The following is a 72,089-nucleotide window of genomic DNA, read 5'->3' as shown; positions in this document are numbered from 1 at the left end:
ACAATGATATATTGTAGAAACCAATGAATAATTAATCACTTATCTAAAGGTTAAATTTTGATAAGACCAGAGTTTGGAAGTTGTTGTGGAAAGCACACTTTGTTGGGTATTCGATGATTATTCGACCAGTAGTAGTTAATGACTTGTCCAAATAAGAGACTGCTGGAAATAAGTGTCCAATGTCATAACTCATAACTAATTGGTATAATATCTAGAATAATAATAAAGCCCTTTTTGGGTTTTCCTCAAGAGCTAAAATAGCTAGAAACTAATTAGATACATATTAATAAATTAATTAGAAACTAGTTAAAATTGATTAGAATTAATTTGGATTTAATTTAAAAGGTACATAGGCAGAATGATAATTGTTCAATGTTTGAGCAAAAGGAATGTTCTAGATTGTTCATAGAAATGGAAGGTTTTATGGAGGTTCTAGAAACCTTCTGGAAACTATCCATGTAACAGATAAGAAAGATTTGAATCAAGATTAAATTCGATTATTTAATTGATTCAAGTCATGGTTATCTGAAAAATACCATAACTATATAAAGACCCCTCTAGGCCTTAGAAAATTCATCCATACTCTCCATAATGTCGAGAAAACAAAATTTCCAACCTATCTCTCCCATCTTTCTCTCTTTCTCTCTCTTTCTCTCTCTCTCTCTCTCTCTCTCTCTCTCTCTCTCTCTCCGTGGATGCCTAGTAAGCCAATCACTAAAATGCATGAGTACAAACCATACACATGATCAAGCATCATGAACTAGATGGCTCATTAGGAATGATCATGGTGCATCATGATGGGGCATCCTCCATCATTATGGTGTACTCTCCATCGAAATAGCGCATCATGCAATTTTGGTCATCCTCATTGAGCATCTTCAATATCCGATCATCCTTGAACAACATTGAACATCTGTGTATACCTTGTGTTACAATTGACTCATCAAGGGATAACATGATTCATCAGGAATGTAAGTGGCATCTACTACTACCAAGATAACACATCAAAGCTTAAGGATAACACATCTTTAAGAGGTGGCACATCATTTTCAAGTGTGAAGCATCCTCCCCATGAATGGCACATTATGCTTCTAAAGTGGCACACACTCTTCTAAGTGGCATATCTTGCTTCCAAGGTGACACATCCTCATCATGGATGACACACCTTCCCAAGTGGTGCATCCATGCTCCAAGTTGGCGCATTCACTCTCTATATGGCACATCTTCATCATGGAGCATCATCAGATGCTCCATTCCCTTCTTAGGTGCTCCGTTCCTTTCTTAGATGCTCCATTCCTTTCTTACATACTCAATTCCTTTCTTAGATGATCCCTTGAACTCCAAATGCTCAATTGAACTCAAATGACCTAAAACATCAAGTTATATATATATATATATATATATATATATATATATACTTAGTGTAAAAATTATTAGGTCAATGTTAATGTCAATAATATAACCATTTTAAATATTTTTAATATTTTAGTTATATTTTTCAACCTTCACACAAACATTAAAATAAAATTAGTCTTGATTTATTTTTAATATTTCTTATAAAAATAACTATTTAGTAATTTGGCATATCTTTTTTATATTTTACTGTTAAATTTAACTTTAAATCTATCACATTTTTGGTGATTTTAGACTTGGGGGAGTGACGCGGTCCCCAACCACGATTTTGCCACCATGGCAGGGGAACACCGCCCCTAGGAACGATCTTGGCCATAGTGTGGCTGATTTTGGCCATGTTTTTTGATTGGTTGGGGCATCTTTGACTGTTGCAACAGTTAATTTTCAAAATTCAGTGTTTTTAATAACACTGTATATACATATCATTTTTTTTTTACAAAATCTCATTCACATTTATTTATATTTTACCATCTTTTTTCTCAAATCCTCTCAACATGTCCTTTTCCAAAAAGCTTACCAACAAAAAAAACATCTACTAGAAATACTACAACCCCAAGACCTTCGTATGATCAACCTATTTATTCGTCTTCGTATTATCATTATGGCGATATGTTTCCGTATTATCCACAAAAAATCTCACAACCACAACAACCAACACAACCACTTCCACAAACACACCCACAATCCCAACCTAGATTTTAATCTGTTTGAGTTTTCATCTTAACCTGAGTTTGTTCAACAAACATAATCACATCAATGAACACTAATTTCTGATTCTGAACTGAAATTCGTTCAAGAAACTCAAACCACTCGAGCACCAAGTAAAAGAAAAGAGAAGACGACGACTAAAGGATAGGAATCCCTGGAAGTGTTAGCGTTGGTACAATCATGGATCAATAGTTCAGAAGACGCGGTGACTAGAACAAACCAAAAACATGACCATTTTTTGCTTCGGGTTTTACATAGGTTCCACAAAGGAATAACCGTTGAGAATATCGTTCAAAACATCAAGTATACTCGAAATGGGGGAAGATAAACAAGGAAGTCATGTTATTTAATGATTTGTATACCAATATGAAATGTCAATGGAGAAGCGGAGACAACGATGATGTGATTTTGTAGAAAGCTTATTAAAAAGAAAACTTGAAGGCTTTCAAGTTTCTTAAAATTTGGAATCTTGTGAAAGATAACAAGAAATGACAAAACAACAAAACATCCGACGAGCATATCGACAGTAGTTCAAAACGCTCAAGAACATCTGAATCCGACCATACTACATTGATGCTCGTGTTCAATTCAACCTCAATGGAGATGAACATGTTTCAATTTCACCACCTTCTCGACCAATGAGAAATGATAAAGCAAAAAACTAATGCAAAAGCAAAGCGTCAGATTCGAATGAGTTGAAGGAAATAGGGGCCGATATGAAATGTATAAAGATAGAATGAACAAAATTTTGTAACTTGCTTCTGAAACAAAGCTTTGGAAACAAATGGATAGTAACTACAAAATATTAACGATAAACATATGGTAGATGACTGAGTAGGAGTTTAAATTGCTTTGGCAATTAAAGCTGATCTCAAAAAATGTTATGTTAATAAATAAGTTTAAAATTTCTAGTTTTTGGGTTTTTTTAAGGTTGTAGAATTAGTTTTTTTAAGCCATGTTATATATATTTTAATTAATTAAATGTTACATGTTTTTATGAAAATTAAATTTTTTATTTAAATTAAATTGTTAAAAGAAAAATATGACATCATTCTTTAAATGTGATAAGGAACTTTGACAATGTGATATATAAGAAACATTAATCACATAATTAAGTGATCGCATATCCCCAAAATAAAGTTAATGTAAAAGCCTTGATTAACTATATAACTAACAGCGGAAAGCAGTAAATTACAAAAATAACCTTGTCTGGTCAACCTTGAAAGACCCCCCTCTCCCTTCTCTTTTGTTTAGTCAGTCCACACAACAGATAGAGATAGATATATACAGAAAGCTTTAGAGATAGAGAGAGAAAGTGATTGAAGAGAGAGAAAGAGAGACATATAGATACAGAAAGCTTTATACAGAGAGAGAGAAAATGATGGAAGAGAGAGAAAGAGGGAAGGGGAGTGGGGGCAAAGCTGCAGCGTTTGGTCTCTGCAATACTCAGCAAACCCTCCTTTTTTAAAGTGTCTCCGGTCTTCCTCTTGTCCCCCTTCTCCCACCTTTTCCGGCTGTTTTATTTTTAACATTTTATTTTTCTCTCTTATCCCTTTTTTCTTTTCCGGCGTATTTCGCCGGAAAACACCGCCCTCCGCCACATTCTTTTCTTTTTCCCTTACTTTGTTTAAAAGCACCTTTGATCCTAAACTTTCCTTTGATCTACTTTTCATAAACTCCGATGAATCCCTGGTCGTAGAAATCACCGGTAACTTTTATAAAATCTACGTTGGTCGGTGATCCGAGTTTCATCCAGCAATGAAGACGCCGGCGAACGCTTCTGGATCCACTTTAACGACGGAGAATCCAGGAGAAGGTCAGCGTTACACTCTCTCTCATCATAAATCGGCAAACAATAAAAATACGCCGTTCATGATTCTCGTTTTATTCTTCGTGTTTGTCCCCAGCTAGTTCTGTTGTTGTTCTTACCGAGATTTGTCTGACTTTCAAAACAATCTGAAAATTTTCTGAATCTCCGCCTCCACGATATTATTCTATAACTTTTATCCTTCTTTATATTTTTGTTTTTGAAAATTTGACATTTACTCTCGTGTTTTACACACAGCTGGAGAGAAGAAGACCATAATCAATCCGGAGCTATGGCAAACATGCGCCGGACCTCTGGTGAACTTACCGGCGGCCGGGACTCACGTCGTGTATTTCCCTCAAGGCCACAGCGAGCAGGTTTTGTTCTCACTATCTTGCGCTGACTAACGTGCGCCATTGATCAATTTTTTTCTATGTTTTCCATTCTTTACTTTCTGGTTATCCCTTTTCTGAGTGCGAATAGCTTCTACTACTTGTACTGTACAAGTTAGCAATGCGATATGTAACCCAATTCGATTTTCTTTTTCCTCCGGCGGTGGATATGTATTCATATTACGATACATGAGATCCAGCAATTTTGGTTGTAGTTGTACTGTACAACCATGTAATGCAAGGGAGGAATTTCGGCAAAAATTTGGAATTATTACCTTAGTTTATTCAAATGGTGGAAATTGGCATCGAGGTTGATGAATTCGCCACATGGGTATCCCTTTACTCAGAAAGAAACTAAAAACAAATATGATATCTGCTAAAGTGCGCCTGCCATGGCGGTGGTTGGTGGGAGAGAATATCTCTGCAAATTCTCTGTATATTGCGTTTGGTTTCTTTGTGAAAGCTTTTATTATGATTCAAAATTTGCAGAATTGTTATTCCGAGTGCTGTTTTTTTCCTAAAGTTTTTATTATCATTGCAATGCTTTCTTGTAGGACCCCACTTGCCTTTTTTCTTGAAAATCTTACATAAAATTGTTTGATTTGAATATATATATAATTCGTTCATCATCATTGTTACAATTTACAAATGACAAAGGCGATTTAGATATTTCACAAATAGTCAAAAAGTTTTCTTAAATCCTATGTCGATGTAATAGACCGAAGTGGAGACGATCAATAATTTAGAATGATCGCAAGGGCATTTAAGTCACTTTAGCTTCAATTATTATAAAAAAAATTATTATATAGAAAGCTATTAATGGGCGTTATATTGTTATATTAAATGTATTTTTTAATACATGATATAGCATAATTTTAATAAATGGGTTTTACCGCGTTTACATCATATTGTCATTATTCTAGTGTTCATTTTTATTGCGACTTGTAATAAATGTTTGACCTGATTTTTTGTAATTATTATTTAAATAATTGTGGAAACATGAACCCAATGTGATTGCTCTTTTGATAGTAAAACTAGAATAGTTGTTAGTACCCATCAAAAAGTGGTTGGTTCATTTCAATACATTTAGTAAATGTAACAAATAAATGTATGCTTTTAATGTTTATATAACATAACAAAATTTTGGTGGGGTCACTAGTGGTGGCTTTTAACTTTTATAGGGGTTAAATGAAAAAAATATCAACATACATGATACATTGATTTAATTGTGTATCATTATTATCATAGCATCATACATTCATCTTTTTTCTATAATTGTATAGATTTTTCAAAGTATAGGAAGAAATGAAAATAGGATGCTAAAATAAAAAAATCAATATAAGTGCATTTGTTATTTCTTGAATTTAACTTTTTTTGTTATAATATATGCTTGTAGGTTGCGGCATCTATGAAGAAGGATGTTGATTCTCAAATTCCAAATTATCCAAATCTTCAATCGAAGCTTCTATGCGTGCTTCATAGTGTCACATTACATGTATGTGGTTTATTATTATTAATTTGTTCGTTTTAAAATTTAAATAGTTTTGGTCTTCCTGACATGTAAGTGGATAAATCTTTTGATTTTTTCGCTTTTACAATTTGTTATTATATTTATTTTGTTTTTAGGCCGATCCGGAGACAGACGAAGTATATGCTCAGATGACACTCCAACCCGTGCCTTCGGTATATACACGAATTCATTAGGGTTATTTTTAATGATGTGCCTGGACAAACATTCTAGGGATATTTTTAATGATGAGGATCAGAAGGGCATTTATGTTATTTGAAACGAGAGATTGATAGCACGGCACATTGTCTCACCTTTTTGGTGAGACAAAAATTGCAGATTTTGTCCCATTGACATCTGTCCATGTCCCACTCCAATAGTACCAAACAAAGTACAAACAGTTTGTTCTGTCTTGTCATGTCTTGTCTTGTCTTGTCTGTACTGATTGGTTTATGATTTTATACAGTTTGACAAGGAAGCATTATTGAGATCGGATTTGTCGACAAAAATAAATAAGCCACAAACACAGTTTTTTTGCAAAACTTTGACGGCTAGTGATACGAGTACTCATGGAGGATTTTCTGTGCCTCGTCGAGCAGCCGAGAAGATCTTTCCTCCTCTTGTGAGTATTTTTTTTGTTACTATGTGAATTAATTAATTAATGAAAACTTTATCTTATGCAATTTTGTTTTTTGTTTTTGTTTTTTTTTGGTAGGATTTTTCTATGCAACCGCCTGCACAAGAACTTGTAGCCCGGGATTTGCATGATACCTTATGGACATTTCGCCATATTTATCGCGGTAAGTACCTTCGTGGGTGGTGCTAAATGCAAGAAATAGCAACGTACTTTTAATTTTTATGTGTTGTAGTTTCTTAATTTCAAGTAAGAAATAGCAATGTACTTTCATTTATTTGTGTATTATATTGTAGCATGTTACTTTCATTTGTTTCGGTTATATCATTGAATTTTCTAGCTTTTTCTTATTAAGACATTTGACTTTTTTTTTTTAATAATCTTTCCAATTAAGTTATTTTCTTATTAGGACATTGTACTTATAATAATCTGTCCATTGACATCGCTTCCAGTCCAATGCATGCTAAACACAGTACAACTTGTTGTCACGTTATCCTGTGTAACAAACGGGGCCTAAAATCCAAATATTTTTATAATTACTTAAATATTAATACAAATTGTATAATTAAATTCAGGTCAACCAAAACGTCATTTGCTCACAACTGGTTGGAGCCTATTTGTTAGCGGAAAGAGGCTTTTTGCAGGAGACTCAGTCTTGTTTATTAGGTATTCATGTTACATACAATTTTATTTTGTTAATAATTCTCGAAACGAATTTAAGAAAAGCTAAATATCATCTTACTTTGATTTTTCAGTTTTCATTATCAGTAAAAATTGCTTTCTATTTTGGTGACATTGCTACAATAAGTGAGTAGATTTTCAAAATACAATGTTGTAATAGAAAGAAATGAAAGTATGATATGCTATTATAACCAAATAACTAAACGTATGTTGTTATTTCTTGTATTTAACTCATTTAAGAAATATATTATAAACATATGTTGGAAAACAGGGATGAAAAGCAGCAACTGCTATTAGGAATTAGAAGAGCCAATAGACAGCCGACAAATCTATCATCATCCGTTTTGTCAAGTGACAGCATGCATATTGGAATCCTGGCGGCTGCCGCCCATGCAGCCGCCAACAACAGCCCCTTCACCGTGTTTTATAATCCAAGGTAATCAAATTTTATAACATCTTCTTACTTTAATTCTTTCCATCACAACACTTTCATTTTATTTTTCTTATTAGGAAACTACTTACAAAAATTCTACCCAATAAAAGAAATGAAAATTACTTTCTATATGAATGAAAGTACATTGCTATTTCTTGCATTTAAAAATTAAGATTCATCGGATTCTTGAAAACAGGGCTAGTCCATCTGAATTTGTTATTCCATTAGCCAAGTACTACAAAGCCGTGTGTAGTAACCAAATATCACTTGGCATGCGCTTCCGGATGATGTTTGAGACAGAAGAGTCCGGAACAAGAAGGTAAGGGCAAAACGGGAAAAACACTATTAATATATATATACTTTATCAACAAGTTTTATAACTACAAAGGTTATAAATTTCAGGTATATGGGTACAATTACGGGTATCAGTGATCTCGATCCCATTAGATGGAAGAATTCACAATGGCGCAACCTACAAGTATTTTTCATATAAATACAAGAAAATATATCAACATACTTTCATTCATTTATTTATGATAGCACCCTACTTGTAGCAATGTCATCCAAATACACAACAATCTGTATCCCTACAGATTGTTTACATATTTCAATGTACAATGTCTTAATAACAAAATAAAATGAAAACGCAACATTGGATGCTATAAAATACATAAATAAATGAAAGTAGTATGCTTTCTATGAATATGATAACACAAAACAAATAAATAAAGGTATGTTGCTATTATTTGTAAAACGGTTTTTTCATTATGATAAGGTTGGGTGGGATGAGTCAACCGGTGGGGAAAGGCGAACGCGTGTTTCTGTTTGGGAAATCGAACCTGTGACTGCGCCCTTTTTCATCTGCCCGACACCTCCTTTCTATAGACCAAAGAGACCTAGACAACCAGGAATGCCAGGTATTTTTTTTTTTACTTAATACAGAAACAACGACTTAATAAAATAAATTTAGGTTTTTCTTTAATCTGAAAAAGTGTAATATTACTGTAACAGTAGTAACAGTATTATAAACTTTTGACTAGAAAAAGCCACATGTTTTTTTTTCTATAGTTTGTGGACCCCATTGTACAATCATAAAAGTACATTAAAAGATACAATATTAGATTCTTCAGTTGTCCTGTCATTTTCAGTTTGACCTATTGTTGAATAAACTTACAGAAAAATATGATAAAAGAGGCTATGATTGTAACTAGAAGTAACTTTCAAGTCAACAAATCATTATAAATAACAAAATACCATAATTAATTTTTCAAGAATCTTTTGACTTTTATCCTTTTATCAGATGATGAGTCAGCTGACTTGGACAATATATTCAAGAGAAGCATGCCATGGCTTGGTGAAGATATGTCCACGAAAGATCCTGGTTTAAGTTTAGTTCAGTGGATGAACATGCAGCAAAACTCTTCTCCCAGTTACTTGAACCCGTTATCTGGATCCGTTTTCAATGGGTCGGATCTTTCAAGGCAGTTGGGCCCGCCACCACCACCACCACCCCAAATTCTTACCCACGGTGCCTCCATGGTTCAGCCACCACAACAGTTGACGGATCCAAATCAAAGCCAACAAATGTTTCGACAAAATTTGATCAATCAAAATCAAAATCAAAACCAAATTCAGAATCATCATCTCTACAGAAACCTTCAAAGTCAAACTCAACAGATCCAATTTCCCGATACTCAACAATTACAAATCCCGGATAATCAAATCTCGATTCAACTTCTACAAAAGCTTCATCAACAGCAACAATCACTTTTGGCACAGCAATCTGTTTCACTACCACAACAGCAAGACGAACAGAAGCCATTGATAGATGTTCATGTTCCTCAAAGCTTTTCAAGGTCGATGTCAACAAGTCAAACTATGGACGCTCATACTCCACCATTGTCAAAAAACAATAGTCAACCGAATCTTAGATTTTCAGGACACAAGTTTTCCGGAACCAATCAGATTTCGACAGGTGGCGGAGGTCAATCCGGGATCACAGATGATATCCCATCATGTTCGACTTCACCTTCAACGAATAATTTCCAAACCATGGTTACTGGTGTCGAAACTTTATCGACAAATGTTAACTTTGGTAAAGTCTCACCTCCGGTCAACGCGGTCAACATTCCAAAAGGTCAAAATCCGTCCTTTTTGGCTCCGATTACGTATTTGAACAATATCGGTGGAGCTCAGATGGATTTTCTGGATAGTTCATCATCGGCGACTTCGATTTGTGTTCCTCAAAGTGATCTTCATCCACAGGCACTTAGAACAACGATTCAAGATGATTCTAGAACGGATATTCCGTTTGGGGGTAACATGGTGGGGATGCCATCGATGATTGTTGACCCTTTGACCACGAAAGGAATGGTGGGGTCCAGTAAGGATTTTGAAAGTAATGTTAGTCCAGGTGGCATGATTTTATACGAGAACAACAACAACAACCAGAGTAAAGATGCTCAACCCGAGCTTTCTTCTTCCATGGTTTCTCAGTCGTTTGGAGTTCCGGATATGGCGTTTAACCCGATTGATTCCACCTTGAATGATAGCGGCTTGTTGAATACCGGTGTGTGGGCCCCACCTCCACAACCGTTTCAGCGAATGCGGACTTATACCAAGGTTTTTTTAATTTACAGGATCCTATTTTTATATTCCTTTTTGGTATTAGTATTAGGCTAAGTTTATGCATATGATCCCATTAACAAATTTCATATTATACAAAAGGTTAATTATAAAAAAAAGAGAAAAAAAAGGAAAATGTGCCGATTGGTTTGTATCTTTCCTTCTTTTAACAAAACTTATTTGGTTATTAATTAGACTTTTTCTTGATTAAAAAAATATAATGCACCAAAATACATAAGTTTTTTCTATAAAAGTCCTACATTTTTTTTTTGGTTCAGGTCATTTTTGGTCACTGAATTTTGTTTTGTACTCATTTGAAACTAACTCTTTTTAAATTTTAAAAGGTCATTAAACTTTTGGATTTGTATTCATTTAGTCACCAAACTTTTAAAATTGTGTTTATTTAGTCACTAAACTTTTGAAAAAATTTAAAAGTTTAGTGACTAAACGAGCACAATTTTAAAAGTTAGATGACTAAACGTGACCAAACCAAAATTTAAGTGACTAAATGAGAACAAAGCCAAAAGTTTGATGACCTTTTAAAACTTAAAAAGAGTTAAGTAACCAAATGAGCACAAAACCAAAAGTTAAGTGACTAAAAATGACCTACACCCTTTTTTTAATAGAAAAGTCTTATTATTTTGAGAAAATCATATAATCTGTCATTTTCTGTTAAAATAAAATTTTTTTTTTTCGTTAATTTGGGCAAAATGTTAAATAACCGGGACTTTTCTGTTAAAAAAAAACATTTAGAACTTTATCAAAAATCTTCCCAAAATAATGAAGACTTTTCTGCATAAAACCCTTACAAATAAAATACGTTATTTAACAAAAAATCGATTCGGGTTGCTAATAAACCAGATAAATATAATCTTACAACAACATCTATCTCACTTGGAAAAACCTCGCCAATTATATTTCTACCAATGTCACTCCTATAAATAATAAATAAATAAGGAATATTTTGAAAGTAGATTGGTATTTCTTGCATTGCAAGTAATCTTAGAGATATTGTGTGTGTGTGTAGGTGTACAAACGTGGAGCTGTTGGGAGATCAATCGATATATCTGGTTATTCAGGGTACGATGAGCTGAAACAAGATTTGGCTCGAAGATTCGGAATCGAAGGTCAATTGGAGGATCGACAAAGAGTTGGTTGGAAACTTGTGTATGTGGATCACGAAAGTGATGTTCTTTTAGTTGGAGATGACCCTTGGGAGTAAGTCCCCATTACTACTATTATTTTTGTTTTTCTGGTATTAAAATCTTTTAATTATTATTATTCTGACTGTTAATGTTACTAACATTTGTTATTTGTTGGGTAACAATTTCTAATTTGTGAAATATATGTGGTATAGGGAGTTTGTGAGTTGCGTAAGGTGCATCAAAATCTTGTCACCTCAAGAAGTGCAACAAATGAGTTTGGATGGAGATTTTGGTGGGAATAATAGTGTCCTTCCAAATCAAGCTTGTAGCAGCTCAGATGGTGGAAATGTCTAAAACACAATCCTTTTTTTTTTTTTTTTTTTTTTTTTTAATTATTAAGTTTTAGATAGAAAGTATGGAACTCAGAAGAAGCATTAAAAGTGTCTGAGTTTGAGAAAGTGGAAGGGAAGAATTTAGAGAGAAAATGGTAGGTTTTCTTTTTTAATTTCAATTTTTCAGAAGGTAAATGTGACAGGTTTTAAATGTTAATTTTGTGTCAAGATGATGATGATAGTGTTATAAAATGGTAGAGAGCATTGAGAGTGTATATAGATGTGTACACTTTGTGTTAATCGGAAATGCTCGGTGTTTTTTTTTTTTTAAAGTGTTGTTCGTGAGTGTTTTTTTGATGTTCTATGTTTTCAGAAGTACTGATAAAAGCCACCTTGAAAGCCGAAGTTATGAATGAAATTAAATTAGGAAATTTATTTCCAAATACAATTTAAATTAGATGAAATGAAATTAAAATTTAGTGGGGATGGATCTTAAAAGGGACAGTGCTATTAAGGATATGTTGCTTTTGAGAGGTTTAGGTTGCGTTTATTTGCGGAAAAATGGATGGTTTTTCGAAAAAAAAATTCAAAAAAAAAATGACAATTTTGAAGATAGTTTCATTTATTTTTCTAAATTTTTCACAGAAAATAAAACCTTTTTGTTTTCTAAAATTATAAAGAAGTTATTAATTTTTGAAAAACTGATAATAATTATTTTCTATATTTATAAGTACGATATAAAGTTTTTATTTTTATAAGAGCATTTTCAATTGAAATTATTGCCATGCCATTATTTTAATAATTCTTATCTCTAATTAAGTAATCTCTTCAGTTATTACTTATTTTTAATAAAATTAATTTATTATCAGTTATATAAAAAGTTGTATAAAATCTCTTTCATTTAACTAGTCATTTATCAAAAATAATTAATATGATATATAAATATGTTATAGTTATAAAAGAATTCAAATATTATATAATTGTTATAAATTTATATTTTATAAATAAAAATAAATAATTAGTATATATGACAAATGTTCGGGAATCAATAAACTGTTGGGAAGTAACTGGTCCCATATTAGTATATATGAATAAAAAGATATTTAAATATTAAAATATAATTAAGAAGGTTAAAAGAAATATAATTAAAAAATAAGGGGTTAAAGATAAATATGAAAATATATTGACAACTAAATACGTATTGAGAAGTAAAAAAATAAAATAAAATAAAATAAATAACATATATTATGTTTCAATGAAATTAAATGGTCAATAAAAAAATTAATAATGATAAGATATAAAAAAGGCTTCTATTAAGATATATATTTGTATAAATTTATTAGTTTTTTCATGTCACTTATAAATTAAATTTGAAACATGAAACTAAACATAAATTTACCGAACAAAATTTGCACAAAATTGTTAAGGTTAAAGTTTACGTGGCATTTTAAGTTTGTCATGGTGAACATTGATCCACCGCCCGGACAAGGACCAAAAACATGACGCGTTTATATGTGTGAATCTCTCTCCTTATTTTTGTTGGTGTCATTCTGTTTATTATCTACTAGTTTATAATCTGTAAGAACGACGGTTATAAAATTAATTAAACTTTCATATTAAAAAATCAAAATTATTAATCAATATTTTAAATAAATTATTGCTTAAGAGATATTTTTTTAGTTATATAAAATTATAATCGTTGATTTAAATAAATACGTAAAGTTATATCCCTTATAAGTTGTATTAATTTAATTTAATTTTTTAATTTAATGTTATTAATTTTATATATCTAAAGTGAAAAAAATTAAAAATATAAAATTTTAAATGTAGAATCAATTATTAATTTAATGTAATTAGAGTGAGAGTTGAAATTGATAATTAATAGGTTGATAAGTGGTATGATATGTGATATAATATTAATGAGGAGTTTAATAGTATGACAATCAACAATAGAAGAATAATATTATTTATTTATTAGGATAAAGATTTTCTCCATTGCCATGATAAAAACAACACCACTCTCTTAACAAACCAACAAGTAATAGGGTATCAAAATACTCCTAAATTATACAAAAAATTTAGTATGGTTAAAACAATGATCAAATCTACATGGATACACAAGAATCAATGAGATATAATGAGTTAGACACAAAAATAACAACAATAAAAATTTAAGGGGGTTGTTAATTAACTAAAAAAACAGGACAAACAAGTGCATAAAAGAAAAAGACAAGATTTTTAAGACAAATCAGATTTTGAGACAATTCTAGCTCGATGTTCTATTCAGTATATGCAATTGATTCGTTGATGTTTAGGTATTTTTTAACCTAAGTTGGTACCAAACAATATTGAAAAGTTCTAATATCACTTTACTTGTCAAATTATATAATTTAAAACAAGCTTTTTAATTAGACCCAACTTTACTAACTGTAATTTAGGCAAGCTTTTAGATTTTGATTGAAAAGCCGTATTAAGTTTCTTACAAGTTTCCCAAGAACACTCAATACTTATCATAAGCATAAAATTAAGTGAATTTATCTTTACAGTGAATTATATCATAAGTTAAGAACCAATCATTGTTTATTACTTATAGTAATTCGTAAGACGATTATGAATTTATACAAATCAACTAACTTTACAACAAATTATACCGATTCATGTAGCCATTCATGAAATTACATAAGTTGAAGTACTTCATTAAGAACAAAAAAAAATCACTAGGTTTTAAACGAGTCTAAAACATCAATTCGACGAGATCTACTACACAGTCAAATCATAACTCAAGGGTAACTCAGCTGGCTTAGGTGCTTTTTGTTTTTTTGAAGTCAAAATGTTTGCAGCCTGCAGACTACATCTGCAAGCCTCTGCGGCAGAAGAGGTGGACCAAATGTCTGCAGTCTGCAATAAGAAGACTGTTTCTTTTTAACGTTTGCGGACTGTTAAAATAAATTGAATTTTTAAACTTAATTTAATGTCATAAACATTTTTAACAAAAAAAAAAAGAAACTGCACGGTGGCCCATATTTTTTTTTGGTTTACGTTAAAATGAGGTCTGAAGACCTTTGAAGACAGTAGTCCATGTCTGCGCCAGGAAGACCTCGCGTAGACGTTTTCTGATCTGCGCACTTCCAAAAAACAAACAATTTGCGAGGGTATATGTCTGCGCGTTGTCTACGCGGCGCAGACAAAAGTGATTGTGCAGATCTTCACACAAAAAACAAACAGCCCCTTACTTGACAAGGATACCAAAATACATGATATTTGTGTTTAAGAAAATTTTATTTTTATTTGTTTGATGCTTGAACAAATTTTGTTTTGTTTGGTGTGTAAGACACTTTTATGCTATTATTAGGTATCATAACTAAGCATTTACTTAATAGTTTCTCACTGTTTAGACTTTATCTTCATATATAATTTCAAATAAGTGTGGTGGTTATCACTATAATAATAACAATTAAATTTTAAGATAATGCTAAAATTCTATTTGTTTGAATTTCTCGGTGCGTTTAGTTATTTGTGCCAAGAAAATGGGAAATTTAACGATTTTCTTAGTTATGCAGAAATTGTCGATGCAAAATAGAAATCTCATATGAATTAGATGATATAAAAGAAATTCAAGACTTTGAATGAGTATCTACTGATGTCAACAGAGAAATCATGAACTCAGTGCAATAAGAAGCATTCTTGCCACTACAAGGGAGTATTATTCTTAACCTTACCTTACTCTTTACATTTATATACAAAGAGGTCATTGCATAGTTTAAGGTGGTGTTTATTTTTTTGAAATCAAAATGTCTGCAGTCTGCGGACCACATCTGCAAGCTTCTGCGGCAGAAAAGGTGGACCAAATATCTGCAGTCTGCAATAAGAAGACTGTTTGTTTTTAACGTCTGCGGACTGTTAAAATAAATTGAATTTTTAAACTTAATTTCATGTTATAAACATTAAAAATGTATTTTTAACAAAAAAAAAAAAGAAAGAAAAAAGAAACTGCACAGTGGCCCTTTTTTTTTTTTTTTTTTTTTTTTGGTTTAGATTAAACTGAGGTCTGAAGACCTTTGAAGAAACTGCACTATTCATTTGTCCACGACGTGACTTGAACTAGGACCGGTCCATTCTTTTTTACTACCCGGGGCAAGATAAAAATTTTATGCCCTTTTTTATTTACCGTAAAATAGAGAAAACATATATATATATATATATATATATATATATATATATATATATATATATATATATATATATATATATATATATATATATATATATATATATATATGAGAACTTGACAAAAATATCTTGAGATTGAATGTATTTAGCAAAAGGATATACCTGAAAGATTGCAGAAGTACGTAGTGTTCATGCTAAGTAGTAAATATTTATGAAGATTGTGAGTATTTAAAGTTAAGAGTGTTATTTAGGTTTAGAAACAAATATATGCATTGAAATTGAATATATCATGAAAATTTTAATTAAGGGTTATCTTGAAAATTTAGTTGATGTAATAATGATTTGCTTGAGGACTAGCAAAAGCTAAATATGAGGTATTTTGATATATGATGAATTATACATATTTTAAGATGCATATTTAATATTTTTTTACACATTTTTATAGATATTTGATACGTAAAAGATATAAATTTGTATTTTACATATTTTAAGGACTAAAAGATAAAATAAAAGATATTTAGAGCATATTCTAGAAGAAATTCGTAGCTTGGAGATTAAGCAGGATTCAAATTAAAGATATTTACAAAATGGTAGAGATCTCAAAGATTTCTGAAGATTTAGTAATTTGTGTCGCGAATATCTTGTTGCACCAAAAATTAAGGTGCCATCATATTTCTATAAATTGAAGCATGAATTTGTATTTAAAGTTATTATTGTTTTCAATAAATAGAAAGTTATTATGGAGTCAGGATGCAGATGAGTGTTCCAGAAACACCTAAGAAAAATGGAGTTGCTGAGAGGATGAACCGAACATTGAGTAAAAGGGCGAAGAACATGAGATTGCATTCAAGTTTACCCAAGATGTTTTGGGAAGATTCAATCAACACAAATGCATACCTAATCAACAGAGGCCCCTCAGTCTCGATAGGGTTCTAGATTCTAGAGGATTAATGGCAAGGGCGTGAGGTTTCATTCAAACATATTAAATTCTTCAGTTGTGTCTCGTATGTAAAAGTTAAAGACTCTTAGAGGGAATCTAGAGACGAAGTCTAGGAAGTTCACCTTTATAGGTTATGTATTGGACGACATGGTGTACTACTTTAGGATAACGAGCAGAAAAGAGTTATTAGAAGTAAGGATGTGGTGTTCAATGAGAATGCTTTATACAAGGATGAACTTGCCCAGAGATCCAACAGTAACAAACAACCATAAAAGGAATAACATCTTGAGTTAGAAGAAACTTAAAATGACGATATTATAATACCAATCAGTATTCCAAAGATAGGTGCAAGTTCAAGAAACAATGAGAGATTTGATAAAATAAGAGATAATAGGAACATGCATGAAAGTAATTCAGAGGATGAAGTTACAAAGATTGAAACTCCTTCTTTCCGTAGATCCACTAAAGTATGAACAACTCTAGTCATGTATCATCCTTCAATAAATCTCTTATTGATAACTGAGAATAGTGAACCTAGGTCTTATCTAGTAGCCTTAAAAGAATCCATATAGTGGAGGAAGGATATGGAAGAAGAATTGAGCTCACTTGACAAGAATCACACTTGGTCCTTGGTCAAGCTCCCAGTATGGAAGAAAGCACTACGAAAAACTGGGTGTTTTGGGTTAAAGGTGAGACTAACGACACCAAAAAAAGTCTATATGGTTTAAAGAAGGATCCAAGGTAGTGGTACTTGAAGTTTGATAACTTCATGCAGAGGAATGGGTATAACATATGTCAGATGGATCATTGCTATTATTTGAAGAAATTAAAATCCTCTTATATCATACTATTATTATATGTTGATGACATGTTGATTGTTGAATCTGACATGTAGGAGATTAACAAGATAAAGAAGCAGTTGACTAGTGAGATGGTTGCTATGCTACTTAAAAGGAAAAATTGTGGACTCCAGGAAGATAACATTGGGAAGGAGTGAAATGGTTGCTATGCTACTTAAAAGGAAAAATTGTGTTTTCCTTATGTTTAAGAAGAAAAGGGGTAGTTTTAGAAGGGTTCATCAATGCAAATTTAGGTAGACGTACAGACTCAAGAAAGAGCACAATAGGGTATGTGTTCATGATCAGAGGTACATCTATCAGCCGGATGTCAAGGTTATAAAAGAGTGTTTATCTTTCAACCATAGAAGCAAAATATATGGGCCTTGTAGAGGCAACTAAAGAGTTGATATGAATGAGGAGTTTCTTGTATAGAACTTAAACTACAGAATGAGGATTGTGTACTGCATTATGACATATAAAGTGCAGTTCACCTAGCAAAGAATCCAGTCTTTCACAGTAGAATGAAACAAATTCAAATGAGGTACCATTTTATTCGAAATTTAATGAATGAAGGAACTCTAAACTTGAAGAAAATCCTTGGAACAAAGAATCCAGCTGACATGTTCACCAAAGTGGTTACCATTGAGAAGTTGAAGATTTGCATGGCATTAACTGGCCTTCTAGAAGTTTGAAGAGAATGGTTTGGCAAGTGAGAGAGAGAGAGAGAGAGAGGGGGAGAGTACTTTGAGGAATAGAAAAATTTTATATGGCAGTTGAAGTTGTTCAAGCCTTCAAGTGGGATATTATTAGGGTATGAAGTCTTGATTAACATGAAGCACATGGAATTGCAATGGAGCGTTAGGTTTTAACATGGAGCACTTAGAGTTTGAGTGGAGCATCTGATATACATCAAGATGCGCCACTGAATCACAAGGTGTGCCACCTTTGTGACAAGGTGCACTACCTTCATTACATGATGCATCACCTTTGTCACAAGGTGCGTCATTCATGCACAAGGTGCGCGACCTATTTTCAAGGTGCTTGGTGCACCACCCTTGTGTGCCTTGATGTCTTTTAGGGGTGTTTGATGTCTTTCAGGGATGTTTGATGCATCATCTAGGAGCAAGGATGCACCATCATGGAGCATGATGTGCCACCAAGGTTCATGGTGTCACACCCCCAAACCAGAACGGCGGAAACATTCGGGGGCGGAGGACATCATATTCAGTATCATAACAGTTCATAGAAAGGAAAGTACACATCACCATACATATATAAAGGTTTAAAAATGTTTACATAATTGTATTCATTACATGTTCAAAAGATAAATACATAAACATCTTTCCAAAAGAAGTAATTAACGCCAGCGCGTTAATCCCAAAAGTTGATTTCCAAACCTGCTTAGCGGTTCCCTGAGAATACAAGTTATTTCAAAGAGAAAGTGTCAATAATTAAGTTGGTGAGTTCGTAAGTGGTTTAGAAAAATTGAATGCCATTCCAAAATGGGTGTATGTTTTCCAAGAAAATCCCTTATTTTCTTATAAAAGTATGAAATGCATGAGAGTATTTGTGTTGAAAAATGTTGATAGTTGAACCAAGAAAATCCCTTATTTTCCTAATAGTTGTTTGGTTTGTATACAGGAAATTCCCATATTTTCCTAAAGTAATAGTTTGTTTAATGTCCAAGACTAAAAATTGGAAGCAAGCCACATGCTTTTAAACATAGATCTATATAATAAACCTATCAGAGGATTTCCGTTTGTTAGATAAAGAATAGTTTTAATAACTACTCGTTCATCAATCAGAAGTACTATAATAATTGTGTATCCGATGAGTTTTATAACCATACTAAACATATTATGCCTGTAGCGACGTTCTTCAGGCGTCGTAGCGTTATGCCAACTGTCACCCCAAAGGACGGACTGTAGCTAACAGTCAGGGCGCGGATCATGACTTCCCGTATAGATCTATACACATTTGACAAGTTCTCCTAACGGGAGATTCTGGTTATAGACAGGACTTGTAGTATTACTTTCTAACAAGAAAGTAGTATTTGAAGATATACACGTCTCATGGATTCTCAACTAAGTCTGTATTAAAGTGATAGTTTTGTATGCAAAATTTATCATTTTTCACAATGTTTGACAAAGCATAAATCATAAGTTTTTAGAATGTATAAAACAACTTAGCAACGAAAGGTACTTTGAAATCACTATATACTTTGTATAAGTCTACTGCACGCAAAGTATGACAAGAGTTTTCCATAGTAGTAATGAATTCCAAGTGATTTATTTGATAAAAACAAGTGAAGTGAAACTTTATAAAATACACGATAATAACCGTATGTTTACTTGTATTCCCCCCCCCCCCCTAAAAGAGTATAAAAGCATTTAAAATGTATTTAAAATTTGTTTGAAGGGGGTATGAACTCACTTGATAGTTTGAAGAAGGTGTGACGAAAACCGAGCAGAACTTTGGCTTGAAAAAACGGATTTTCTCGGGATTCTCGGGAATCTCGGGAGTATAAACGACCTTCGGAACCTGAGCTAAGCGACCAGGGCTTCGGGTTTGCACGGGCACAGAAAACGAGGCAAAACGCAAGGAGAACGAGAGGAAATGAGCAAGTTTTCCCGGAACCCTCGCATCCCTTTTATAGGGGCTGAGAGGCCTCGGTACACGGGGCGTACGGGCGTACGCGGGGCGTACCCGTGCGTCATGCATGACCGAGTCCTCGACTGCCCCGGAGTTCGGATGGGACGGGGCGTAGCTCGCATAGGGGGCGGCGTGGACGAACCGGGGCCAAGGCCTTGAGTACGCTGGGCGTCGTCGTGTACGCAGGGCGTACTCACGGGACTCAGACTTCAGATAGCTTCATTTTAATTACTTCTTTTTATAGTTTATTTTAGCATATTTCATTCATAATTTAGATAATTTCCATGCATATTTTCCTTTTTGTTATTTTATGACTATTTCGGGTACTCTCGAATCTTGTGAGCATAATTGCAGGTTTTCGGGTCTAGCGGAGCGGGAGTGTTCGGAACATATAGGAGGCAATGAGATTTGGTAGACAAAAATGATGTTGGGCTTGATGGGTAGTGGCGATGATGCATGGAGTGATCTTGATGATTATTTGAAGACTTGGAGAGAAATAAACTTTAAATTTGCAAGATGCGGGGGAATATTCAAGCGTACGTAAATTATTAATCGGGCGAATTCACGAGCTTTGGAGGATTTGGAGAGGTCAAATTGGGCTTAAAATGAAGAAAAACTTGAAGTAAATGGGCTAGGAGGTGATTGGATTCGATCTGGGCCAAGTGGGCTAAGCTATGGAGGCCCAAAACCTCAAAGATGCTACATCCAGGGACCACCCGCGCAAGAGCACGCGGGTCGCGCAACCTCCTGCAGGGGCAATTTCGGAAATTCTTCTTTTGAGATATTTGAGGAAGGTTGGTGCCCATCTTTTGCATACTCTTGGACATCCGATTTTTGAAGATTCTCTCTGGAGTTTTGAAGACTTTTGAAGGCCAAGAACCCTTGAAGAACATCATATTTTTACCTCTTGATTCTTGCTTAATGTTTGGTACAATTTTCTCTAACTTTGTTTCTTTGGGTTTAGCCATGCTTGACTAAGCTAATCTTGGTTGACTTTTGGTTAATCCTTTGAACTTTTGTTGAATGTTGAAGAATCCATGAACATGTTCTTGAATCTTTATGGGAATGTTTTGTGTTTTAACATCTTATCATTACTTGTATGTTTTAGTTCATGAGTTTAAATGTGTTTGTGGTGATTAGTTGGCTAATTTCTTGATTAAGTAAAGGATCCTCAAATTAGCAAGCAACAAATGATTTTTGTGTTGTTTTTGCTTCATACAATCATAAAAACATTTCCTCCAACATGGTGGTGAAAGCATTTGACCCCTGATAGCTTCATTTTATTTACTTATTTTTATAGTTTATTTTAGCATATTTCATTCATAATTTAGATAATTTCCATCCATATTTTCCTTTTTGTTATTTTATGACTATTTCGGGTACTCTCGAATTTTGTGAGCATAATTGCAGGTTTTCGGGTCTAGCGGAGCGGGAGTGTTCGGGACGTATAGGAGGCGATGAGATTTGGTAGACAAAAATGACGTTGGGCTTGATGGGTAGTGGAGATGATGCATAGAGTGATCTTGATGATTATTTGAAGACTTGGAGAGAAATAAACTTTAAATTTGCAAGATGCGGAGGAATATTCAAGTGTACGTAAATTATTAATCGGGCGAGTTCACGAGCTTTGGAGGACTTAGAGAGGTCAAATTGGGCTTAAAATGAAGAAAAACTTGAAGAAAATGGGCTAGGAGGTGATTGGATTCGACCTGGGCCAAGTGGGCTAAGCTATGGAGGCCCAAAACCTCAAAGATGCTACATCCAGGGACCACCCGCGCAACCCACCCGCGCAGCAGCACGCGGGTCGCGCAAGGCCCTGCAAGGGCAATTTCGGAAATCCTTCTTTTGAGCTATTTGAGGAAGGTTGGTGCCCATCTTTTGCATACTCTTGGACATCCGATTTTTGAAGATTCTCTCTGGAGTTTTGGAGACTTTTGAAGGCCAAGAACCCTTGAAGAACATCATATTTTTACCTCTTGATTCTTGCTTAATGTTTGGTACAAATTTCTCTAACTTTGTTTCTTTGTGTTTAGCCATGCTTGGCTAAACTAATCTTGGTTGACTTTTGTTTAATCATTTGAACTTTTGTTGAATGTTGAAGAATCCATGAACATGTTCTTGAATCTTTATGGAAATGTTTTGTGTTTTAACATCTTATCATTACTTGTATGTTTTAGTTCATGAGTTTAAATGTGTTTGTGGTGATTAGTTGGCTAATTTCTTGATTAAGTAAAGGATCCTCAAATTAGCAAGCAACAAATGATTTTTGTGTTGTTTTTACTTCACACAATCATAAAAACATTTCCTCCAACATGGTGGTGAAAGCATTTGACCCCTCTTGGATTTGGTGACTTTTTGGTTCTTAATGCTAGTTGACTTTCACTAATTACATGCTATTTGGAATTAGTGACTTTGACTAAGGAAATTGTTATGAGCTTCTCTAGCCATTTCAACAATTAAGAAAAGTCTAGGTAATCTCAAGCTCCTTGGATTAATATAGCCAAATTGAGGATTTAAAACAAGTATTGCATCATTGAATTCTAATGATATGTTCATCAAAAGTCAAAGTGAGAAAACTTTAAGTCAACCATCTTTCCCTTATTGATTTTACATCAAATTATTATTTTTGTTGCAATTGTCTATTTAAATCATAGTTAATTCTAGTTAGCATCAAGTATTCAAAACACCAAAACCCCCCATTTTATTTTTATTGTTATTTTACAAGTATTTTTACAAAGAGATTTTTCATAGAGTTAGAAATTGAACCAATCTTCGTGGATTCGATCCCTTTACCACTATACACTATTTTAGTGTGTAACATTTAGGGTTATTATTTGTGTTGGCCTCGACAACCACCAAATTTTTGGCGCCGTTGTCGGGGATTGGTTTATTTTTAATCAATTTGTTTCTCTATGCCTAGATCTCATTGTGCAGGTACTCAAATTTAAATTCTTGAAATTAAAAAAAAAAAAAGAAGAAGTATGGTTCGGAGATGAACACTCCTTGCACCGAAGAGCGACTTTCTGAGCTAGCTCAGTTAGTTATGATGATTGAAAGTGACCAAAGTGTGCCGCCCACACCTCTTCTTTGCGATTTTTGTGCCCAAAATGGACATCATTCCGACATGTGTTCATATTTACAAGGAGAATGGGGAGACGTGCAAGAGAAGGGAAGCTACTATTTGTCAAACCAATCGAGTTATGATCAACCTCAACATGATCAATGGTGGGACAACAACCAAGTTTGGGGAAATAACCAATACCAAAACCCATACCAAACTTGGGGAAATAACCAATACCCACCAACTCCACTGTTCCAAGAACCCTATCCTTACCCTCCTCAACAAACTGAAACGCCAAGCATGTCCTTAGAGGACATTGTTAAAAGCATTGCCACTTCTACCCACATTTTTCAGGAAACAACCCAAGCTAGCCTCAAAAGCTTAGAGCAACAAATAACACAAATTGCTCAATCAATTAGTTTAATGGAAGCTCAAGACAAATTACCATCCGAAAAGAGCCCATCGCATAGTTCATGTTCCATTCCTTTGAATGATGAGAAATTTTTTGATGGCCCAAGAGTGTTATATGAAGAAGAGGAAGAAGAAGTAGAAGTGGAAGAGGTTGTCAAAGAAGAAGAAGAAATTGAAAAAGCTGACAATGAAACTATAGAGGAAGTGATAGGGGTTAATGAAAGAGAGGTTGAGCCGCCCACTACCATTAAGAAACTAACTCCATTGGTAGACCAACCACAAGAGATGGAAGCGATAAATTTGTCGGACTCTTCAAAGGATACGTATCACAAGAAAGAAGATGCCCAACCGGTCACCTACTCAAAAACCATGTCAAAGAAGGAAGAGTTGGTCACCTTAATGAACAAGTACAAGAAAGAATATGGTTGGATGATTGCTATTATCAAAGGTTTGAGTCCGGTATGGTTCTCCCGTAAAAAGAAAGTCAAATACAAGAAAAGAGTCTCAATGGAGGTGTGGAAATTAAAAAATGTCGACATGGGGAAAATTTACAAGGTTAATGGACATCGATTGAAGCCATTCAATGAAGTTTTTGATTCAAATGTCCAAGATGTCGTCCATTTGGACGCCCCAAAGTGTTAAAGTGAAGTTTGGAGGCGTCTCGCCAAAGACGTTAAAGAATGGCATTTTTGGAAAGCATTGTGTTTTTGTGTTTTTAATTTGAATAAATGACTTTTAAAGATGCTTTTGGGATTCAAAAGAATTGTTTTTGAAGAAATCAAGAGTTTCTAGGTTTTTGGGGCCTTCCAAAGCGAGAACGGGTGAAAAACGAAGAAAAATGAAGCAAAAATGAAGATCATGATCAGGGGGTTGCGCGACCCGCGTGCTGTTGCGCGGGTGGGTTGCGCGGCCAGGTGTGATGAAGCGACATTGGCCCAAGACTTAACTGCAAGGTCTGCGCGACCCGCGTGCTTCACTGCGCGACCCGCGCACTGTGCTGGGCAATTTGGGCTATTTTTGGCTATTATTTGACCAGGTGTTGACCAAAGGTTTTAATGAGTTGACCTTTTGACTTTTCTTGACCAACATTGACCGAAATTGACCCTTTTTGACCCATAGATTAAAATGTTCAGCTTCTCTTCTTCTTCATTTAATCATCTTGACCTCCCACTCCATTCCTCTCATATAACCTTCCAGCACCCACCTCGCTTGAAAATTCAAGTTGGCGGAGTTCTACCGGTCGTAATTTCACGAAACCACCGCCACAGACATTTCCCGCCGCCCGACCCTCCGATTTAGGTCCTTTCCGCCCTTTCCTTAAGCATTGAGGACAATGCTTGTTCTTAAGCTTGGGGTGGGGCATTTCCCTTTTTTTTCTTACTCTTTTTCATGCATTTTTAGTTAGGTTGCATAACATATTAGTTTAAGTTAATTTGCATTCATTTTTTTTTATTTTATAAAATTTCAAAAAGATTTTATTTTCTTCTTTTCTACTTTTTATTTTTGCATAACATTTAGTTTAAGACATTAGCATTCATGCATTTTTGTTGTCTGTTTATTCTCACCTCTCTTGGATGCCATGGAACAGGTTCACAGTTATTGTATCATTATTGGTCCAGGATCTTGTTGCTATCTCACCCATCGAATCGGGACCACTAGCTGCAGTTTGGGATTTCATACTTGGGATCAGATGCTGGTAGCTTAAAGGGGTAAGTGATCATGGCCAGGTAGTTTCATGAAGAATTATGCATACAATACTAACAACTGTAGGATATACTATAGCAACGGGTGTTCTTAGCCTTGCGGTCACTACCGCGGAGAGGATCACACTTGATCATGTTTGAACTGTTAGGATGAAGCATTGGTGCTTGTCCCCGAGTAGGATCCATATTCGGTCTCTTTACATCACCATATCTTTTTGCGATTTTCTTAGAATTTAGAGAGTCTTTTAGTCCACATTTGGACATTTTCATTATCTTTGAAAAACCACAAGTTTGAAAAGGAGCTTACATTACATCTTTATGCTCCACACATGGTCATTTTCACACTTAGGCCATTCGGATTATATCATTACCCTTTCGGTTCCACCTACACACCTTTGGGAACCAAATTTTGAGTCAAAGGGTTTTCTCATCAAAAAAAAAAAAAAAAAACAAAACAAAAACAAAAACAAAAACAAAATGAAGCATGCAAATTTTCAGTTGCAACTATCTTAGATAGGTGGCCGGTTCAATTATTGAACAAATTTTCCAACATCTTGGTCACCCGACGTTTGATATTCATTTGTATAGGTCTGTTTTATTGTATATAGATCGAGTTGTTATTTTTTTCTTTTCTTTTCTTTCTCACAAATTGGTGATCTTAAAGAGACTGTCGAGTTGGATACTACGGGAGGTTTGGGCCAACACTAAGTGAACTGATTCCTACAATGGTGCCCGAGCGATTAAACCTAGTTACACATGAGAGAAACCGGCAGATCAGAGTGTGCACTTAAAGAAGAGCTCCACCCAAGCCCATCCAGTTGCTTTCTCCCTACTACAGATGTTCTTCATTGTATACATGTTCCATTGAGGCTACGACTGCTCATCCCTCCTTACTCACCTAAAGGAGTTGTCCTGGCTGTGGTTTATGGTTCCATTGTCATCGGATGAAAAAGTTGTGAGATAGCAGCGAAATCAATTCGGACCATGTTGACTAACGTTGAACAGGTTCCATGGTTCTATCCATTCTTTTTATTTCTAGGGTAGTTCATCCCAAGTTCATTTAGTCTTGTCTTACTTGAGGACAAGTAAGGTTTAAGCTTGGGGTGATTTGATAGCTTCATTTTATTTACTTCTTTTTATAGTTTATTTTAGCATATTTCATTCATAATTTAGATAATTTCCATCCATATTTTCCTTTTTGTTATTTTATGACTATTTCGGGTACTCTCGAATCTTGTGAGCATAATTGCAGGTTTTCGGGTATAGCGGAGCGGGAGTGTTCGGGACGTATAGGAGGCGATGAGATTTGGTAGACAAAAATGACGTTGGGCTTGATGGGTAGTGGAGATGATGCATTGAGTGATCTTGATGATTATTTGAAGACTTGGAGAGAAATAAACTTTAAATTTGCAAGATGCGGGAGAATATTCAAGTGTACGTAAATTATTAATCGGGCGAGTTCACGAGCTTTGGAGGACTTAGAGAGGTCAAATTGGGCTTAAAATGAAGAAAAACTTGAAGAAAATGGGCTAGGAGGTGATTGGATTCGACCTGGGCCAAGTGGGCTAAGCTATGGAGGCCCAAAACCTCAAAGATGCTACATCCAGGGACCACCCGCGCAACCCACCCGCGCAGCAGCACGCGGGTCGCGCAAGGCCCTGCAGGGGCAATTTCGGAAATCCTTCTTCTGAGCTATTTGAGGAAGGTTGGTGCCCATCTTTTGCATACTCTTGGACATCCGATTTTTGAAGATTCTCTCTGGAGTTTTGGAGACTTTTGAAGGCCAAGAACCCTTGAAGAACATCATATTTTTACCTCTTGATTCTTGCTTAATGTTTGGTACAAATTTCTCTAACTTTGTTTCTTTGTGTTTAGCCATGCTTGGCTAAACTAATCTTGGTTGACTTTTGTTTAATCATTTGAACTTTTGTTGAATGTTGAAGAATCCATGAACATGTTCTTGAATCTTTATGGAAATGTTTTGTGTTTTAACATCTTATCATTACTTGTATGTTTTAGTTCATGAGTTTAAATGTGTTTGTGGTGATTAGTTGGCTAATTTCTTGATTAAGTAAAGGATCCTCAAATTAGCAAGCAACAAATGATTTTTGTGTTGTTTTTACTTCACACAATCATAAAAACATTTCCTCCAACATGGTGGTGAAAGCATTTGACCCCTCTTGGATTTGGTGACTTTTTGGTTCTTAATGCTAGTTGACTTTCACTAATTACATGCTATTTGGAATTAGTGACTTTGACTAAGGAAATTGTTATGAGCTTCTCTAGCCATTTCAACAATTAAGAAAAGTCTAGGTAATCTCAAGCTCCTTGGATTACTATAGCCAAATTGAGGATTTAAAACAAGTATTGCATCATTGAATTCTAATGATATGTTCATCAAAAGTCAAAGTGAGAAAACTTTAAGTCAACCATCTTTCCCTTATTGATTTTACATCAAATTATTATTTTTGTTGCAATTGTCTATTTAAATCATAGTTAATTCTAGTTAGCATCAAGTATTCAAAACACCAAAACCCCCCATTTTATTTTTATTGTTATTTTACAAGTATTTTTACAAAGAGATTTTTCATAGAGTTAGAAATTGAACCAATCTCCGTGGATTCGATCCCTTTACCACTATACACTATTTTAGTGTGTAACATTTAGGGTTATTATTTGTGTTGGCCTCGACAACCACCAACCCCTCTTGGATTTGGTGACTTTTTGGTTCTTAATGCTAGTTGACTTTCACTAATTACATGCTATTTGGAATTAGTGACTTTGACTAAGGAAATTGTTATGAGCTTCTCTAGCCATTTCAACAATTAAGAAAAGTCTAGGTAATCTCAAGCTCCTTGGATTACTATAGCAAAATTGAGAATTTAAAACAAGTATTGCACCATTGAATTCTAATGATATGTTCATCAAAAGTCAAAGTGAGAAAACTTTAAGTCAACCATCTTTCCCTTATTGATTTTACATCAAATTCTTATTTTTGTTGCAATTGTCTATTTAAATCATAGTTAATTCTAGTTTGTTTCAAGTATTTCAAAACATCAAAACCCCCATTTTTAATTTATTGTCATATTCCAAGTATTTTACAAAGAGATTTTTCATAGAGTTATCAAATTGAACCAGTCTCCGTGGATTCGATCCCTTTACCACTATACACTATTTTAGTGTGTAATATTTAGGGTTATTATTTGTGTTGGCCTCGACAACCACCAAATTTTTGGCGCCGTTGCCGGGGATTGGTTTATTTTTAATCAATTTGTTTCTCTATGCCCAGATCTCAGCGTACAGGTGACTTGATTTACAATCCAGAAATCGAAAAAGAAGCAAGGCGTTTGGCGAAGGAAAAGCGAATTGAACGTGGTCAAACTTCTAATCCTCACGGGGATCCGGAGGTCGAAACCGCTTCATCAAGCGACATAGAGCCCGATTCTAGTCCCGACCTTCGCCAAGAAATTCCCTAAACACCACCCCTACAACAAAATCCACCCATTATTGAACCAATTGAAATGGCAGACAGAGGAGAAGTTCCCGAAAGAACTTTGAGGCAAATGATGGAGACCGATGTTACACAAACTCCAACCGGTATCAATTACCCGGTTTTGGAAGGAGGCTCGGAGTTGAAGTCAAGTTTAGTCCATCACCTACCGACTTTCCATGGATTGGAGAATGAAGACCCTCATAAGCATTTGAAGATGTTCCACATTATTTGCACTAGCATGAAGCCACAAGGGTCAACCGATGACCAAATCAAGCTAAGGGCATTTCCCTTTTCATTGGCCGATAGAGCAAAAGATTGGTTATTCTATATTCCACCGGGGTCGATCAACTCATGGACCGACATGGCAAGAGCTTTCCTTGACAAGTTTTATCCCGCCTCAAGAGTCTCAAGTCTTCGAAATGAGATTTGTGGAATCCGCCAATGTCAAAATGAGACTTTCCATGATTATTGGGAGAGGTTCAACAACTTGTGCTATAGTTGCCCACAACACCAAATTCCGGAACAACTCCTCATTCAACACTTCTATGAGGGATTGTTGCCAATGGAGAGAAGGCTAGTTGATGCCTCAAGTGGTGGAGATGTCTTTAGTAAAACCCCACAACAAACAAGACAACTTTTCAACACCATAGCCGCAAATTCACAACATTTTGGCCCTCGCCAAGACATGAAGAGAGACACACAACACAAAGTTAATGAAGTGGGAACATCGAATCTTGAGTCTAAAATAAAAGATCTAACATCCGTCGTCCAAAAGCTAGCCATGGGACAAACTCCACAAGTGATGGTTTGTGGAATATGTGCAACCATGGGACATCCTACGGATATGTGTCCCATCCTTCAAGAAGATGCGGAGCATGTGAATGCCACGGGAGAATTCCAAAACTACCACAACAAACCATCCGGGTACCAAAATGCATATAATTCAAGTTGGAAACCAAATCCCAACGGAAGCTACAACCCAAGACCATTGCCTCACAATGCATTGGTTAGACCGTCCTATCCACCACCACAACCTCAATACCAACATCAACAACCACACTATCAATCCAAAACGCACCCTCCACATCATCATCAACAATCTCCTCAATCTCAACCAAGTAGCTCCGGAATGTCTCTTGAAGACATTGTCAAATCTCTAGCCACTAGTACCCAACAATTCCAAAAAGAGACAAGGACTAGTATCTCTAACCTTGAAGCACAAATGGGAGATATAGTTACGTCCATAAGCAAGTTGGAATCCCATGGTAAACTCCCTTCTCAAACCGAAAAGAACCCAAATGTCAATGTGGTGACCTTGAGAAGTGGCAAGCAAGTCGGAGAAAGTAGTTCAAAGAAGAAGCCAAGGGAAGAAGAGGAAGAAATAGAGATCATTCCCATTGAAGAACCTACAGTCAAGAACGATGCACAAGCCGGAGTTCCAAAGAAGTCCATACCTCTAGTAACACCAATAGCCACTCAACCACCGTTCCCCTCTCGACTTGCAACTTCAAAGAAGAATATGGAGGAGAAAGAGATTTTGGACACCTTCCGAAAGGTGGAAGTAAACATCCCTCTACTTGATGCAATCAAGCAAATCCCGAGATATGCAAAGTTCTTGAAAGAACTTTGTACCAACAAGAGGAAGTTGAAGGGAAATAAGAAAATTTTGATGAATGAAAACGCATCCGCGGTTTTACAAAGGAAACTTCCACCCAAATGCAAAGATCCCAGAATGTTCACGGTTCCTTGCAATATTGGAGATGTCACTTTTAGTAGTGCTATGCTTGATCTTGGTGCTTCTATCAATGTCATGCCCTATTCAGTGTATGAATCATTAAATGTCGGACCCTTAAGTGAAACCGGTGTCATAATCTCTCTTGCGGATAAATCAAGTGTCTTTCCTAGAGGTGTTTTAGAAGATGTCCTAGTGCAAGTGAACCAATTAGTCTTCCCGGCGGATTTCTATGTGATTGATCTAGATGAGCAAGTGTCTTCCAAATCGGCTCTAATCTTGCTTGGGAGACCGTTTTTGAAGACGGCTAGGACAAAGATCGATGTGTATGCGGGAAGTTTGACAATGGATTTTGATGGTGAAACAATAAGTTTTAATATTTATGATGCCATGAGATATCCTAGTGATGTTTCATCTTTGTACTTTGTTGATGTTGTTGAGCCAATTACTCAAGAATTGTTTGAGTTATCTAATGGTGATATGTTGGAGATGATCTTAAGCAAAGGATTCGATTGTGGGAAGCTAGCCGAGCAATTAAAGTTTTATTCTTTGGATCCGGAAGTTGAGAAGTTGGTAAATAAAATGGAAATGAAAAAATCCACAAGATTAGATGTCAAGCAAATTGAATTGTCCCAAACTCATACAAAATTGTCTCCATCCCTTGTTCAACCACCCGAATTGTAATTAAAGGTCTTACCTCAACACTTGAAGTATGCCTACTTGGGAAAGAATGAAACTCTTCCGGTTATCATCTCAACTCATTTAACCGAATTTGAAGAAGAGCAACTCCTTAAGGTGTTGAAGGAGCATAAAGAAGCCATGGGTTGGACGATTGCGAATATCAAGGGTTTGAGCCCCTCCACTTGTATGCACAAGATCTTAATGGAGGATGAATGCAAGCCAAGTAGAGACGCGCAAAGAAGGCTAAATCCACCAATGATGGAAGTCGTGAAGAAAGAGATATTAAAGCTTCTTGATGCGGGGATGATCTATCCAATCTCGGATAGCAAGTGGGTGAGTCCAGTGCAAGTCGTTCCAAAGAAGACGGGAATCACGGTGGTCGAGAACAACAAAGGTATGATGGTCCCCACCCGTGTGCAAAACGGGTGGAGAGTATGTATTGACTACCGCAAACTCAATGCGAGCACACGAAAAGATCATTTCCCATTGCCTTTCATTGACCAAATGTTAGAAAGGTTGACCGGGAAATCCCATTATTGTTGTCTAGACGGGTACTCTGGTTTTCACCAAATCCCGGTGGCACCGGAAGACCAAGAAAAGACAACATTTACATGCCCATTTGGTACTTTTGCATACCGGAGAATGCCATTTGGATTGTGTAACGCCCCGGCCACTTTCCAACGTTGTATGGTTAGTATCTTTTCGGATTATGTTGAAAACATAATTGAGGTTTTTATGGATGATTTCACGGTACATGGCAACTCTTTTCAAGAATGTTTGACTAATCTCACAAAAATTTTAAAAAGATGCATTGAAACAAACTTGGTTTTGAATTTTGAGAAATGTCATTTCATGGTGAGTCAAGGTCTCATTTTGGGTCACATTGTGTCTAAAAAAGGAATTGAGGTAGATAAGGCCAAAATTGATGTTATTCAAAGCTTACCTTACCCGACTTGTGTTCGGGAAGTTCGTTCTTTTCTGGGCCATGCAGGTTTCTACCGAAGGTTCATCAAGGATTTTTCAAAGATAACAAGACCAATGTGCCAACTCTTGCAAAAGGAGGTCGATTTCAAGTTCAATGAGGCGTGCAAAGAAGATTTTGACAAGCTCAAAGAGTTGCTTACATCCGCTCCCATCATGCAAGCACCAAATTGGGATCTCCCTTTTGAGATCATGTGTGATGCAAGCAACTATGCGATTGGCGCCGTTTTGGGTCAAAAGAATGGGAGGGCCTCCCATGTGATCTATTATGCATCAAGGATACTAGACAATGCCCAAAGCAACTACTCTACCATGGAGAAGGAGCTATTGGCCATAGTGTTCGCCTTGGAGAAATTTAGACAATACCTACTTGGTACCAAGGTCATAGTGTATTCGGATCACGCAGCTCTTAAGTACTTGATGACGAAGAAAGATGCAAAGCCGAGACTCATCCGGTGGATCCTACTGTTACAAGAATTTGACTTGGAAATCCGGGATAAGAGCGGATGCGAGAACCTCGTTGCCGATCATCTAAGTCGGATCACTTCAAATGAAACTCCTCTCCCATTGCGGGACGAGTTTCCGGATGAGCATCTCTTTTCCCTTACCCAATCTATTCCTTGGTATGCCGATATCGTTAACTTTTTGGTCACAAAAAGGTATCCCGACACATTCACGCGTTATCAAAAAGACAAGTTGAAAAGTGATGCAAAATACTATGTGTGGGATGAACCTTATTTGTGGAAACATTGTCCCGATCAAATCATTAGGCGATGTGTGCCCCAACAAGAGCACCAATCCATTTTGCAATTTTGTCATGAATTTGCTTGTGGGGGACACTTCGGACCTAGCCGGACTTTGAGAAAAGTCCTTGAATGTGGATTATTTTGGCCAACCATGTCACGCGATAGTTATATGTTTTGCAAAAGTTGTGAGCGGTGCCAAAGGACGGGAAACATTTCGCAAAAGAACCAAATGCCCCAAAATCCAATCCTTGTTTGTGAAATTTTCGACGTATGGGGGATTGATTTTATGGGCCCATTTCCCGTATCATTTGGCAACGTTTATATTTTACTCGCGGTTGACTATGTTTCTAAATGGGTTGAAGCCAAAGCCACAAGATCGGACGATGCCAAAACGGTTATCGAGTTTTTAAAGTCTAATGTTTTTGCGAGATTTGGTGTGCCTAGGGCTTTGATTAGTGATAGAGGGACGCACTTTTGCAACAAAATGATGGAGGCTCTATTGAAGAAGTATCACGTGACTCATCGTGTTTCCACTGCCTATCACCCTCAAACGAATGGTCAAGCGGAGGTCTCGAATCGTGAAGTGAAGTCTATTCTAGAGAAAACGGTGAATCCGACAAAGAAGGATTGGAGTTTGAGACTTGACGATGCCTTATGGGCATATCGGACCGCTTATAAGACCCCGATTGGAATGTCGCCCTTCAGATTAGTTTTCGGAAAACCTTGTCATCTTCCCGTCGAGTTAGAGCATCGAGCATTTTGGGCGGTCAAGAAATGCAACTTCGACATTGACGAGGCTGGAAGGCATAGGAAACTTCAACTCCAAGAGCTAGAAGAATTGAGAAACGAATCCTATGAAAATGCAAGGATTTATAAGGAGAAAACGAAGCTCTTCCACGACAAGTCCATCACCCGGAAGAATTTTGAACCGGGACATAGGGTCTTACTTTACCATTCACGGTTGAAGTTATTCCCGGGCAAATTAAGATCAAGGTGGATTGGCCCATTTGTTGTAATAAAGACTTTTGACCATGGAGCGGTGGAAATCCAAAGTGAAGAAACGGGACATATTTTCAAAGTTAACGGACACCGATTAAAACCATTCTGTGAAAGTTTTAATGCAAGTGTTATTGAAGTCATCCACTTGGATGCACCGGAGTGTTGAACCAAGCTAGAAGGACGTCTCGCCTAAGACGTTAAAGAGAGACATTTTTGGAAAAGCTTTATGCTTTCGTGTTTCTACGTTCGAATAAAGAAGTTTTGAAAATGTTTTGATACGTCTTTTGAAGTAATTTTTGAAGTAATTTTTGAAGAAATCAAGAGTTTCTAGGTGTTTGGGGCATTTGGGATCAAGAACTAGTGAAGAAACGGAAGAAAACAGAGAAAAATCGATTTCCGGGAGCAGGGGTCTGCGCGACCCGCGCACGGGTGCGCGGCTGGTGTGCGCGGTCGGTCTTCAACATGCAACAAAAAATCAAGCACCAAACTGCATGACATGCGCGACCCGCGCGCCCCCTCTGCGCGACCCGCGTGCTGCTTTGACGACTATCCCCTATTTTGTTGACCAGCTTTGACTTTCGTTGACCAGGTGGTTTAATGAGTTGACCAACATTGACCGGGTGTTGACCACACTTGTATATGGATTAAAAACCTCCAGCAACTCTTCTTCTTCATTTCATTCTCTCAAAAACCCCTCATTCTCTCTCAAACTCTCAAGAACACATAAACCCACTTTTCACAAAAAATTGATTTCCCGGAGTTCCACCGGTCGGAATACGACAAGACCACCACCATTCTTCACCATTTTCCGTGCTCTACAAACCCCACCTAAAGTTTACTCCGATCCATCGCCGGGTCTAGGGGCGCCACCACCACCCAACTCGCGGCTTTCCGGCCATTTTCCGGCCAACTCCTACCACCTCTCGAAATTCCGACATCACCAAAGTGTTTCTTTTTCGGGGATCTTTACATCTAACCAAACAAAACCTCAAAATCTCACCAAAAATTTTCCCATAATTTTTGAGCCACCACGAGCCGCCGCCGGATTTTTCACACAAATCAAGTTGAAAATATCCCTTCAATAAACAAGTCTTGCATTTAGGCACCCACGAATAACCAAAGCTTGGGGTGCACGGTAGCGGATTCCGGGTTCAAGTTCAATTTTGGGATAATACGGGTATTCTCTTTCCTTGGTTTTTATTACATTGCATTGTTTCAATTCAGTAATTGCATCCAATTATGCTTTGGAAATTGCCTGAGATCGTTAGTTGTTGCCCGGTTTATTTGGAAACATTGATTTGAGAAAGGTTGAGATTGGTTAATTTGCTTGGAAATTTGTTCAAAAAATTGTTTAAACTTTGGTTGGGATTTTCTCATTTTGTCTCATATTGCTGCCGAATTTTTGTTGGGATTATCGAATTAACCGAGTGGTGTTGTTGAAACCATTTTACATTGTCAAAAGTTGGGTGTCATTATTTCTTGGATTTTTTTTTTTTTGTGTTCGGTCTAAAGATAGTTGCATTGATTTGAGAGTGGTGAGGTGAGGGATTACGTTGGTGAAGTTGTTTTTGATATTGTAGGTTTCAAAAATGGGCAAAACCACGGCTCAGACACGCACCCATGGATCATCGATCGATCCTAACCCGCAAAAGGATACCGCCGGTCCATCACGCAAAGCAGCCGGTAAACGAAAAAAAAAGAGGAGAAGAGGGAAGCGATCCTTCCCTTACAAATGCTGAGATCAAAACCTATCGCTCCAATCTTCGGGGTCGCGCAATCCGGCCGACAAAATTCTACCATAAAAAGTCCATGAAAAAGCTTGGGGTGCATGATGGTGTATACCATTTGTTCATAAAACTCGGTTGGCGTGGTTTTCTTCGACTTTGTGACAGAACTTACGAGGAACCCACAATGGAATTTCTTAGCACATATGCACGAGATGATGACACGGAAGTCCTCACATTCCAATTGAAAGGGGAGCATCATAGACTCACATACGAAGAGCTTGATTCTATCATGGGTATAGACGATCCATTCCGCATCAGCCCCCGAAATCAAGAGTATCAAGATTTTCTGCGTTACCCTGATGCAAACTTTTGGATGCAAATTTCCGATCTCCCAACCTTCAACCCAAGCCGACAGCGAGCCAAGCACATCGTTCACCCCTGTTGGCGAATTGCTCACCGAGTCCTTACGACGAGTATCTTCGGGCGTCTCGAGCCCGGTCAAATCAACAGATGTGAGCTATTTTTCCTCCGAAGCATGAGGCGTGCACTCTCCCTCAGTTTTTCAGGCTTCTTTTTAGACAAATGTGACTCCAAACGCCAATGTTCCTCAGGGGAAATTTTCATCGGGGGACTTATCACGATTATAGGTCGAGCCGTCGGCCTAGACTTCCCGGATCCCGAGTACATACCTGTCGACACCCCACCAAACTTCCTGCTAGATTGTGACACTCTCATCCGGATGGAGATGTTGCTCGATCGGGGAACCCGCACGTACAGTTGGTTAGACTCTGACAAAGCCCCGGTTTACATCCTGCCAAGTTGGATCGGTTCTTCATCCGATACAGGCGACCCTGACACTTGGCTTCCTCCAGATCAATTGACCCAAGTAGGTGTATTCCCAGAATTCGGTGATGATGAGGGTGACGACGCAGAGCAACAAGAGGAAGAAGATGACGAAGAGAACGACGAGATGCCCGAAGCTGAGGATCATTTTGACCAGCCCTCGATGCAGCAGCCGATGTTTCTGCATGATCAATTCCAGGCCCCTCCACATCATTTTGACCAGCCGCATCAGCAGGAGGGACACAAAGTCCCACCATATTCCCCCCCCCCCCCATGTTCTTTGACCAATTTGCCACAATGTTCTCCACGGTGCAACGCATCGACGCCCAAACGCAAGAGAATTCGAGAGCCATCCTAGATGTGGCAAGCCGTGTTGATCGATTGGAGCAGTCCTCCTCTCACACTTCCCGCCAGGTCCAGGATATGTGGGACTACCACTATCGCCACGGGCATTTCCCGCCGCCCGACCCCCCGATTTAGGTCCTTTCCGCCCTTTCCTCAAGCATTGAGGACAATGCTCGTTCTTAAGCTTGGGGTGGGGCATTTCATTTTCCTTTTATTTTTTTCATGCATTTTTAATTAGGTTGCATAACATTTTAGTTTTAAGCTAATTTTCATTCATTTTTTTTTAATTCCAAAAAGATTTTATTTTCTTCTTTTTCCACTTTTTATTTTTGCATAACATTTAGCTTAAGACATTAGCATTCATGCATTTTTGTTGTCTGTTTATTCTCACCTCTCTTGGATGCCATGGAACAGGTTCACAGTTATTGTATCATTATTGGTCCAGGATCTTGTTGCTATCTCACCCATCGAATCGGGACCACTAGCTGCAGTTTGGGATTTCATACTTGGGATCAGATGCTCGTAGCTTAAAGGGGTAAGTGATCATGGCCAGGTAGTTTCATGAAGAATTATGCATACAATACTAACAACTGTAGGATATACTATAGCAATGGGTGTTCTTAGCCTTGCGGTCACTACCGCAGAGAGGATCACACTTGATCATGTTTGAACTGTTAGGATGAAGCATTGGTGCTTGTCCCCGAGTAGAATCCATATCCGGTCTCTTTACATCACCATATCTTTTTGCGATTTTCTTAGAATTTAGAGAGTCTTTTAGTCCACATCTGGACATTTTCATTATCTTTGAAAAACCACAAGTTTGAAAAGGAGCTTACATTACATCTTTATGCTCCACACATGGTCATTTTCACACTTAGGCCATTCGGATTATATCATTACCCTTTCGGTTCCACCTACACACCTTTGGGAACCAAATTTTGAGTCAAAGGGTTTTCTCATCAAAAAAAAAAAAAAACAAAAAAAAAACAAAAAAAAAAACAAAAACAAAAAAAAACAAAAAAAACAAAAACAAAAACAAAAAAAAAAAATGAAGCATGCAAATTTTCAGTTGCAACTATCTTAGATAGGTGGCCGGTTCAATTATTGAACAAATTAACATCTTGGTCACCCGGCGTTTGATATTCATTTATTTAGGTATGTTTTATTGTATATAGATCGAGTTGTTTTTCGCAAATTGGTGATGTTAGGGAGATTGTCGAGTCGGATACTACGGGAGGTTTGGGCCAACACCAAGTGAATCGATTCCTACAACGGTGCCCGAGCGATTAAACCTAGTTATACATGAGAGAAACCGGCAAATGTGAGATCAGAGTGTACACTTAAAAAAGAGCTCCACCCGAGCCCATCCAGTTGCTTTCTCCCTACTACAGATGTTCTTCATTGTATACATGTTCCATTGAGGCTGCGACTGCTCATCCCTCCTTACTCACCTAAAGGAGTTGTCCTGGCTATGGTTTATGGTTCCATTGTCATCGGATGAAAAAGTTGTGAGATAGCAGCGAAATCAATTCTGACCATGTTGACTAACGTCGAACAGGTTCCATGGTTCTATCCATTCTTTTTATTTCTAGGGTAGTTCATCCCAAGTTCATTTAGTCTTGTCTTACTTGAGGACAAGTAAGGTTTAAGCTTGGGGTGATTTGATAGCTTCATTTTAATTACTTCTTTTTATAGTTTATTTTAGCATATTTCATTCATAATTTAGATAATTTCCATGCATATTTTCCTTTTTGTTATTTTATGACTATTTCGGGTACTCTCGAATCTTGTGAGCATAATTGCAGGTTTTCGGGTCTAGCGGAGCGGGAGTGTTCGGGACATATAGGAGGCGATGAGATTTGGTAGACAAAAATGATGTTGGGCTTGATGGGTAGTGGCGATGATGCATGGAGTGATCTTGATGATTATTTGAAGACTTGGAGAGAAATAAACTTTAAATTTGCAAGATGCGGGGGAATATTCAAGCGTACGTAAATTATTAATCGGGCGAATTCACGAGCTTTGGAGGATTTGGAGAGGTCAAATTGGGCTTAAAATGAAGAAAAACTTGAAGAAAATGGGCTAGGAGGTGATTGGATTCGATCTGGGCCAAGTGGGCTAAGCTATGGAGGCCCAAAACCTCAAAGATGCTACATCCAGGGACCACCCGCGCAAGAGCACGCGGGTCGCGCAACCTCCTGCAGGGGCAATTTCGGAAATTCTTCTTTTGAGCTATTTGAGGAAGGTTGGTGCCCATCTTTTGCATAATCTTGGACATCCGATTTTTGAAGATTCTCTCTGGAGTTTTGAAGACTTTTGAAGGCCAAGAACCCTTGAAGAACATCATATTTTTACCTCTTGATTCTTGCTTAATGTTTGGTACAATTTTCTCTAACTTTGTTTCTTTGGGTTTAGCCATGCTTGACTAAGCTAATCTTGGTTGACTTTTGGTTAATCCTTTGAACTTTTGTTGAATGTTGAAGAATCCATGAACATGTTCTTGAATCTTTATGGGAATGTTTTGTGTTTTAACATCTTATCATTACTTGTATGTTTTAGTTCATGAGTTTAAATGTGTTTGTGGTGATTAGTTGGCTAATTTCTTGATTAAGTAAAGGATCCTCAAATTAGCAAGCAACAAATGATTTTTGTGTTGTTTTTGCTTCATACAATCATAAAAACATTTCCTCCAACATGGTGGTGAAAGCATTTGATCCCTCTTGGATTTGGTGACTTTTTGGTTCTTAATGCTAGTTGACTTTCACTAATTACATGCTATTTGGAATTAGTGACTTTGACTAAGGAAATTGTTATGAGCTTCTCTAGCCATTTCAACAATTAAGAAAAGTCTAGGTAATCTCAAGCTCCTTGGATTACTATAGCAAAATTGAGGATTTAAAACAAGTATTGCACCATTGAATTCTAATGATATGTTCATCAAAAGTCAAAGTGAGAAAACTTTAAGTCAACCATCTTTCCCTTATTGATTTTACATCAAATTCTTATTTTTGTTGCAATTGTCTATTTAAATCATAGTTAATTCTAGTTTGTTTCAAGTATTTCAAAACATCAAAACCCCCATTTTTAATTTATTGTCATATTCCAAGTATTTTACAAAGAGATTTTTCATAGAGTTATCAAATTGAACCAGTCTCCGTGGATTCGATCCCTTTACCACTATACACTATTTTAGTGTGTAATATTTAGGGTTATTATTTGTGTTGGCCTCGACAACCACCACATCCCTTTTATAGGGGCTGAGAGGCCTCGGTACGCGGGGCGTACCCGTGCATCATGCATGACCGAGTCCTCGACTGCCCCGGAGTTCGGATGGGACGGGGCGTAGCTCGCATAGGGGGCGACGTGGACGAACCGGGGCCAAGGCCTTGAGTACGTTGGGCATCGTCGTGTACGCAGAGCGTACTCACGTGACTCAGACTTCAGATAATACTGAAGTTTTCAATAAAAATCTATATTAATTATTTATCAAACTTCAAAAATTCATATCTCCTTCATACGAACATTGTTTTCGACGTTCTTTATATCCATGCGTAGGTGAGACTAAGATCTACAACTTTCGTTTAGATTCCGTCGACAAATTCCGAAATTATTTTTATTATTTATTTTTTTAAAAGGTTGGGGTAAGAAAATTCGTTAAAAATTCATAACTTTTTCACACGATGTCCATTTTGGGCGTTCTTTTTATGTACATTTGTAGTTTAACGATATCTATGACTTTCATTTAGACACCTAAGGTCAAAAAGTATTTTATTGAAACTTTGCGTTTTTACGTAACTTCGTATTGCCGGTTTTTGTCGGAAAACTTAGAATGGCCATAACTTCTTCGTTATAACTTGGATTTTAGTGTTCTTTATATGCTTGGAAACCTTAAGACGATATTTACTACATAGCGTACTCCAAACAGAGCTTTTGAATACTTCATTTTTCGATGATATTCTAATCCATTTTCAAAGAGGTTACAAGACTCGATCTTCAATGACCTGAAATGATGGGTTGTTACACATGGTGCTTCATCATGGCCCTTGATGCACCACCTAGGTGTAAGGTTCACTATGATGCTCATGATTTTATGATGCTGCTAAAAAAATAAAGTTGCTCAAGGAGGATGCTCCATATAGTTGATGCGTTATCATGATGTGTCATGGCCCATGGTGGCTTATGATGCGCCATCATGACTCGTGATGCTCCATCATGAGTATGGCCGATGCTCATGAGGTTGAAGATTCTAGAAGTGCATGCATGGCATTCTGTGATTTGTTGGAAATTAGAGCATCCCATTCATGAGATAGTTATGGATGGGCCTGACCCATCATAATTAGGATTTCTCATGCTTGCCTATATATAGGTTCATATCCATACCATTATAAATTGCTAGTTTTAGTGAGAGCTCAAAGTGAGATACAACATTTCATGTTTGTAATAGTTCTTCAAAGTTAATAAAATCCTATATATATATATATATATATATATATATATATATATATATATATATATATATATATATATATATATATATATATATATATCGTTCACCCGTAGACATAAGTTACCTTGATCGAACCACATAAATATTGCGTTAAGTTTTTTTTGAAGTTTTATTTCCGCAAGTTTCACCGAAGTTTGTTTGACGTTTGTCTGAAGTGCTTAACTTGTTTTGTTGTTATCCCAACAAAATTTTCTATTATGTAAAATAGGCTCTAATACCATTAATGTGTTTTAATAACTAAAAATGATACTTCTTCTAAAAACGAAAACAAAAACGATTTTAAAATAAGTATTATTTTGTGACCATCCCACCGAAGATCCAATTACATGAATTAGAAGGATTATAAAACAACCATATGATGTTTAGGATGACAACCTATGAAGCCTTTGATCCTACTTGGTATTAGAGAGTTGATGATGGAAATAGAACCCAAAGAAGAGCTCATGTTTAATGTATCCACCAACAAGTATAAGTCACAAAGAATGCTAGTTCTTAACTTGTATTAAGTACTTCTTAAACCTTTATGAACCAAACACATTTTAGTCTTAAAGGAGAAGCGCATAAGATACCAACTTCTTTCACTAGTCTTCAAAAGAGAAAAAAAAAAAGGGGGATAAGGAGGTCTTGGCCAAGAGAGAAAAAAATAAGCAAAGATATAGCACAAATGAAATCCTTTGTTTCTCTTTTAGACACACATATCATATCTAAGACTCATATGTCTACAAATGTCAAATGTATGACACTTAAGGAGTGTAGTGTGTGTAAGAAGGAATATTGCAAGCAGCCTTAACCCATTTCTTCATCGACTCCACCAAGCGAGGAAGTAAGTGATATTTGGAGTGTCTTCACTCAATATGTGTATTAGTTTATATACATTATATAAATGAACTTAAAGAGGTCCAAAACTTTTTACATGGCATATTAAATCATACCTAATGATATAATTGTTAGTTTAACTCTAAGTAAATATTATTTTCATAAAATAATAAATTTTCAATCAAATACAAGAATTGACAATATTTAATAAGTGACTACTTGCTATAGACGCAACACTATAGGATCATATGTTATTAATTAGTAATGTCATTATAAAATTATTCTTGAGCATATAGATAGAACAATTTCCTTTTAAGATACTGTCTATGTGTTTAAAAATATTTTTTTGCCTTTCGTATTATCGACACATCTCTTTTGTGACAAACAATATCCTTGAGTTTGATGAGTGAGAAATGGGCATTTTCTTTAAGTTCAACAACATTTACAATATAGTAATATGAGATTCCAACAATATATGTCAAAACTTATTTAGTATTTGAACAAGTTTTCCATATAGAGGGTAATAAGAGATTCTAGCTTGAAGTTGTCTTTGTGGTTTGCCAAAATTTCACGTTTGGTCCTTAACTTTTGTTTTGCACTCGGATCATCCCTAGGTTTTGATTTTGTTATGGTGTAAGTCTCTGCCTAATTGAAAATGACTATAATACCCTTAATATTTTATTTTTCAGTATTTTTAATATTTTATTAATTAAATTAATCAGCTAATACTTAATATACATAGGTGATAGGTCCCACCTCACTCCTAACCCTACCCCAATGATCTCCCATTCTCCCCTCATATGTCATTCTCACACATATGAAAAAGAAAGTAACTTAACCCCACCACCGGAGACACCAAATCATAGCTACTAGAACCACCAGATTGCCAGCGACGGATGCACTAAAAACCCTCAGACCGCCGTCTGCTTTGTGTTTCTCAACTTTTTCTTCTTGTTCCTTCTATTTCTCTCACCGAAAACCTCTTCCACCGCTATCATTAGTTCTAGAAAGGTTTTCCCGGCGTCGAGTTCTCTCTACTCCGTCTTCCTCCTATTTTTTTCCTGATCTGCTTGTTGATCGCTTTCCTGAAGTAGATCTATTTGGCGATGGTCGATGGCAGTGGCGGTGGCAACAAATCCAATGGTGGAGGCTTCAGGGCATGGTGGTTGTGGATTTAGAGCGGCAATGGTTTACATCGATGTTTTGGTCGTTTGAGTTTTGGTCTTGCCGGGTTTGAGTTACAGGTTAGGGTTAGAAGAGTGGGTGATGTTTTTCCGGGGGCTGGCTGGTGTTTGCTTTATATTTGTTCAGATATGCATCAACTTTGGTTTTCATATCTCATCAATTGTTTAGGTTATATAATAGATTTTTCTGGATGTCTTTTCATTTTTCCAATGGTGGCCGATGGTGGTTTCCAGTGGCTGACAGGTTTCTGATGATGGTAGCGAGTAGTGACATGTGGTGGTGATGGTGTGATTGTTTGATTTCTTGTAAGATTTTCAGGTTTTCGGGTAGATTATGGTTTGATAATTGTTTGAGATTCGATTGTAGTGTTTTCTAGTGCCTGGCGGCGGCTGAAAGTTGGTTGATGGTGGCCGATGACTGTTTGTGGTAGTGGAAGTGATAGGAGTAGAGCATGAGTGGGAGTGTAAGTGGGTCGATAAATCACTTAAATCATTTCTTTTAATTAAAATAATAAGAAGAAAATTAAAAAAGAAAATATTAAGGGCATTATAGTCATTTCCTATTAGATAGGGCTTTAAAATGTAACAAAATCAAAACCTAAGGACGGTTCGAGTGCAAAACAAAAGTTAGGGACCAAACATGAAATTTTAACAAACCACATGATAGATGATTCCAATAATTTGTTCTATACTATAATTGCTTTGGTCATGGACAATTGGTTGTTGATCAATTTCCTGTTAAAAATATTTCTTCAAGTTAATAATTTTCATAGATCCTCCAAAGGTTAGTGGTTATGTATGAGACCATGAAGAATTCAATTTAATTGTTCATTTAATCTTGTGAACCATTCGACTTGAACAGGTGATCTAAGGGAAAGTGTTTTCAATGACATGTATTGATGAACCTTTTATAAATATATAATTAATTTTAGTCAAATATTTTATATAAACATGTTTATTTATAAATTTTAATTATTGTAAAAAATAAAATGTTGAAATATTATAAATAAAAGATAAGATAAAACTTAAAAGGCAAAAAAAATTAAGTTTAAAAGGTTTAAAATAAAACTAAAAAAAATACTTTGATTTTTGTATAGGTCTTATGAATTGTTCCCTATTTTGGTAAGATCAATCGAATACATCCCATAAATATCAAAGGTACGAAAAGTACCATATGTTTGAAAAACAAAATCTACAAACAACACATCGATCCACATGTTGATTTTTTGCATGCAAAAATTAATTCCAATAATACTTTGATAAAAAAAACACATTTAATTAGTTTATCAAAAAGTTTTAATTAATTTAAAGAAAAATTAAATTGCTTCCTACCTTTTATTCCTACAATTATTCCTACCCACTAAAATTATGACAAATCACTATTCAATTTAATTGTATTTGATATATTCCTAATATAGTTTTAATGATTTAGTTTAAAAATTATGGAAAGATTACACTTGTCATAATTTTATTTGGTAGGAACATTTGTATGCACAAAAAGTAGGAATCAATTTAATTTCTCTTAATTTTATCGTTTCTTTTAACTATTTCCAAAAACATGAATAACATGTTCAATAACAATAAAATACCAAAAATATTTTTTGTTTTTCATAGTCCTAATTAAAGAAGCTTTGATGCTACTGTTGATGAGTGTTGATAAATGATATTTAAAACAATCATAAATAAGATCAAACAATGAAAACGATAATAGTTTAAATTTTTAACTAAATCCACAAATAATCAACCATAGCTAGCGTGTTTAGAATACTATTTCAATATTGAAAACACATTATCAAAGAAGATAATCTTCAATGGTTAATCCACATAGAGCAAGCAACAGGGAATGATAGACATTAAATTGATCAAACTCTTCCCATTCTTTTTACATTACAAAAGCCTATACTAAAACTCCGACGATTATCCGTAACTATTGAGGGTGTGGCCCTTGAAAATTACACCGCTAGGGCCTGTTTACAACGAACCAAATCGTATATTAATTTGTTATCGAAGGGAAAAAGAACATATTAGTTCGTCCTTATGCCCAAAATATTAGGCTATTACATATACTCTACAATGTGCTTACCAACACCTTAGTTCAACATCGGCTTCACTACATCCTTACCTATTTTAAGAAATATCTACCACTCTACCCTCATCACTTTTATGTAAATATATAAAATAAATAAAAAGAGGAGAAAAGAAAAAGAAAAGAAAAAAAAGAAAGAGAAAGAGGAAGAGAGATCGTGGAGCTCTTGCCTCAAGTCACTTCACACCACCACCATGACCTTAGTGGGACGTTTGGGGTCCCGAGCTACTGCTCAATTATCGGTACACAGTGTAATTTTTTTTTTTGGTTTTTTCTATTAGTTGCACTTGCTTGAAGGACGAGAGACACCCCTACTAAAACAGTCTGCATCCGCCACTGACCACCACCATCCCAAGGTTCTTAATTTTATTTGGAGCTACGAGGAAAGCTTAGATATCGCCTCAGTAGGTTTTTGTGTTTTTTATGCCAACAAATAAAAGTGTAAGTGTAAGGACCAAAAGTATCTAGTGGTTAAAAAATTGTGTAAAAAACCTAAAGGCCCTAAATGTTTCTATTGCTAAGGTGTGATTGCTACATAATCACATGGGAATTCCCATCATACCGTATAGCATTAGTGTATATGTAGCAAAGATGACCAAGCTGCCAACCAAAATACTAGTAGAGTATGCAGCAAAAGAGGATAAACTCAAGTTTAAGGACGTACAACACATCGATCTTTGAAATATAAAATATCTATCAGGAACTACTATAATCTTCTTACAAAAACGTATATACATGCATGATTAACTCTAGATTTTATAACTAGGTTCAGAGACACCCTACTAAGCCCCTAAAATCCTTAATTTATACCTTACTACCACGAATTTGACTTGCATTTTCTAGTTTAGTGAAGTGGTACTTCAACCCTCATGCCTTATCATTATAATCTAAATCCCACTCTATCCTTAATTCTTCTTAAAACTCAACCACGTTCGTCTTTTTGAATGTTTGATGTCGTCATCTTCATCATTCTTTTCTCTCACCTCCTCAATCCTGTTGACAGCTTCTTTAATGTCCCATCTTTTTTCCACGTTAGGTTCACAACAATTCAACCCTATATTCAACAACGTCAACATCTGCCCTTCGTTACGCTTATCAAACCCTCCCATTTCCTTATCCAATACATCACTCGTCGGCTCCTCCTTCATCACCGAGTCCATGAAGTTCGCAAGCTCTGAATCGCCACCTTTGCTTTGTTGGAACGAGTTTGCTGGGAACTTCCCTGTCATGATCTCTAGAATCAACACGCCAAGACTCCATACATCTGTCTTCTTTGTAATACGTCCATGTTGCTTGTACTCTGGTGATTTAAAAGAGATCATTACATCTCGCGCTTGTTCTTGGTTTGTAATAGGAACTAATCCGTAGTCTGTGAGGAGCGAATCGAACTCTGGATTTAGTAAAACGTTTGATGATTTGAGGTGACCATGAGGTGCGATCAAGCTTGGAAGCTCATTGTAGAGGTGTAGAAGCCCTCTTGCGATACCTTTCACGATCTTCAACCGAGTAGGCCAATCCAGTGTTTGTCTTACGTTAGATCGCCTTCCTAGACGTTTTTAACAACAATTAGTTGCAACGATGCTAAGTATGTGATTATGGACATATATTTTAGGAAAAGAAAACGTATATATATACCATGAAGATGAACGGCTAAGCTGAAGTTTTGAACGTAGTTGGCAACAAAGAGTTTCTCTTCTTCTTGATAGTAAAATGCGATAAGTGGGACTAAGTTAGGGTGATTCAACTTACCTAACCTTCTCATATGCTTCACAAACTCATCGTTTGTAACGTTGTTCATGTGCTTGAACCTCTTCACCACTATGACTTTCTCACGAGTGAGAGCCGCTTTGTAACTTGATCCGAACACCCCACCACCAAGTATCTCCGCCGACGCCTTTAACAGGTCTGCTAAATCGAACTTTTCTGTGTCGTTTCTGAAGAATGTCAACTTGTGAGATGAATCAATCTTCTTGGCTGTGGTTTTACCACAACCTTGCTCCATCTTATCATGGTGATCAGATGGAGTAGCTCCCTTCACGTAAGTTGGTGGTACTTGAAATGAATCTTTTGCAGATGGGCCGAAGTGTCGCAGGATTAAGAAAGCGGCAGTGATCGCCGCTAACGCTGCAACCACCACCGATGCTATCAAGATGATCGTGCTGGTGGGGATCTCCGCCGTGCACTTCTTCAATGGTGGTCCACATAGCTCGCTGTTACCTAAAGGCGAAACGACATCATGAAAAACACAACCTTGAAAAATTCACAAGCTTTTTTCGGTTTTCACCATGGATGAAATCTAAAATTGAATAACTCACCGGAAAATTGACTTGCCGGAAACTTTTGAAGGCGTTTCGGAATAGTACCCCGGAGATGATTGTTTGCAAAGTTTACGATCATTAATTTATCACTCACAAACACGGGTATCGCACCTTCAAACTGATTATTTTGGAGCATCAAATCTCTTAACCTTGGTAATGTGGTGAGTGAGAAAGGGATTCGACCTTTGAAATGGTTATCCGCTAAATAAAGCTTCTTGAGCCTCCTCATCCCCTCAAAAGCGTTCGAAGGAACTTCTCTGGAGAACTTGTTGCCTGTCAAGAAAATACTTCTTAATCCACGTAACTTTTTGAACTCCGGGAATTCTCCTTCAAAACTATTGTTTTGAAAACTTATCGTTATCAAAGATGGCAATTTTGTTAATATGTTCATGTCAATGATGCCACCGAGTCCTTTTCCCTCAAGTCTTATACCCGAAATGGCGTCGTTGATGCAAAGAATACCTTCCCAATTGGGTTTGTTGCCATTGCATGGGATGGTGGAGGGGTTCCAAGTGGTTAGCTTGTTGCCATTGGTAACAGAATTCTTGAATTCAAGAAGGGTGTCGGATTCCGAACTATTTACATAGTGGAGGATTGAAATACAAATGAGAACATGAAGAAAAAGGTGGGCCACCGTCATGACAATGGCGGAGATTGGCAGTGGTGCGCGCACGGAAAGTGCGCGCCCACCGGAAAAGCAATGGAATATGGACAATGATGGCTGCCGCAGGGGGTGCAGAAAGCCAGAAGATGAAAGGGATTTTCGTGGGGATGAACGAAGGGCATGAGAGAGAAAGAGATTTTAGAGAGAAGGAAAGAAAATGAACATGATTAGAAGAATGAAAATGTACAATTGGCTCATACAAGGTTTTCTATCAGACTTATACGGGTTACCTTTAGTTTTTCAAGAATTAATTTCACATATACCTTATTTCAATTCGTATAAGATACTTATATATATTATATGGTCTACTATATATCTATCATGTGTGTCGAGAGATTGTCACGTTGTCATACCACTTTAATTTCTTGTCTTGTATGCAACATTTTTTTTTAATTATTATTATTTAAAACGATCTAATTTACATAAAATCAAAGTTTTCATTAAACTAAAAGGCATATGATAACAAAATATAACTTGAAATTAAAACATAGGGATCATAAAACATAAAAGGGTGTATATATTATATATTGGTGTCATTTTGTGCATCCCTTGACAACTTGCTAAAATTCTAGATACCAAAAATGTTTATTTTTTTCTTGGCAGAAAATTTCAATAGTAGTGTTTAACACTGTTCCATCATTTTCACAATTTGGCCAATCATGTCTCAATTTATTAACACAGCATTAAATTGTAGTTCGTGTTCTTCCATTAGGTGTAGATTTGATCTATGCTTAGTAGCGACCTCGATTCATTTTGTTGAGTGATTCTGTTCCAAAAAGATGACTCACTTTCCTAGATGCCGACCAACGGGTCCTCTGATACATTAACCCATATACAGACTAGTATTTTATCACTATACTCACTTTCTTGAGAAGGAAAATAAATTGCACAAACATTCTTGACTAGCATTGTAACCTGGTAATTGTACTCAAACAATAACATAAACTTTACGTCCTTGATGGGATGAAATCTTGGTTTTAAAAAGCGAGATGTGCTCCGATGCGATAAGGGTCCCGAAGTGCGATGCGTGATGCGCGTGCATCACGTAGATGAGGCGCACAAATAGTCATTAGTGAAACATAATGTGTTATGCATGATTACGAGTATACTAAAACACCGTAAATATATATATATATAAATAGTAGTGCATAGTAGCAAATATTGATAACTAAATAACTAATAGTCTATTAGTAATGCAAAATGAAACTAACAGATCCAAAAAGTAGTGCATACTGCATAATAGCAAATATTAATAACTAAATAACTAATAGCACATAATAGCAAATATTAATAACTAAATAACTAATAGTCTAATAATAGTGCAAAATGAAACAAGTAGACTCTAATATCATTTCCATCACTCATCAACATCATCATAATCATCAACCTCAAGCACCATATCTCCATCCTCATCACCAAACAAGCCAATATCCTCTTCCCTTAACAACTTTTGTGTAGAAAGTGCATGTGAAGTTGTTTCTAATCTTAGGGTCTTGGGTACCATATCTTCTTGTCGGATCAATGTTAGATCGAGTATCCATTATAGAAGAGTAGAAGTGTAGAATAAAACAGAGGTGAGTGATGAACTAACGAGTGATGATCTAAGAAGATGTCGATCAGATCAGTGATAAAGAAAGAGAGAAGAAAGACAGAACAAAAGGAGACGAAGAAGATTCAGTCGCAAGAGAAAAGAGAGAAGAAAAACGTACGCATGGGTATGGGTTATGAGTATTGTACGCGGCTACACGTTATCTCATAATCTAGGGTACATAAAAGTAGGGCCGATTAGTTTAATTAAACAATGCATGGGCTTTTTTAATTGGATTTTATATAAAATTTTCAAATAAATTGGGTCTGTCCAGGATGCATCGGGATGCACAGAAGCATGATGCGCTTGGATGCGCACACATCACCTCGCAACATGGACTTCGCATCGCAACAACATACAGAAGCGCTTTTATGCGCTTCGATGCGCATCGTGCCTGATGCACGCTTTTTTAAACCAAGGATGAAATCTTGATGAAAGGGATACTAGAGTCGATAAGCACATTAGTGACTATGTTGATGGTAGGAGTTAGTTGATGAAAATGGGATAAAAGTCAAAGCGCGTTGTTAATATGGAGGATTGGTGAATTGTGGAAGATGTGAACCATGAGAAAATACTCATATCTTCATTAAATGGACGTTATGATCATGAGAGTTGTAATTTAAGTAGGTTGTGAATGGTTATCAGTTATGAAAATACCTTAGTATACATATGGAGTCCAAAATGCTACTTTTTGATGTGCATCTAACAACAAAATAACAAATTTATCAAATATGAAGCACACTATGATACAAAAGCATAAAAAGATGTCATCTAGTGAGGAGAGAAATTGATTTTTTTTTTTACATTTGTTTGGTGCAAATGAGAAATATTGCATATTACATAATTTCAAAATCTGAAATCATAAAAATAATTAACATTATTGAGTGAAGTGTTGTAAACAAATAATTGAACATTATAATTAGCGGGTTATGAGAGGTTCAACTGCAGCTAATGGATTTACTTGGTATGAAAATGCAAGTTGCCATAAGTCAATCACAGATTTCTTCACAAACAAGGCCTGTTTTTTGAGAATACTGCAACCACAAATATATAATAAAAAAAATAATTATTATATACCGAATCAAATATTGACAATTTTCTGTAGTTTTGTGATCTATTCCATTAATATGTATCCTGCTGCTAAATTGCTACATTCTATGATCATGTGTGGTTGTTGTGTATAATAGGAATGAATTTTAATAGCATTTATAAAATGCAGTTTATATTAAAACGTTACAATTGTACCTTGTTATCGTATATTTCTTCCTCCTCATATAATAGTATGTGAGAAGCATGAAAATCGTGATCAAGATACTTCCATTTGATACTGCAAACCGGACCCCACCAAACTTTACATTAAGGGTCCGGAACCACCATAATGTAGGAACACGTTGTCCGGAATATCTTAAAATTGCTTGTTTTGCATCGACTTGTTTCGCGGATTCCAAGGTTTTTGAAGATCTTGAGGTTACATTTTCGTCTGTTACCAATGCCGACGTGGAGGCTTGAGATACTGTATCCTTGGAAGAGTGAATGGAATGTAAACGCCGTAAAAGCTCCTAAAATTGAAACCGTAGGAGGGTAATTTAGTAAATATCAGGTGTCCAAAGGGAAAAATAAACCAAACCGATACTCATTTAAGGGTATTGGTTCGGTTTATGGTAGAATCCAATGGAATTAGAATTTGAGATTCCATTCCATTCCATGACATGTTTGTTTGTCGATTCAATGGAATCCAATTCCGTTGGAATTAACCATTCCATTCCCTCCCCAATTCCATTGGACTCACTCTTAAGTCTTAGGCTATGTTTGGCACGCTGCAGCTAGCTGATTAGCTAGATTATTTTTTGAGTTTTTTTAGGTAATAAGTTTGGCGAGCCAAAAAGTAGCTTAAAAGCTAGCTTTTTAAAAAACTACTTGAACTAGCTTTTTAAAAGTTTTTTAAAATTTTTCCAAATATAACCTTAATTAATTATAAACATCATATTTTTCTCAATGACCTTTTATATCATTTTATATCTTTCAGCTAGTTTATCTGCTAGTTTTTACCAAACGTCATTTTTTATCGGCTAGCTTATAAGCTAGCAGCTATCTCTTCAGCTAACAACAATTGTTTTCAGCTATCAGCTAGCTCTTCAGTTAATAGCTAGCTTTTCAGCTAGTACGCCAAACATAGTCTTAATCTTCATTTGTGCAAAAGACATGAATGCCCTTCTCATTCTGATCATCGAAAATAGCTATAGAAAGGTTACCTGGCGTATATGCTCGGGTAATGCAGCTTTCTCAACCCAAGAAATTCCAAGATTTGTGCCTTTTATAGTCCCTGAGAGAAGTGTTATATATGCCTCAACAACTTGAAGATATGTATCTACTTCTAGAACAAATCGATTGCCACATCCTTCCAAGTAAGATTTTGTATTTGTTTTTGTCTCTAAACTTGCTAGAATATAATATTTTTCATCCACAAATCTCCATTTGCTTAAAAATTCCTCAAGATTTTTTTGAGCCCCTTGAAGGTCTTCTTGCATCTGAAAACATACCCTGAAAAATTATGTTTTGTTTGAATTAGGGCTCATTGCATCAAATCAATTATTCAATTGCATATACATACACACAAACATTAATAATTTATACTTAAATGCAATGATTGAGCAATACCCAGCAAGGAAAACTTGGATTGGAATGGAAGCAAGTGAATCGAACAGCTGAGTTAACTCACTTATTATTTCCAATGTCCTGGAAAACAGAAATCATTGTTAAATGCATGTTAATACTTGTTGATGATTGTTATTTTTTAGTTTCATAACTAATTTGGTCCATGTTCCATGTAAAATGACTATTTTACCCTTCTTAACAATTGTTAGAAGGAGCAATTATAAAGATGAATACCTTCCAAGTTCCTTCAAGGACTGCACAAACACCATACCAGCTGATTCAAGCATGTCATTAAGCTCAATATCATCATCTACAACTGCGTTGATGTGTTCTTTGTCACATAAACGTTTAAGAACAGAAGAAGCTGATGATGATGCATCTTCAAACATAGAGCAAACTAGGTAGCTGCATCGCAAGGTGGTGAAGTATATATTAGAATCGTGCATTACTTTGCAGAAATTTGTATCTTTTAATTGAATAAAAATGGTATATGGCATCTTTGATCCAATTAATCTACAGTTCGATGTAAATTGTATAGTAACCCTCTCCAAACATGATCGATTTAGGCCTTCCAGACAGTAGACTTGCCCGAGAAATTGCTAGCGGTTTTTAGGAAGTCAAAATTGGTATGTTGAAAGGAGTAACAAAGTTCTTACGAGTGGAATTTGATCGTAATAGAGAATTGCGGAAATATGTAAAGATGATTAGGGTATACAAGATAAGAGGTATGAATATTGAAAGTTTACCTTTCTGCTAGCTCAATTTCACTCCAAACTGGCCGACTTCCAACCGGCTTTTCCATCTCCGTGACTCTATTTAGCTGATCAGCGACGGATGTCTCGGTCTGTCTCCCCAATTCCACTGCCATCGATCAGGTATCGGTGCAGAGCAACCCAAGTACCCAATTTGTAAAAGGGATAATCTATGCGGAAATTAGGGCCCGCAATTCGACGCGATGATAATGCACGAAACAAAGCTACATAAACAATTTATACTTCTACTTAGAAACCAATGTTTATGGTTGTTGTGAATTGATGGGTATTGGATAAATCAAATTTTAAGTGGAAAAATCTTTTTTTTTTTTGTTGCTAAATTAGCCCATAGTTAGAGTATGAAAGTAGGGTTGTAAACGAACTAAGGGTTAAACAAAACATTCGTGAAGCGTTCGCCAAAAAATTGTTGTTAAATGTGACTTGAACATTTGTAGATCAAGTTTGAGCATTTGGCGCCATTATGAAGCATGAAGCTTGAGCAGGTGGCTCACCTTCGGCATCAAGATGCGCCCCATAGGAATTCAAGATGCTCCCCCAAGGAGACAAGGTGAGTGACAGTGTCAAATATGTTGGGGGCATTGTTAGATGCATTGCAAATTGGTGTTGGTTTGGATGTGTTTATGATGTGTTGTTGGAATCATGGTGCGCTTTGTAGAAGTAGGATGCTCTTCTTATGGTGCAAGATGCGCCCCCCTAGGGTGCATGGTGAGCCCTTACGTGGATGGTGCGCCCCCTCTATGATGCACTATAGAGCTCAAGGAGGTCCACAGATGCACTTACGGATAAATCTCCTAAGGAGGATGCCCCTATATTGCAGGATGCGCCCTCATAGGCATCATGTACCCTCATGGAACATTGTAACAACCAGAAAATTTTGATCCAAACAAAGTGTATCTATAGATAGTATAAAACCACATCACAATCTTGTTGTAATAAATATTTGAAAATTTATTGAGATAGATAAAAAAATTCTAGAAATTACAATTTGTATGAAGAATATTTAAGCGTGGATTAAGAAGTTAAAAATCTCAAATTGTATTACACTACCTATTGTATTTTATCCAGTAAAATTAATTACGATTGTAAATTTAAAGCTTTTAATTGATATATAAAACACATCGCCTTCATATGGGTGGTAGAAAATCTACCCAATGTCTCATATGTGTTGGTCACACATTATCCGTTGGTCACACATTACCCAAACTAAAACATATTTTATGCAACGTATACTTGTCTTTGATTGCAAAATTTATTGTTGTGTTACCATCTTTTCCATGGGTTACTTTGGAAATTCCCTTATTATTGAAAAAGTCCTTATTATAAGAGTAAATAACATGATTTTTAGGTTTAGTTTCATGCATTGCATCTATTACATTATTTTTAAATTATCATTGAGCTTTCAATATTTATAATAGTGTATGATATTCTTGCAACTTTTTTTCTCCAATAAGATAAGTTTACTTTTCTTCTTTGATTCATAAATATTATTTAGGTTTTACATCAAGCTTTGATTATTGACCATATTCGATTCTTCATTAGATGTTTAACTCCAATAATACTCATTAGACTTTTCAAGTCTAACCTACTTATTTTGACATGTGTTCGAATGAAGAGACCTAGTTGAAGACCAAAGATGGAACCATATATTTGTATATTTAGAATATGTTAAATTTTGAATTAAGATGTATGTTATTTTGTTTACTTTACCTTTGATTAATTTGTTAAACCCTAATATGTATTGATCCTTTAAAAATGTTAAATGTTAATGTCTAGACCGTTTATGATTTTACTTGTGAATCTTATTTCACATTATTTACAAATTTTTATTAAAAATGATTATCTCAAATAGTCGATACAAAGGATGTTTCAGAGACTCTGATGTCACACACTAAGAGTTATAAAAGAATTTGGAAATAAATAATATATTTATACGTGATAAATTATCATTGTCCAACTAAAATAAATAGATAAACAACCAGTTATTTAGTATTTACTAAATCTAACTAATAAATAAAATGGATTTGAGATTGATTTATGGGTTTGAATTATGATTTTATTTGATTTTGTTTATAGTTAAATATTTGAATGAGGAGGAGGAGGAGGGTGGATGACAATTTTATGTGGTGGATATCAAGTTTAGATGATTGATGGTATTTTTAGATAAGAATTTAACTTATTAAGGTAATTAACTTTTCAGTTTGTTTATATATGAGTAACTAATTTTTTTTGTACACATCTAGGTAACAAATTTGTTTGAAGTGTTCACATATGACTGACTATAGCCAGTTACATTCGGTTATAATGGTCATATATACACACTTTCAACAAGTTTGTTATGTAAATGTATACAAAAAAAATTACCTAAATATGAAAAAAAAAAAACGAAAAGGTAATTATCCTAATAAATCAATTTTCGTTTTTATTAAGATAATTGATCATAATGTTTGCAATATTAATAGATTCTGTTAAATTTCCTTAAAACAATATTTATGACAATTTATGAGCATTTATATTGGTCACGACATGTTGGGAGTCGTTTTTGTTCACAACATGGTGGTGCCTTGGCACTGGCCGACCTCTTACCGTCTACGATTAATGCTAGTCGGTCAAGCTAGTCGGAGTCGTTTATGGCAGTGCCTTCAGCATGACCGGACCGTCTCTTAGGGTCTGGCTATTTGGACCATTCTCTAGGTCTTTGACATGACTGGACCTCGCAGAGCCTACAGTTTATCCGGACCCCCCCCCCCCCCCCCCCGAGTATCTAGGCCTTAAGATAAAATCTTATTTCTATAAAACCACAATGTGTTTTTTTCTTGTCAAATCTTGAGGTTTTTATTTATTTATTTATTAAAATAATATGTTATAAAAAGATATTTACCAAAATGGTGTGGTACAAAAAAACTATCTAAATGTGTACAAAAAAAAAGTTTGTCACCTAGATATGTACAATAAAGTTTAAAAAGACAGTAACCTGCTACAGTCGATTATAATGGTCATATGTGAACATTTTCAAAAAAGTTTGTTACCTAGATGTGTACAAAAAAATAGCTACCCATATGTGAACAAACTGAAAAGTTAATTACCTTAATAAATCGGATCCCTTTTTAGATTGTGATGTTGCTCTTGTCTGACTTCTCAAAAAAACAAGAAAATGGACACGAATAAGTTCAAAGGTGGGTATGGTTATAAGTATACTAGGTTAAAACTCATGAAAGCCACGGTTGATATGATTAAATATTTTGTATGGACAAAAAAATTAATAACAGTAAAAAAAGCATAAGATTGTCGATGATAAATGAAATCATTTCAAAATATTTATCAATTTCAAAATTTAAAATAGACAAAACTGCACAAATGGTCCCTGTGGTTTGCTGAAAATTGCCACTTTGGTCCAAAAATGTTTGGACTAGCACCAGAGGTCCAAACTTTTCATTTTGTTGCGAGTTTGGTCCAATTTGGTTTGAACTTTTTTATAAAGACGATTTTGCCCCTGATTATTTAATATTTTAATTTTTATTTTATTACAATAATTAAAAAGAATTAAAAGAAAAGAAAAAAGAACATACTCTGTCTCTGTCTCTCTCTCTTTCTTTCTCTCTTTCTCTCTCTCTCTCTCTCTCTCTCTCTCTCTCTTTCTCTTTCTCTCTCTCTCTCTCTCTCTCTCTCTCTCTCTCTCCAAAGCAGACGAGCACCAGAGGTAATACAACCTTGTGATCGATCGACACTCCCCGGAAATCCCCTTCTAGCCTCGCCTCTCATACCTCTCTCTCGAACCAACCGTCACACCCGCTTCTTCTTCTTCTTCTTCTTCTTCTTCTCCTGTCGAGCAAAACCCACCGAGGACCTCGTCTTCTTTATTGTTGTTGCTCGTGGCACCTCATCGGGACCCCAAATGAACCTTGTTTTCGATTCCTCTTCCTGTTTCAAACCAACACCGGAGGCGTGTGGTCTACTGTCGTTCTCTTCTAACAATCGCTCGGGGATGAGAAGGCCAAATCGGAGACCAAATTTGCAGAGATTGGCACTCTACCTGTGTGTGTCTAGGGTTTTTTATTTGGGGTGATAGAAGGTTAGAGAAGGAAGATTCTGATGCTAAAACGACTTCATCTTTGTTCGAAGCAATCCCGACGATCTCGATTCTCAAATCGCCTCTCTCTACAACTTCTTTACGAACCCTCCTCAGATCTTACACCGATGAAGGTTTGGCGCTAAACTCGACTGATGTCCTTCTAGTTTTTTGAAACCCTAGCTATTCAGATCTGTTGTGGTGTTTGTGTGTGTATGTGTGTTTAATCTCTCGTTTGTCTTGTTCGAGTTTGTGTGTGTGTTTAATTTGTATGTGTGTGTGTGTGCTTGTGTTGTATCTGTTGAAAAATCGATGGATGTTTGTGTTGATCTGTGTTTGCTCATCATATTTCATTTTTATGTGTGTGTTCATTTGATCTGATTTTGTGTGTGTGTTCATCTAATTTCATTTAGGTGGAGATGGATATGACAAATTGTGGTTGTGGCAGGTGGTCGTCAAACAATGGTGGTGGAGGACGACGGTCGAATTGTGGAAGTGGCGGAAGATATTCTTCAGCATTCTTGAGGAAGAAGTAGAAGATGGGTGAGAGAGAGAAAAAGAGAGAGAGAGAGAGAGAGAGAGAGAGAGGGAGAGATAATATTTTCTTTTTTCTTTTAATTTTAATTCTTTTTAATTGTTGTAATAAAAGAAAATTAAAAATATTAAATAATCAGGGGCAAAATCATCTTTATAAAAAATTTAAAACAAAATCGGACCAAATTTGCAACAAAATGAAAAGTTTGGACCTCTGGTGCTAGTCCAAACATTTTTGGACCAAAGTGACAATTTTCAGCAAACCACAGGGACCATTTGTGCAGTTTTGTCTTTAAAATAACATAGGATTTGTATTTTGGTATTAATTAAAATCATGAAAGATTTAAAAGGCAATTATTTTCTCAATTTCAAAATTCGAAATAAGATATGATTTGTATTTCAAAAATTGAACCGCATTTTCTATTTTTACAAAAAAAAATGGAATTAATTTGAGTATTTTTTATATAATTTCGGGGTTACTGTTAATAATTATGGATTTATGATTTTGAAATAAAGGAATTAATGGAATTTCAAAAAAGGATATGATTTGTATTTTAAAAAATAAACGGATATTGATATTGTTTCCAAAGAAAGTGGATATAGTTAAAGGAATTAAAAGTATTTTTTGATACAATTGTGGATTTATGATTTATTTTTTGAGAAATAAAAGAATTATTTAGAAGTGTGCCATATGGCAATATAGAATGGTAGAACACAGACATGTGAGGTTTTGTTTATTAAGAGAGTGAGATGTGACTTTTTATGGTTTTGTTTATTAGGAGAGTGAGAAGTGAGATGAGATGAGATTTATTTAATAATAATAATAATAATAATAATAACTAGAAAAGATTCTGCGGCGTTGCCGGGATCGGAAGGTAGTGCTTTGTAAAGTAGAGTAGCATGTTGAATTGCATTGAGATAATTTAGTAAATGAAACAATGTCATCTAATTACATAAATAAAGAAATCTTAATCATTATTTATTGCAATAAATGAGGAAAATAAAGAAATGATCTCATAAATTGAACTTTATTGCCATGTATGACAGCGACCGGAAAAACAATCGGGAAAATATGACTATTGTTGTTTGTCCATTATGTGAGGGTAATTTGGTCTTTTAAGGTATTAGGGACTGAATTTGTGACGACGGGTAAACCATATTGACCATTTATGTAAATTTGGCGGCGGTGGTGATGGTGGTGATGACAATTGGTGGGTGGATTTATGGTATTGGGTGGTTATTTTCTAATAAATAAAACATTAATTTAAAACCAAAAGGAGAAATATAAATTAATAAAAAAATCGGATTAGGAGTAAAAGAGTGATTTCGGTTTCCATCGTTGTCCTCAATGTGTTACATCTGGTAAACCACAGGGACCAATCGTGTAATTTTGTCTAACAATAATAATAATAATAATAATGAGGGACCATTTCTGCCAAAAGACTAAATACTAATAATATATAATAAAAGACGAGGGTTATGAAAAATTCAAACGAAAGTGAAAGAATTGTTTGTGAACAAACGCATAAAGGTGAATGGTCAATGTTGTAAGTAGTTTTTTTAAAACCAACATAAGTTGGAGGACTAAAAGTGACAAAAAAATTGACAAAAGGTTGTTTGTGAACAAAAACATAAAGATGAAGTGTCAATGTTGTAAGTAGTTTTTTAAAACCAACATAAGTTGAAGGATCAAAAGTGACAAAAAAATTGACAAATAAAGAGGAGGAAACATGCATAACTTTAGGGATCAATCTTGCCAAACACTTAGGAATTCCTAACTTTCATATATATATATATATATATATATATATATATATATATATATATATATATATATATATATAGGTAGAGGTTCATTTGCGACCAATACTATTTTGTGAGACAAGGGGACAACATTTCAGCCTTTGATGAAAACTGATCCTATGGTTCTTAAAAAAACGTGATTAAGGGTAATTAATGTGTGTGATTAATTAATTAGGGACATATTAGTCATTGTTAGGTTAAAGATATCATAACCGGTTCTTGTACCAAAATTACTACCTTAGTTAACGAAATCAGATCTTCATCGCACTCAATCTTCAAATCTTCGACCAAGTATCCGGGATCTTATCGCATATATCAAAATCGCTGCTATGAGATCGAATTTTTTCCCTGGTCGATCAATTATCATCTGTTATCAAAACTGCAATTATGAAAATCACGTTTTTAGTGTTTTGTGACTTCATCTTTACATTCTTCAACCATTTTCTTTGTCATCTGGAAATGATCATCAGATATATGTCGATTTTCAAAAAATATGCTTCATCAAATCACATATATCAACGTCAACAAGTTATCACAAAATTATGATCGAATTTTAGCATCTTGATCATCAATTTTCAACAAATATAGTTAGTTTTTGTTCTCTGAAAGGGATGGCAATGGGTACGGGTATACCGAGTTTCGTGTTCCCTATCTCCATACCCGAATCCCCATCCCCATCCCCATACCCGACCCCATCCCCATCGGGGATTAAAAATCTATCCCCATCCCTATCCCCAATGGGTATCGGGGATCCCCATTGGGTAATCAGGGATTTTTTCCCTGTTTCAAAGTTTTGAACTTTTATGAAAAATTAGTCATACTTATATATTAACCAACAAAACAAAAACTAACAAAACTAATATATAACACTATAATCACTGAATGTTTTCAAACACGAACAATAACATTCAAGGTTACAAATTAAATCATTCTTTGCAAAAAAAAGACATAAAAAGTCTTCCCAAAACCATACGTTTAATTGTTAGAAAACCTTATTTTGTCTAATGAACATTTGCTTATGCATTATTAAAAATAAAAACATAAATAATACTATATATATATATATATATATATATATATATATATATATATATATATATATATATATATATATATATATATATCGGGTACCCATCTGGGCCGGTTTCGGGTACGGGTATGGGTACCCGACAGGTAAAACCATCCCTATCCCCATCCCCGCTTTTTATATTCGGGTAATACCCATCTCCGTCCCCATCCCCGGTCAACTCGGGGATTTACTCGGTCAACTCGGGTTAGGGTTTCGGGTACCCGTTGGGTACGAGTTTTTTTGCCATCTCTATTCTCTGATATTCAATTTCAGCAATTCTTCATAACATCACATTTATTTAGCTGTTTGAGATCTATTTGAGCACTTTCAAGATTTAAATTCTATTTAATAGATTTGTGATTTCTATAATATGCCAAGGTTTGACTTTGAGCACTTTCAATGTTTGATTTTCAGCACTTTTCAAGTATATGTTATGTAAAATTGACAAGGTATGTATAAAGTAATTATTATTATTCAATTAATTCTCTTAAACTATACATGCACTCTACATGTTTGATGAAAGTCGTGAATGAAAAAAAGAGCCATATGTATCACTCATTCCTTCCCATCACTAAATTCATCTTTAAGAATAGAATTATCCTTCTAAAATATGAGTCACAGTTAGTGTAAATAATATCACGTTGACTATTGTTATTAAATTTACCATAGTTTTGTTAAACATATGTTTTTTTCTTCAGAAACATAATGTTGGTGGTCTTTGTAGCATAGTTTTTTTTAAATATACTCTTGTTAACTTTCAGGATAAGAGTTGTACCAAAGAAAATATCAATTTCTCTTAGATCTGTTTCTAGAATATTATCACCACCACATTTGTGTTAAAAATTATTCAAATGTAAAGTTAGAGACATATCATTTAACAATATGGACTGCTCTTATTGATGTGTAGTAAGGGTTGTACTTCATAAAATATTATTAGACTCAGAGTATTTTTTGCTTATAAATGTATTTATTGTTTGTTTTATGATCGATTATATTACTACATTATTTTGTTGTATCGTCAATTATATTACTATAAGATGTTGACCTGAATTTCAAATATTTGTATAATCCATACTTGATTCTAACAATTCTTTCATTGTTTGTTGCAGGTACTTTTAGCTAATGAATCCCAACTTCAAAGAAACTTGAAAATTTCAAACTATAAATTCTCAGCAACAAGTGTTGAGATTAATGAATATTTAATAGATCATATATGTTACAAACATGTAATAGATTTTTATGGATTATGGTGCAATGTTATCTGATTATAACTTTATATGGCCCTTTTGAAATTCATCATCCCTCTTTTTATCTAACAATGTAAGCTTCTGATATATTTTTTATGGTAAAACTTGAAATGTAGTTTTCAAACTATCAGGTTTCTAGAATACATTTCTACTTTTAAAGATGATTTTGATACTTTTCCTAAAAATATTTGTTTCATTCTAAAAACTTATGTTGTAACAGCTCGGATTCCCAGGTATTTATTATTATTGTATTTGTGGTGAATTGTGAGGGGACTCGGCGAGTTGGAGCTCAAACTCGCCGAGTAGGATCGCGATTTTGGACGCGGGTTCGCGTCTGGACTCGGCGAGTCCACGCTGTTTAATGAAACCCTAATTTTCGGGGTATGAGACCTATTTAAGGGGGTTTATGGCCGTCATTTGCAGCCACCAACCCCAGAGAGAACCCTAAAGAGCCTGTGAGCACTTTGTGAGAGAGAAGAGGAAGATCCTTGACTATTTGTGGGTATTTTTGCATAGAAGAGGATCAAGGCAAGGGGAGACCAAAGAAGATGCTAATCCAGTGATTTCTGAGCTCAAGGACTTCATTTGAGGTATCCATTTGTTCCTTTCTCAGTCCTTGTTGTGAATCTTAGAGTTAGGGTTTCTTTGTGGAAGAGATCCATGGAGTAATTGGCCTCTTTTTGTGTTATTGTAACGTCCCAATTTTCACGTCAAAAAATTTCTTGTTAAAACATTACTTTAGAAAACGTTAATAATTAAAAACATTGTTTGATCAACCACATCACATCGTAAATCATGTCTAAAAGCCAAATCATACAACAAATCAAAATATCAGAATATAAATCCCAGGGAAATCTAATAGATGCGGAAACCAGCATGTGTGCATGATGTGCCGCTACCGTGCCAGCTCCTTCCCCTTCGACGAAGAGGTACCTGAAACCAAAACTGTAAACTGTAAGCACAAAGCTTAGTGAGTTCCCCCATCATACCACATACCATACAATCACATAACATACATAAATTGTCAGGCATATCTGGGTGTCCGACCTATCCCTTCAGTCCTCTCGACCGGATACTGCCTAGCATATCTGGGTGCTGGCTCCCCTTCGGTCCTCTCGACCGGATACTGCCTAGCATATCTAGGTGTTGGCTCCCCTTCGGTCCTCTCGACCGGATACCGGGGACTATTTCACCCCTTACTACTACCACATAACACATATATCACATAGTCTATCTAGCATGGTTGGGCGTGACCGCCCCTTCGGTCCTATCGACCGGTGTTCTGGGGGACTATCTCCCCCTACTGTCACTAACACATAAACATATCACAGGTAGTAGCAACCATAGATGAATATAAAAAATACAATCATCTAATCACACATCTCCTACTGGTGGGTCGGCATTGTGGCCTTAGACCCACCGCTACTGGAAGGTAACTCACCTCGTAGCTGCTGATCTGTGTGGGAATAGTTTGTCTGCTGCTGCTGCTCCGGAAATCCCCCGGCTGAAATTCCCACCAAACACTTAGTCAAATACTGCTAACTGTCCTTTGGGTAAAATGACCATTCTACCCCCGATCATGCCCTAAGTCAAAGTCAGAGTCAACTTTCAGTTGACCCGACTCGCCGAGTTGGCTCGCCAACTCGCCGAGTCCATGTCCAAACAACTGTCCTGAATTCTGCTTCTACTCGTCGAGTTAGGCATTGACTCGACGAGTTCTCCTTCCTAAACTGATGTTCAAGTCCTTCATCCTACTCGCCGAGTTGTATGAATAACTCGCCGAGTTCATCTTCATCCGATGAACAATTTATACTGTGACTTGCCGAGTTGTATGAACAACTCGCCGAGTCTGTTCTTGATCTAAGGAGATTGCCTTGAACTCGCCGAGTCTGGGCATCGACTCGCCGAGTTCCATTATGGGTGAGTTTTGGCTTCCAACTCACCGAGTCCACCCCGGACTCACCACACAACTCGACACAGCTAAAAGGGGACAATCTCGGAGACTCAGGACCAGACTCACGAGTTAGATGAGCGACTCGCCGAGTCTGCTTCATGCAAGAGCCAGAAATGCGATTTTGCTCGAATCCAGTCCATGCCATTCGTAGAGATCACCCAAATGCTTCAAACTCACAAGGAAACCACACTGAGAAAGCTCAAAGTTGCTGGACCTCCTCTTCTTCTTGATCTACTCTTTTTCCCACTCCAAAACTTCAAGAGATCACCCAAATGCTTCAAACTCACAAGGAAACCACTCTTGAACAAGGTATAGAGCTCTGAGGGTGAATGGGGGCGAGATTGGGGCAGAATGAGAGTTTAAATAGGGTGCAATCCCTTGAAACTTAGGGTTTCATCCAACAGTGGTGACTCGCCGAGTCCAGGATATGGACTCGCCGAGTCGCCAACTTATAACGTGTCTCGGGTCCCGGCTCTACTCGGTGAGTCGGGCCTATGACTCGCCGAGTCCAAGGCTAAAAATGGAAAATACTCAAATAAGTTTTACATACCAGGAACCAGGTGCTACAGTTAGTACTTTAGATCTGGACCCAAAGAGGTCCAGAGACCCTTTTCCCTCAAGCTTTATGAGTGTTAATGGAGGCCATGAGCTTAGAATAGCATTCTAGAGATCATATCATCAAATAAGGCCTTTGGACCTTTGCATGAGCACCAAGATTGTGACTTTACGTGATGAATGTGCTTGGAAGGACTGGATCTAGGAGTTATTGGAACGGATCTGACCTCAGGAGTGAGTTTGAGTTCATGCATGGCATAGACTCGCGAAGTCCGAAGAACAGACTCGGCGAGTAGCATGAAGATTTTCCATAACCACTCAGCGAGTGGTCTTGCCGAGTTAAGGGGCTAACTCAGTGAGTCAGGGAGAGTTAGAGAGGGTTGACAGGTGGACTGAGTCAAACTGGAACTCGCCGAGTTGTTTTGAGACTCGACGAGTTGAGTCGTGGTGGCCCCGCGATTCATGCCAGGTGGAACTCGTCGAGCCAGGGGAGTACTCGATGTGCCAAGAGAGAATCTGAGGGAGTTAACGAACACGTGTAGACTCACCGAGTCGCTCTAATGTACTCGTCGAGTCCGGTCAAAGTTGACCGTTGGCCGTTGACCAGAGTTGACCTGTGTTGACTTAGTGGGGTTAGTCAACCTTAGTTGTGAAAATGTTAATTAGAGATGTATTGTATTATAGGAGGATTATAGCTCGGGGGATCGAGTACGAGTGAGTTCAGGGATTTACGAGCTATCGAGATACACGAGGTGAGTCTTCTCACTATACTTTACCTTGAGTAGGTAACTAGAGTTATGTGATACAGTGCTTGTATGCTATATTTGTGTTATGTGTTGCGCTGCATTATTCTTTGTGATTTATGATGTGCATGTTTACACAGTTAGAACCTGAGGGTTCACAGAGTTTGGGTGCACGGACCCACAGAGTTATAGCCTCGAGTGGCTAATATGTGTTACATGTGGTATTTTCGGGAACTCACTAAGCTTTGTGCTTACAGTGTTTGGTGTTATTTGTTTCAGCTACTAGTGACGAACGTGGGAAGGCGCCGGCTTGATTAGTACACACGCATGGGATTTTATGATTATGAGATCTTGGGATTTTTGTATTACTTGGATTGAATTTCAAACATGGTTGTTTTATGAATATTAAGTGAATTATGTTTTTAACAAATTTGAAAATTTTGTTTTGAAATTTTCGGTGTTACATATGTGGTTCTCAGTGGTTGAAAATTTTGTTATATGATTTTCCTAAATAGTTGAAGGGACGTGGTCCAGATTAGAATATTATACCTTGTACTTGAATATTACACACCTTATAATATCATGATAGATATTTTATGGTACAAACTTGAAATGTGGTTTTCAAATCATTCAGGTTAGAATATTACACCTTATAGTAGAAAATGATACTTTATAACATAATTTTAGAATATCACACATTAATATAATAATAATAATAATAATAATAATAATAATATACTTATTTCGTAATATTACACAATAACATAAGAAAAGTTTTTTTCTATAAATTGTTTTGTTTTCTTATAAATTTTTTTAGATATTCTTGTAACACTATAAATCATACATTCGGAATATTACATAATATTACATATAATATTAGAATCATACATAGTATAAGTTCATATCACTGAGTATTAGAAAAGTCTAAATTTAATTAGACATTGTTTTGTTAGAATATTCTACATATACACATTATTTTCATCTAATAAATCAAATTATTTAACAAAAACTCAAAAGAATTATTTTATTGAATTATCAACATCATACACACAACCCATAATATTATTCTAATAAAATATTATACATCTACTTATTATATAAAAGACATAGAATATTATTCTAAAAGAATATTTTACATGCAAACTTAATTTTAAACTCATATAATATGTGAAAGAAATTCATAATTCAACAATATTGAGAAAATTATACCTTAATAAACAACACATTAATCATTAAACCGACAACATTCTTCTAACATTAATTTGTAATTTTACAATATTACATATTCTAAAATCAGAATATGACTCAAAATTTTAGAATATTTCACGTCACTTCATTGTTAATAAAATACTATCACAATAGTTAACAAAAGATTTAAAATAAGTTGTTTCGAACAAAAGAAAAATGTATAAAATCATATACTGCATATTATTTAATAAAAATATTTAAAGCAATTTGTTTCCAACAAAATTAGAAAGTCTAAAATGATAATAAGGCACATAAATTAAAAATATTTCATATTACTTTATATATGTCAAATGCTATTAGAATATCACACATTTTATGAAAAAAAGGATTAAAGCAAGTAGTTTATGAAAAAAGAACATCTAAAAAAGCAACATTCGACTCGTCAAATTAGAATACGTAGAATATCAAGTTTTCACAAATTTATAATATTTGAATCTTACATAATATATTTTCATTTTACAAATTACAAAATATTAGAATATTATACTTTAATATTAGAATATTACACACAATTTTCAGAATATTAAATCTTAACACAATATTAAATATTGAGCAATTAGAATAACCAGAATAATAACATATCAATGAGTATTACACAAGTCTAAATCTAATTAGGTATTATTCTGAGAGGATAGTCGACATATAACTTAAAATATCCTAAAACATTATTCTTTTAGAGTATTTTACAAATAACTTTTGGGAAACGAATAACATATAACATTTATTCTAGTAGAATATTCTACTTATACACATTATTTTCAAATAATAAATCAACTTTTTTCAATTGAAAACCTTGAACATTATGCTATTAGAATATTATAAATATGCACTTATGAAAACATACAACATATAAAATTATTGTATTAGACTATTATACATATACTTATTATAACATAAAACACATAATATTACTTTAACAAAATATTATACACACAAACTTTAGTTTTAAACTCATGTGATATATGAAAGATATTACTAACATTACATTAAATAAACTATAACATTAGATATATTATTCTTTAAAATACATAACACAAATTGAATATCAACATTATACATGTTATAATTTAAAATTACAACTATATTGTCATATATACTTGTTTCATATTTTGTTGGTGTGTCTTCGATCAGTTGACGAACTATCAGACGAGGTACCATGAACTACACATTTTTTGTCTTGATATATTTTCGATGATAGACCTTGTTGTACATTCTTTCCTTTAGGATAAAAAACTCACTTTCCCTTAATTTGGTAATTTCATCATTTCATCTGCATCAAAAAAACCATGCTTTTGTTAAAACAATAAAACTAGGATACAAACAAGAAATTAAAAAATGTTCAAAACATGTTGCTTCCAACAAAATTATAATGTCTAAAATCATATATTACACTTTACATAACAAAAATGTTCAAAACAAGTTGTTTCCAACAAAATCACAATGTCTAAAATAATATATTGTGTATTACTTAACAAAAAGGTTGAAAACAAGTTGTTTCTAACAAAATCAAAATGTCTGAAACTAGAATATGACACGTAAATTTACAATATTTCACATAACTTCATAGTATATCAAATGCTCTCAGAATATTACACATTACTTTTCCAAAATGTTCATATCAAGTAGTTTAGACAAAATCAGAATATTTAGATAGAAAAACTTATATCACTCTATTTGTATTGCATCGTCCAGTTAAATAATGCAATAACATTTCAATTTAGATTATACTAATAAGAATACATAGAATATCAAAATTGAAAAACATTTTTACTAAATTTATACTAGAAGACAATTAATTAACATAACATAGGAAATAACTAATATACGGTCTTCACTGGAATCATAATTTTACTTTGTTTGAGAACTTTCTTTGAATCTTTTATCCTCAAATCATTTGTATTGAATTAAAATTATGAAGTAACATATGACATCATATTAGAATAGCTATAATATCAACTTATGAAATAGCAATTTGTTAAACTTTTCTTAAATATCCAACTAATCAACAAAATAACAATAACATCTAAGATTATATTATAGTTCAAATACATGTAACATCTTAGAAAATTCTAAAATTAATAGCTAAACATGCATACAATAAATCTATATAATAAACTCTAAAGAAATCATAAACAATTAGACTTAAATGTTATAAAACACTACATCAAATAATAAAATAAAGTTGCGAACTAACATATGAAATCATATCAGAATACCTAGAATATCAACTCTTGAAACATCAGTTTATTAAACGTTTTATAGAATATTCCACTAATATGCAAAATAACATTAAAATATGAGATTTAATTTTAGTTTAAACACCTGTAACATCTTAAAAAATCTAGAAATTTTTTTTATATGATATTATAAATTCATTGCAAAACCTAGCTACTTTACACTATTTCACAAAACAATGTTTCATAAATCATAATCTTTGAATAACTAGAATCAAAATCAAGGATAATTAAAGAGCACGGATAATAAAACTACTTGAATTGTTGTTGATTTATACATCACAATAACTATATCATAAACTCTAACTACATAAATTAGAATAATTTTATTACCAAGTTATAGATGAAATATGGACAAAATCGATACCTATTTTGTGATGTGGAGAATGATCAGGTGTATAATACTAATATGAATCTATAGAATGAGGTATTTCTGTGACCTTTTAGTGTTTTATTGTGATAGAATCTTAAACAAATTATAATCATGAAAATCATGTTGATTCAGAAATAGATGAAAATCGAGCTTGATGATTTTGTTTTCTAATGTTTTGAATTTTCACAATAACACATAATAACAAGAATAATATATAGAAATTTATATTAAAACACACATTTCAATTCATAGAATAACAAGAATATCATGTAATAACATTTCAGAATATATAGAAATTTCTACTAGAACATACATTATAATAATTAAAATAGTTAAAATATCGCACAATAACAAAAAATAGTATATAAAATAAATATCAATCCAAAATATACAGAGTATTCAACTAAAACATACATTGCAATTCAGAATATATCAAAAATTATACTAAAACATACATTATACGTCATAGGATAATTAGATCATATAAAACATTCTAGAATATGTAGACTTTAGTGGTTTAATCAAGTTCATGTTTTGCAAAGTGGAGATTGATGATGTATATAATCATAATCTGATTATGTAAATGAGCCTTTTTTATAACCATTTTAGTGTTTTATTGTGATGAATATGAAACAAACTACCTTACATTAACTACAAACGTCAAATATTAGTAACATTCTAAAGCTTTCAACATACAAGAGATTCGATTGAATACCAAATCAAGAAATTAAACTTATAATCCACAGATTTATATAAATCAAAATCATATACAAATCAAAATCATATAAACATACATAGGATACTAACATATCAACCATATTATGCTAATTTAGTATTAGATCATGTCATTAATCACCAAATCAACTTTTAAAATTAAATATATAACTCACCAAATAAGCAAATCAAATAAAATTAAGACATTACCCAAAATAAAAAATGAGTTATCCATTATTGAAACCTAAAATACCTGCAATAGATGTAATTTCCTCAGGTTCTGGATCTTTTAAGTCATCAGGGGAAGTTTTATGTTTGAAAACTTAGATTCAAAGCCTTTAATTGAGAATCAGCTACTTTTAGCAAATCACACACAAATGAGAACCAGAATTTGAGTCGATTTTAGTAGAATTTGAGTCGATTTTAGTAGAGTGAGCCATGATTTATGCTCAATTAGAAGAAAAAAAACCTTCAAATTGTTGTACCGGAGCTTGAAATCTCTTTGACTATTGCGATTTTTAGGGTTTTTTATGCCTTCCTATCGAACAAGAAGCTAGGGTTTTATTGATGGGTTTTTCTAGATTATTGCATCTAATTACACCTTTTGATAAGTAGCAAAATGCGAAGTGGAGATTGACCGGGTGTTTAATCGGATTTTGCTTGTGTAGAATGAGCCATTTTTGTGATTATTCTAGTGGTTTTTCGTGATGAAATCTGAAACAAATGAAAATTGGAAACAAGATGCCAAAGTAGAAAGAGATGAAAATTGAGCATGATGAATATGTTTTCTAGGGTTTACAATGAAAGAAATATCTATGCAATCGCGTAGAAATATGGAACGAGTTGAGATAGGATTTTACATGAATGAGAGGTTTTTGGTGTGGAGAAGAATGAGAAGCATTTGTGTTTGAATCGTGATTGCAGAATGTTAATTAAAAAGTTACAATATTACCCCTCTGTGTCTAAGAGTTAATCCCAAAGCTCCATCTATTTACAAAAACACCACCACCTCCAAGTTATTTGATCTCAGTTCTTGATAACAATAGATGAATGGTTCAGATCTTGTCCTCCTGTCTCACAAAATTATCTTGTCTCACATGAACCTAACCCTATATATATATATATACACACACACACACACACACTAGGTTATAACTCGTGGGAACCACGGTTATAAAATAAATTAAATATTTATAAAAAAAACGATAACTCTGTCGGACCCTTTAAATGATACATATCCCGAGAAGGAAGACACACAACCGGTCACCAACTTGACCACCATGTCAAAGATGGAAGAGTTGGTCACCTTACTAAACAAGTACAATAAAGAATATGGTTGGATGCTTTCTATTATCAAGGGTCTAAGTCCGGTATGGTTCTCCCGTAAAAAGAAAGTCAAATATAAGAAAAGAGTCCCAATGGAGGTGTGGAAACTAAAAAATGTCGACACAGGGCAAAATTTCAATGTTAATGGACATCGTTTGAAACCTTTCTATGAAGGTTTTGATTCAAATGTCCAAGATGTCGTCCATTTGGACGCCCCAAAGTGTCAGTTTGGAGGCGTCTCGCCAAAGACATTAAAGAAGGGCATTTTTGGGAAGCATAATACTTTCGTCTTTTATTAACTGAGTAAAATGATTTTGAAAATGTTAATTTTTGAAAAATTTCAAGATTTATTCTTGCCTTTGGTCCAAACTTTTTGGTGTGTTTTTGAAACCTGGGACTTTGCGGGAATCATTTTGGCCAAAAATCAAGTTTTTAGAAAAATTTCAAATTTTGAAGTGCAGGAAGTCACGCGGCCCGCGTAAGGTCTTGTGTGGCTTATGTGCGACCCATTCCTTGCACGCATAGAAGAATCACCTCCAACCCTGTTCAGCACACGCGACCAGTGAGCGGGTTCCATGCGGCATGCGTAAGACTTTATGCGGCCATCGTACGGGTTCCACGTGGCCCGCGCA

The 72,089-nt window shown here is 35.2% G+C and overlaps 3 protein-coding genes across 3 annotated transcripts; 1 reads left to right on the top strand and 2 right to left on the bottom strand.

Annotated features, from left to right (window-relative positions):
- Positions 1–3,394: 3,394 nt before the first annotated feature.
- On the top strand, positions 3,395–12,009 carry LOC145005505 (auxin response factor 19-like). Its single transcript, XM_078964589.1, has 14 exons — positions 3,395–3,937; positions 4,187–4,305; positions 5,717–5,815; positions 5,947–6,003; positions 6,294–6,449; positions 6,543–6,627; positions 7,037–7,127; positions 7,414–7,578; positions 7,772–7,894; positions 7,978–8,053; positions 8,351–8,492; positions 8,876–10,197; positions 11,228–11,418; positions 11,558–12,009. Exons 1-14 carry the CDS (start codon positions 3,880–3,882, stop codon positions 11,697–11,699), a joined length of 2,826 nt encoding a protein of 941 aa, XP_078820715.1. The 5' UTR covers positions 3,395–3,879; the 3' UTR covers positions 11,700–12,009.
- A 34,261-nt stretch (positions 12,010–46,270) lies between these two features.
- On the bottom strand, positions 46,271–48,727 carry LOC145005658 (pollen receptor-like kinase 4). The gene is made up of 3 exons (XM_078964770.1): positions 47,909–48,727; positions 47,229–47,810; positions 46,271–47,139 (listed from the first exon to the last, which is right to left on the bottom strand). The coding sequence occupies exons 1-3, from the start codon at positions 48,549–48,551 to the stop codon at positions 46,499–46,501; spliced, it is 1,866 nt and encodes a 621-aa protein (XP_078820896.1). The 5' UTR covers positions 48,552–48,727; the 3' UTR covers positions 46,271–46,498.
- A 2,183-nt stretch (positions 48,728–50,910) lies between these two features.
- Positions 50,911–53,790, bottom strand: APEM9 (3-phosphoinositide-dependent protein kinase-1). Its single transcript, XM_078966491.1, has 6 exons — positions 53,565–53,790; positions 53,053–53,223; positions 52,822–52,899; positions 52,416–52,704; positions 51,409–51,722; positions 50,911–51,197 (listed from the first exon to the last, which is right to left on the bottom strand). Exons 1-6 carry the CDS (start codon positions 53,684–53,686, stop codon positions 51,083–51,085), a joined length of 1,089 nt encoding a protein of 362 aa, XP_078822617.1. The 5' UTR covers positions 53,687–53,790; the 3' UTR covers positions 50,911–51,082.
- Between the last annotated feature and the right edge of the window lie 18,299 nt (positions 53,791–72,089).

This window comes from Lactuca saligna, chromosome 7 (genome assembly GCF_052625555.1).
Source record: "Lactuca saligna cultivar CGN05327 chromosome 7, ASM5262555v1, whole genome shotgun sequence".
Lineage (NCBI taxonomy): Eukaryota > Viridiplantae > Streptophyta > Magnoliopsida > Asterales > Asteraceae > Lactuca > Lactuca saligna.
This window is presented reverse-complemented; position numbering and strand designations above follow the sequence as displayed.

Bases quoted from the DNA above. Each gene is read 5' to 3' on its own strand.
- LOC145005505 (XM_078964589.1), top strand. From the start codon at position 3,880: ATGAAGACGCCGGCGAACGCTTCTGGATCCACTTTAACGACGGAGAAT. The intron at 8,054-8,350 runs GTATTTTTCATA...CATTATGATAAG, and splicing joins CACAATGGCGCAACCTACAA to GTTGGGTGGGATGAGTCAAC. The intron at 10,198-11,227 runs GTTTTTTTAATT...GTGTGTGTGTAG, and splicing joins GAATGCGGACTTATACCAAG to GTGTACAAACGTGGAGCTGT.
- LOC145005658 (XM_078964770.1), bottom strand. From the start codon at position 48,551: ATGACGGTGGCCCACCTTTTTCTTCATGTTCTCATTTGTATTTCAATC. The intron at 47,811-47,908 runs GTGAGTTATTCA...TTTCGCCTTTAG, and splicing joins TCCGGCAAGTCAATTTTCCG to GTAACAGCGAGCTATGTGGA. The intron at 47,140-47,228 runs GTATATATATAC...AAAAACGTCTAG, and splicing joins CTTAGCCGTTCATCTTCATG to GAAGGCGATCTAACGTAAGA.
- APEM9 (XM_078966491.1), bottom strand. From the start codon at position 53,686: ATGGCAGTGGAATTGGGGAGACAGACCGAGACATCCGTCGCTGATCAG. The intron at 52,705-52,821 runs GTATTGCTCAAT...ATAATTTTTCAG, and splicing joins ATCCAAGTTTTCCTTGCTGG to GGTATGTTTTCAGATGCAAG. The intron at 51,198-51,408 runs GTACAATTGTAA...TTGTGGTTGCAG, and splicing joins AAGAAATATACGATAACAAG to TATTCTCAAAAAACAGGCCT.